Source organism: Glycine soja, chromosome 7 (assembly GCF_004193775.1).
Source record: "Glycine soja cultivar W05 chromosome 7, ASM419377v2, whole genome shotgun sequence".
Taxonomy (NCBI): Eukaryota; Viridiplantae; Streptophyta; class Magnoliopsida; order Fabales; family Fabaceae; genus Glycine; species Glycine soja.
In genome coordinates, this window is record NC_041008.1 from 5,097,328 (window position 1) to 5,154,099 (window position 56,772).

The following is a 56,772-nucleotide window of genomic DNA, read 5'->3' on the forward strand; positions in this document are numbered from 1 at the left end:
AAAAATAATATATATAAATATAAAATATTAAATAAAATAATATATAAAAATATTAAATAAAATTATTTATGACTTTAAAATTATATATAATTTACGACTTCTATAATATTAATATATATATATATATATAATTTATGACTTCAATGCCATTTAAAAAAATTAAGAAGTTGTAATTTTTTAACGATTTTAGATAAAAAAATAAAAATTATAAAATAATTTATGACTTTAAACTCAAAAGTTGTGGGATATTTTATCACTTTTTTTATTTATTTAAAATAAAAAAGTTATCCATAAACAATGGTTTGGCCACCAACCAACAGCCTATACACCTCAATGGTTCGACATTTTAGGACCATAGAAACTCCAATTATATATACCACACACTTGAACATTACGCAAAAATTTTAGTTTTCTCAAGTCAGAGCCAGTCTAGTGCCATATTCACTTATCCCAAAGATTCTATAATTAAGCTTTTTAGTCTATACATTATCTTCAGTCAAATATTTTGTTACAACCAACTTTTTTTTCTTCTGTTGACTCATATTTATTGTAAAAGACAAACAATATCTCTCTTAAAAGTTATAAGCACCTACTTTGGATAAATCCAACCGAAAGCTAGTTAACCAAAGTACTAATATACCCTCTAAAGCTGTTAGGTTGTTCTAGTAGATTTTTTTTTCTTTTCAAACGGCAATAGGAGAAAACAAAAAATTCACGGCACGCTTGGAATCTCCACAAGAATTACCATTGATAGCTAAGTATGTGCCCTAAAGAGTTCAAAATAAGAGCTAAATTTCCTCTATGCTATCATGAGATCTATGATATAATTGATTACGGATTTTTCAAAATGATCCTATCAAAAGCAAACACCTTTGAAACTTCTTTTATTTGATGTGACTATACTGTTACATGCCTTAAATATCTTGTAAATATTGATTAACTTTATGCAATTAAAGCATAAAATAGGAAGTGGTCCAACAATCATTTGCAGTTAAGATAAGGATTTGAGTTCGTACCAAACACTTATTTCTAACGGGTCCCTATATAAATTTGTTGATAAATTATTGGTCGATCTTCCCACCCTTTTACCCCTTGTCTTTTTCTCTAATAGGTCTATGGTAAAAAGTAGATTTAATTGGTTATCACTTCAATACAAATTAAACCTTATTCGCCAAGGATAAAACCTTTGATGTTAATCCAAAAAGGTTGATAGGGAATTTGACAAAGGCAATTTGAATTTCTTTGTATACTCACATGCATGAGTTTGGCTGCATGCATTACTTTCCTTTTCATTCTTTTATTTACTCTTGCTAAGGTATAGACGAATGAATCTAATTAAAACCTAAAAAACCCGAAATGCAAATTTGGACTATATGGATGAAGTCACTGCTCAACAACCTGAATTAACATTTCTCATAACTTTTCATTAGAGTTCCGTGCTAGATTGTACTAAATTTCCTGTTAGGCTTTATATCAACGAATAAAAGAATTAAATTTCCATATATATATATATATATACACACATTTTTTATAGAAGTAATATGTATATATATACTTAGAGGAACTAAATCAATTATTATTGTTTCAATTAACGCTCATCACTTATAGTTTGATCATTAGAATGTCTTTGGTCGATACAATAAGGACATTACACAAACTTTGTTTTCTTCGTAAATTTCCTATTTTCAGGACATCCTTTCAGTCCAGTTTGGCCCTGCCCCAGATGAAATCATTCTACTAAAATCAGATTTTGCAATAATAATAATAATGATAATAATAACAATGATAATAATATTTATAAGTGAAATATGTTTCCCTTTTTTCCTGTTATGTTTGGTAACACTTAGAGAAGAAATTTTTTTACAATAAATAATAAAAAAGAAAAAATAATAATAAGCATTGATGTAATATTATATATATCATCATCATTCCAATTAATATACTACAAGTACATTAAAGATGAAAGCATCACACAAGAAATTGCTCTTAAAAAAGATATGAAATATGGCGCACGCACAGTGGTCTAGTACGAATAATTTGTGTGATACAAATTTTTTAGTCATTAAATTCATCAAAGTGTATAATGTTATCATTATTTTGTCGTAAACAAAAGAAACTTGAATTGTCCAATGGGATTACGTCAGATATCCTTTACATGAGAGAAATTGCTCTCTGTTTTCTCCTCTGCATAGATAGCAATGGATTATGCTATGCTTTTGTTGGAACACTTGGCAGTTCATAGTTGGATACATCTTTTGCCATATACTATTATAAAATCATGTAACTTATACAACGCTAAATTCTTTATTGGGTCTTATCAGGAGCATTATTTGAGTGGAAACATAGTTTCATTATGTGTAACAATTTGGTTAACTATGAATTTCTATTGGGGCATGTCCACCTAACATAGACAGAGAGGTTAGCAAAAGGTTGGGCCAAATTATTAACCCAAAAACTAAAGTTTGAAATAATAGCAAAGCAATTAATTTTCATAGTTGAGCGTTGAAAGTTGGAGTTGTGGGAAGGGTAGTTGATCGTGGACCATTATGGATATGGTCCTAATTTATTTGCAGGTGACAATGATTCTCTTCTCAGATACAAAACGTGTGGTCTACAGGGAGAGTATGAGTATGTTTGAAATGCTATGTTAGCTACTTTTTTTTTTTTTTATTGATTGAAAAGTTTATTTAATTTTATTAAAAGTATTTGGTAAATGATTTTTTAGTAGTCTATAGTACTTTTTAATATGTTTAAATAACGTTTTTAAAAATATTAATTTCTAACTTTTACATTTTATTCTTCTTTTGTTCTTAAAATACTTGTTATTTTTGTTTACTCCTTTCTACATAAGATAGCATTTAATTATATTTTTTTCTTCTTTCATTCATTCTTAAGGTATGGTTTTATTTTTTGACTCTTTTATTACATCAGATATTAATAATGATAGATAACCGGTTTATTTTATTTTACTTTATTATTATTTGAATATTTTTATATTATATTGTTAATTTTAACCATTATTATATTTCCAATAATTTTATTATTATTTCATCATTATACTTCAAGATATTATTATTGTTAGATGACATGCATATTTTATTTTTCTATTATATTTGGAATATTTTCTATGCTGCACGGTTTCTTTTAACCATCACACTATTCATAATATTTTCAACATGGCACTTCAAGATATTTTAACTGTTATACTAACTAATATAAAATAAAATTAAAATTGATGTAAAATATAATATAAATATGTCTATTTTTTGTTGTATTTATTAATTATTTCAGTATATAATTTTACCAAATACTTATAACTCAATAAATAACTTAATAACTTTTAAATACTAACTACAAACTTCTAACTTTCAATGAGCTTTTTAGTTACTTTTATTAAACATAGTCATATCTAAATCACAAATTTCACCAAGCTTTTATCTTCAATACAAAATAATTAGTTAAAATTAATTTTAAGAGTCTTACTAATCAGTCTGGTAAGGATGTTAATTAAGGAATTATTAAATTTTTTTATCAAAAATGTTGCATTGAAAATCATAAAAGAGTTTATAAAACGCAATTTCTAGTAAAAGGATAAATAAAGAAATAAAGTTTTTATCAACTTATATTTATTATAAATAATCTATTCCAAATAATGCTTATTATTATATATATTTTGTTAAAATTAATCATGTTAATTGTTAACTTTTACATGAGATTATCATTAAAAAATAAAATATATCAAATATTATAATTTATTGAAATAATTTATTAAATATTTCCTTATAAACTATATATTTTATATATAAAAAAAAAGTTGTCCTATCAAGTGAGGCACCAAAATGTTATTTTTGTGTTGGGGTAAAATGAGAAATTTGTTAATGATTTTTTTTTTCTTTTCTCACCTTTTTTAAAGCAAAACACAACATGCAAAATAAAGTAATGCCAGCAGACATCCCAACTCTGCTTCCGCCATCAACTGTCACATGCTGAAAAATATCATTTATATATATATATATATATATGCAAAAGTAAGAGAACAAGCATGGGGGACATGAATCAAAACCCATGATAAACAAGAGTTATGTAAACTCGTAGTTAGGAAGACATACTCTATTCCTATAAAAGTAATATCTAGCAAAAGTTGGGATTGTATCCCACCTAAGAAAGTTTTGTACAAGTAAGCCATGTGTGGGTAAGCTACATGCACAAGAGTTTCCTACTAAAAAAATATGGGAAATAGTAAATTGCATGTTACTAATCAGAACTAAACTGTTGTTCTACCTATTTTTAAGTGAATTTCCAAGGGATAATAAAGGGAGATTTGAAGGCTGAAACTCAATTGCATGAATAGCTGCCGAAATTTCAGTCTAAAGGGCAGTAGCTATATATGCCAAGCAAAACAACCCAACACAACTCCCGAAGAATCCGTTAAATTTCACCACAAGTCGTAGATCCAAGAGATTCACAAGTTGCACCATCTGTGTTAATTTTAACCCAATGGTAGAGAGGTGGATACCACATAACTAGTTTGATTTTAGGAGTTGTACTAGGTTTCCCCGTGACTTGGATAGATTGGAGAATTTGGAAATCTGTCATGGATGAAGTCATATATGGCCAGTAGATAGATTGCCAACAAGGTTTGTGATCTGATGAAAAGATATAATTCTGAAATCTCATTTGATTTCTGCAGTACCAATCACCCCAAAAGTGTTTAAGATCACACCAAGTCCTGTCACTTTTACCTGCAGGCTCCACTGGTTATACCAAATATTAATAACCGAATGAAAAGAAAAATGATCCAAAGAATGAAGGATTTTGCTTTCCAACCAATTGCAAATTCGAGTAGCAAAAGGACATTGTGAAAACAGGTGATTGGAGGATTCATAATTGCAGCAAAGACTGCAGCACATTGAGATAGTAGAACAATCCTTTGACCAAAGTTTCTTACTTTTTACTTACCTGATCACTCTAATTCAAATATTTCATATCTTTTACATTCTCTTTTATTTCAACAAAACAACTTTCTTTTCCACTCTCTTTTATTACTTTTAATTTCTTTTCACTCACATCTACCAATTACAGTATAAAATATCTATTATGTCATTACTAAAAAAAACCCTTTTACATCGGTTCTAACGGTCTTTCTACATCGGTTATGACGCATAGTGGTAACTGGGGGTCGTTGAATCACAACATCAATTTTATGACCGTCTTTGAAGGACGGCTTTTCTACATCGGTTGTCTAGCTACAACCGATGTAGAATGGATAGGTTTCTACAACGATTCTAAGGCTAGCGGTTCTAAGGCTAAAAATAATATTGAATTGGTAGGTTTTTAACATGTTAAGTTAATCTTAAACTTTCATCTATAGCATAAGGAGGGGAGGAGAATTCCTAGCCGTCCTTTTAGGAGCTCATGTTAGGTTTTGGGCCCACCATTTATACCTATCTTTAGTGAATACCTTAAAATATTGCCTCAAATGCTATAATTGACTTTATCACTTCAACATGGTGGAACTAGAAAAAAAAAATGCTTTCTTAGGAGGTGGGAAATAAGATTGGAACATTGAACATGACTCAAATATCTTACAGCACACTCAGACAAAGACAACATGGTCCTCTACCTCTAGCTTTGGAACCCTAAGAACAAGCTACTAACCACACATTATTGGATCTAGCCAAGCTGCAAAATATTTCCACTTGGTGCCATAAAAAGAATCTATGGTGCCCTTGCACTTTAGTTTTACTGTAGAGGTTGGTCTATGTGCTCAGAAGAATAAGGCAGCTCCACGTGACTCTTGATCCATTGGACTGATTCTTTGAAGCAAAAGTTGTTGCTTTGCATACGGTGCACTTGGATAGCATCTCGAAATAGGAAGGGGAAAATAGAAAGAGAAAGAAAATCTATATCATATGATGCACTATATATATATATATATATATATATATATATATATATATATATATATTTTTTTTTTTTTTATTTCCCTTGAAATTCCGTAGCTCGTGTATAGGATGATAATGGGTAATTTATATAAGGTATTGGAGTATCTTTATCTAAATGTATCTTTAAGAATATTTTTTTTTTCATTTTTTAGCAAATAAGAAAATTATGAATAAATTTATTTTAATACTAAAACAACCAAGTTTTTAATGAATTGAATGAGTATCCACAAATATAAGTAAAGTACAAAAACAAAAATATAGACATTTGAAATGTTTTCTTCGCAAACTCTCAAGAAATATTTTTTTATTAAAATTTATTTTATATTTGACCTCTATATCCTATTGCTTAGGAATAATGCTAGAGTAATAAAAAAAAGAGTAATGCTAGAGATTACAGTTAGGTAAATAGATCAATCCGACTGTTTAAATTTCGTTTGCATTTCTCCGCATTTTTAATGAGTTGGGCTAGATTGGTCCGCAAAATAAATGATTTTTATTTTCTTTGATTTGGATCCCCACATAGCTCGTGGTTAAATAACCGGCCTATGAATTAAAAGGGAAAATAAAATAAAATTATACAGGATCGGTGCATGATTATTAAAGTCAATAGTTATTAAAAAATATATATTTTTTCTTATATTTTGATCCAACATGATGAAGGTTTCTATATTTTCAGTTTTTAGTATTGATGAATTTGGTCTTCAAATTTTTTTAAAAATTGTGAATTTAGTCACTCGTAACCTTAAAAAAAAATTAATGAAAACTTAGAATAAAAGAACTAAATTCATGTGTTTTTAAGTTTGATCAACATTAAAGTATAAGAACTTTGTTCATATTTCAGGAATAGAAACTAAGATTATTTTATCCTAACTATTATAACGAGAATATTCAATTTTAGTGTGTATTTTTTATTAAACATTTTTACCCTTTACTTAACAATATTTTGTTAGAGATCTCATTTATCCTCTCCCTATTCCTTTTTAATTATTGAATTTTTTAGACTAGTTTGTTTCTAGTTAGGGTGGTGATGTTTAGTCACCCATAAATTATAAATACCTCATCATCATCTCTCATTCCTCTTGTATTATTTTTTTATCACATTACATTACTGAAAATGTTTCATATGAACACCCATTATGATATAAGACACTAGAGAAAATGAGAAAAAATATAGATATTATAAGACTTATGATCTGATAGAAAGAGAAAGATAAAGAAGAAGGAAGGGCGTAAATAAAACATTTAAAATAAGTGAGTATTTGTGTATCACTGCATCACTAATCAAATCAATAACTTGTTTATTATCTCTTTCTATTCATCTTAACGTGTAGACACCGTTTTTAATCATCATTTTTCTTTTATTTATCTATTGTTTCAAAGTTTAATAATATTAAATAGTTTTGTTAATTATATTCTTATTTTTCACTTAATCTTGAACTAATTTATACAAATGCATTTATTATGAAATAAAAAAAGAAAATGATAAAATATGAAGCCCCTTAACTATTTTATTATTAGGATCAAGAAAAATTATTGTACTTTTTAACTTTACCTAAAAACTTTAAAAGATAAAAAAAAACAAAAGAAATGAGATCAAGAAAATTTAAGTCTCCATTTTCACATGTCAATATATCATGAACGACTCAAAGATTTGAGAGACCTAAAACAACTTTAAGAATGAGACATTTTATTTACTCATAAAATAGTTTATTAAAATTATTATTGTTTTATTTAGTTATTAACTATTTAATTTTTTTTTCTAAACAAAACTATAATATTGGTGAAGAGTTGTTGCTCATTAATTTTTATCTACGGTACCAATAAAAAGATTAACAGTTACTTATAATATTTTAATTAAAATTTATTTTTAAATATAATTTTACAATAATTTTTTTTGAGATATATTATTATTAAACAAAATTTAAAACCTTTTTCTTAGCCTAAAATTGTTGTTTGAGCTGCTTGGCCTTAAACCGACCTTACAATTTATAGTAGTAATAGTGTATGCATTTTCTCTCTCTTTACATTTTGTTTTCTTAATGAAAAATGATAATAAAAATAAAATAATACATAAAATTGACGCAATTATATAAAATTTGAATGTATTTATATGAAAAAAATAATAATTTATTTAACAGAAAAAAATATGTTTAATTTTTCTCATGTGCAAATTTTTTTCTTCGATTGCTTTTTACTTTTTATACCGTGCAATATGCTGATCTAGCTTCCAATAAATTTTTAAGAATTTATCATGCACAAGAAGTCGTGCTAATTGTTCTTACCGATTGCTTTGTTCATCTGGAGAGTTTCAAGTCAATCAAATGGAATGGAGAATCTACAAAGACTTCAAGTCAGCCTCGAAATTAGGAAAGCATGCAGAGATAGAAAAGAGAACCCACCTATATCCCTTTGTGTATGGTTTATAAAGGTTATAGGAGATAGTAGTAAGTACCCTCACTCTCCATTAATTATCTTGGTAACTTCCCAAATAGAAAAGTGTAGTAACTATTCACACGCCATGGAGGGGAGGGAACAGTAACAGTATATAAGTTAATGATTAATTAATAATATATATCAATTAGTCCACAATAATAATATTTTTTCAGAAAAAAATTATTTGTTATTAACTAATTGATGTACATGGTTAATTAATAATTAATTCATCATTAATATATAGTTGTTGTAAATACAATCAAATATATGAGTAAATTGACATAAAATTATTTTAACTTATTACATATTTAAAAAAACTAGCTTACAAGTTAAAATTCATCTATAAGAGCTATAAATACCATCAAAATGTAAGGGCCATTAAATACTCAATAAAAGAGCTTTACCACTGGTGATCTTACTCAAAGCCAACAATATTACTTCTGATAGAAAATATACCCTGATGACCAACACCAAAAAAATAAATAAGCTGTAAATTTCAGACGTACGAATAACTGAGTTTTTAATTATTTTAATGCAGCAGGTGATAAGATCGACTTCGATTCTAAACTTGGAATAGGATCTAAACCAGTAGAAACTATCACCTTTGACATCCAACATGGTTTTTAAAATTGAGAGAAACAGTTGGGTACGATATTAAAGTGAGTACCAATTCCTTTTTTTTTTATAGCAAATTTGTCGTGTTGTATCCACTTGTTCCAATAGGCACGGGGTTGGACAAAACTTGTCCCCCAAGTGACTGATCAAAAAGGTCATTTCATTTTAGCAAAGTGGATGGAAGAATAAAACAAATAATTTCCAAGCTTTTGGTCGGTGGATTCTATGAATTCAATTAATAAATGATATTTACTTGGATTAACTTGAGTGAAATTATTCTAATTTTATTAATATATTTTAGTTTGAGTTTTAAATATATAATTATATTAGATGCTTATAAACGATTTTTGACTGCAGGTAATAATTTTATTCAACTCGAATATTTTGGTTGTTGTTTCTTTAAAAGATATTAGTAGAATGAATGAATTTAAAAATTTATGAGGGAAATTAGAATTCATCTTGTGATCATACGTGGCTTTACAAAATTCTACATGCAAGGTCATGATTGTTTCTCGTCCTCTACTCAATCGAAACGTAACATTTTATGGAAGGGTCTTGTATGTGCCTTTTGGAATAAAATAACACAAGAGTCTATAAAATATCAATGAAGTTATTTTCTTACTTTTTCTTTTCATCTGATAATTAAAAGGGACTACTATTTAGACATGAACATCATTTAATATGCAGACTAAGAATATAACCAAAGCGGGTTATGAAATGAATAATTAGAGAAGAAAAAGTTTCACAACGTTCTAACTTCAACAGTCACCAAAATGTTCTTTTTTCCTTTTATTATCCGAATGGGTCCTCTTCCTTAACAATATTGAATTGGATATATCTTCGTAGCACAAAGTTAGATTGGAAGGTATATAGGATTTGAGTCTAATGCCTCAGTCTAAGATTTTTTGTGGAAAAAAGATAAAGTTTTTAGATAAACATGGTGGGAAAGAGGATACGGATAAAGGAGATTTCTAGAGAAATATTGTTGAAAACTACCAATAATTTGTTTAATGTTGACAGAAATTTTTATCATAAACTAATAAAATATTTGTTTTAATTTGAATGGTACACAAAATAACTAAATAAAACTTCTTTTTCAGAAGCATTGTGATGAATCAAGAAAAGAAAAACCTTTTGCTATGTTGTCATTTTTATTAGAAATTTGACATATAATTGTGGGGCCGTTTTATGAATTTTTTGTTGTTGTTAAAAATATTAAAAAATTAAATTTATTTTGGTACAAATGTTTTGACTCGAAGTAAAAGTGTATGCAAACTTGTTGCCCCAGAAATTTTCCTTACAACATTTTTTTAACTTGTATACTTTTTTAAAAATTGTTTGGTTTTTCAACTTAATTATTTAGTTATGTACTCATGATATTTTCTTGTTAATATGAAGATATCGATTAATGAATTGATCTTGGTTTTCATAATATAATCCACGAAACAATGGTGTTTGTTTCTTATGATGCGACTGAAATTTTAGGGTTCTAATAAAATAAGAATGGCCATTAAAATTTTACCATTACTAAAAGAATTTATATACTAATAAAAGAAAGTTGTTAAGCTTGTCTTTATTGGTATTTTTTGATGAAAAATAATTTACTAGTGTATATATATATATATATATATATATATATATATATATATATATATATATATATATATATATATATATATATATTGTATTTTATTTATTGATACAGACGTATATTATTATAGGTATTGTTATCATAATTTTATAATATCCATAATAATAAATTAATTTCCGTTAAACGAAAGTAATATTTGTTCTAATTTTATTAAACTTATCTTATTAATAAAAATAGAAACACTTGTAGTTAAGTTTCTACAAACTTCTCTCTTTTAGACTTTTGAATGTTGATCATTAACAAATAGACTATTTAAAATTGTGCCGACAAAATAATTGTAACAGTTAACATGTTTTTTTAATAATGATTTTTCTACAATGTAGCCAAAAACTACCAAAATAAAATGTAGCCAAAACCAACTTATTTATCGGTTTTCAGATTAAACCATATGGTGTGTTTGAAATAACAAGTTCTAAATCAAAAATAAAATCTTTTAATTATTTTGACAAATGTTATGTTAATTTCTTAACTGAAAATGAAAATTTTAGCTTTCATATATCTTTTTCCTTCTAAAACCTTCTATCAGATTCCTTGAAAAGGATTTTCAAAATAGATTGATGGGTGCAGCTTTGTATTTTTCTTAAGGGACACATCTCACCCACGCATGTTTTTGGAAAGAAAGATGCTGCTGGATATACCTTCAAGAAACATGCGTGAAAATTAAATAGTGGCCTTGTACCAAAAAAGAAAAAGAAAAAGAAATATATCAGTACCTTCCATGGATGGTGACAAAACCATTGTGAAAAATTACAAATAATATGAATCTCATTAAAATAGGGCACTTCTTTTTGTTTTTCTGCCTTTTCTTAAAAAGTAAAATACGAATTAATAATTTATAGATAATGCATTTATTGCTCGTCCAAGTGGATATACAGTGGACACCCCAATTCCAATAATTAGTTATATGTCATAATCTGATTTGATGTGTAGGATGTCTTTGAATTATTTTAATTTCTAAAGTTAATGAAAATATAGAATACTAACAGACTATTATTAATTATTTTTAATTGTGATCAAGTAGAGAAAGTTAGTTTTTATGCATTTTAATTTATTTTACCTTTTAACTTGGTCAAGTAAATAATTTCAAAAGATATTTTTGATGACATCAAATACTCAATATTGATAAGTATTAATTTTTTTACTTATGTATTTATGCATTTTATTTTTTCTAAAAAAAGTCAACAACTATTTATGAAAAATTATCTTAAAATAAGTGACCGACTCAATTGAATGATAAATCATTTTTTTAAAAGTGTTCAAAATTAAAGCACAATACTACTTTCAATTCTAATAAAAAGTATCAGCTCTATAAAAATAAATATATTTTCACTAAAAAATAAAAAACAATAAATAAAACAACTTTATATCAATATTATGATATAAAAAATTGATAAAATTGTTATTATTGTAACTAAAATGATAGTTATGGGCGTTTGAAATGTATAAAGAGCAACTTGATTCTCCTTTAGTTTATTTTAAAGAAAGCTTTAATTAAATAGTTTTCTGTATCCTGTATTTATAATTCTAACCCCTATTCGTTTTTAATTGTTTTGTTCTCTTGTTAAGTTAACCTAAGTGTTTTTTAATTTTAACGTCAACTCTATTTGTTAACCTACTATATAAAGAGGCATGCATGTTAATAATTTTGTGTATACAGTCTCAGTAAAAAAATAAAATTGTATACAGTCATTTGACTTATTTCATTTTTTTTTCAACTCTCCACCAAACCTTTTTCTTCATTGTCTTTCTCATCTGTCCTCTATTACTCCACTTACAATATGAATCCTTTTCAGTGATATTATTATTACATGACATCTTATAGTTTTAAAATAAATTTTATACATATCTAATTGAAAGTGGAGGTTTAAAAAAAGTAATAACGAGATATGAGAATCTCAAGTTTTTTTTTTCCTTTCAACTTGAGAGGATCTCTTCTCCACTTATATGCAAGTTTTCAACTTTTGATTCTCACTTTACTTTTTTATCTTTTGTTCTCTTCTTTCTCTCTCACTACTAAGAGAAGAACCACGAACTCAATCTTTGCAATCCAAGTATTTCTATCAATAATAATAAGACAAACAGGCTGAGAATCAATTTCAAAGACATTTAGATCATTTTACATTAAAATAGGATGGAAATGATTGACTAAATGCTTACAAGAAAGAATGTAAAAAAAAAAAACAAAGCATTTTTAGGATAATAATAGGAAAATGTAATGACTAATGAACCTTGATTATAGAGTAAACTCCACTAATAGCAACAACTATAACAATATCAACGCGCTTAACAACAAACGGATTAGCGCATTCTTGAACTAAGGATTTCAATAAGAAAACATTTAGACATTGCTACCAAGCATGTCAATCTCAACTCATAAAATCCAATGGAAGATGGGTGTGATAGGAGATGAGAAAGGAGAAATGGTTGAGATATGGCCATATGGAAAGGAAAAAAAAAGGATAATAACTTGTTTAGACTTTGGAACAACGTTATTAATATACAAGAGCAATTTTTTACGTTAAAATAAAATAAAAAAACGTGAAAGCTATTGAAAGTAGCTTTAAGCTAAGTCTGATGTGTGTCTAACACGACTTGGATACAGTGACTTTGGATGTGATAATTTTGATGATTTTCTCTCATTTTGGTTCATTAGATTAATCTAATGATACAGATTTTCTCACTTATTTTAAAAATATTTTAATTTAATTATCATTTACTTTTTATATTTTAAAATTATAAAAATATTACTGGGCGTGTAGATTAATGGGTACAGAATTAGTTTACTAACTAGTAGTCTCAAGTATTGTTTAGATTGTCATATAAAAAATTGACAAAATTGAACTGTTAGAATTTTTATACTGCGATTTTTTTTTTTTATAGAATTGAGAACTATTACCAGTTAAAATAAAATGATTCTGTATCTGTTAATCTATACGTTTAGTAATATTTTCTATGATTTTAAAGTATAAAAAATAAATAAACTAAATTATAAATTAAATTTCAAATATCTTTTAAAACAAGTGAAAAAATATGGAGCATTAGAATAATCTAATGATCTAAAATGAAGAAAAGTAGCTCAATCTGCTCGTGTTTAATGGTGTAGTACTAAATAGAGTGAAGTGAGATGACCTAACTCGTGATAGTGATGACGTAATTTATTATTAATTAAGCTTTTATTAACTATTTATTGATTATATGAATAATAAATATTGACTCTAAAATAGCAAGGAATAAAATGAATAAAAATAAAACATGCGACTAAAATCATAAAATTGCAAAATATAAAAATTAAGAAGTAATTAAAAAAAACGATAAAGCTACTAAAAAAAATCTTTAAGCTTGACGTGCGTCTAATGGTGCACTACAAAAATTTAAACACATACTAAATTGGGGTAAGGTGAATCAAATACATGATAATGATGATGCAATTTATCATTAATTGTGTTTTAATTTACTATTTTAAATTGACGACATGAATTATAAATATTGACTCTTAAATAATAGGGAACATAAATGATTAAAAATAAAGCATAGTGAATAAAATCCAAAGAGTGGAAAATATAAAGATAAAATAGCTACTGAAGTCTAAAAAAATATATAGTAATTTAACTTTAATACGTTATTAATATAAAACATTTCATATTATCAGTTATTTTTATATTAACATTATAGTCACGAGATTAAGTGATACTATATGTTAACATAAAATTAACATTACAATATATTATTAAACACATTTAAATAATATATTTGCATTAATAATATGTATAAATAAAATTAATTTAATTCTAAGCAAGAACTTAAATATTTCAAGGTTTTATTAATGCCAATCTACGGACATATATATACAATCAATAACAAACTAAAAATGATGTCTATTTTTTTATTAAATGAATTTAATTAGTTTTTTAAAAAATAAAAAGCTCCATTTTTCAGTTGATGATCGATTTTTTATTAATAAAAGTCCATGTTGAAAATTAATCCGATTGACATTGGTTTGAAGTTTGAAGTTTGAACTATTGTTAAAACTGAGGGAAGTGTTTGAAGGTTAAGTCAATCCCACTATATAGTTTGACTTTAACTAAGTGCTCTTGCTTTTCCTAAATGGACAGCAGGGATTGGCTGTGACTCCAAAAAGACCTTATACACTTGGTGACACCACTGGACCTGTACTTGCACTTCCTTTTTCCAATTTTTTAACCTAACAAAAGCAAATACCAAAATAAAGTACTCTATTATAGCTACTATCATTTACATCTATTATCATATCATCTAAATACGAATCCCACCATTGTTATATTATTTTAAATTCATAAAAACATTAATTTAATTTTTTGATGAATTTAGGGTATCTTTCATAGAATATCTGGATTGAAGTGTTCCTCTATAGTTAAGAGCGCGTCAATCTGAAGTCACTCGTTTTATTATATATATTTTTTGTCGTTTTTCGCATTTGAATGTGAGTTTAACCGTTTGCTTGCGTTTTGAAAGCCAATTCAAACACGCATTCTGTCGCCCAGTTAAAAAACTTATTATTTAAAATACTAATATTTATTTAAAAGGTTGATTTTTACTATAATAACAAATATTTTTTGTATAAATACAAATATAAAAATTAATTTGAATGATAAAATTATCTATTAAAATGATGATATATACACGATGTGATCGAGGATCCCTTCTGTCTGAAGCTTATTTAAAGAGGCAATAATGGGGCAAAGGGAAGGTCATTTGGGAACATGAGATAGATAAAATAATAACATCCACTCATAATATGCTTAATGTTTAGATATTGATGTGTGCTAAGCATAGTTGAACAAAAACAATTAAAATATAACATTGTCGGTGGATTCATGGATTTTTGATGTAAAGCCAAGCTAAGCTAAGGTTGACACTTTTTTACACCAACTTTTCTCTCTCTCTCTGTGTACAGCCTAAGCTTAAGCTTATCCCTCCCCACTTGTTGCCTCTGCCGTATGTTATAGCCAAAAGGGTGTGTGAGAGAGAGAAACATAAACACAACCAACCATCAAGGGAAGTTAGAGAGAGAGTTGAGTTGTGTTGAGAGAGATAGAGAGATAGAGGAGAAGATGAACGGTGGTGAATCTTACGGTGCTATTGAGACACAATACATAAGGAGGCATCACAAACATGAACCAAGGGAAAACCAGTGCACCTCTGCACTTGTTAAACACATAAGAGCTCCTGTTCACCTTGTTAGTTTGTTTTTCCATCTTAAACTTTTTTGACCAATATCATGGTTTTTTGTTTTGTTTTTCTTCTGAATTGGGTGTGTCTGGTGGGTGGGTCTGATTTGTGTGGTGTGGTGGGAGGAAGTTTTTTACTTTTTTGTTCTTTGGAGATCTGTGAGGCTATGCTTGTTTTGTGGTGTCTTCTTTGAGTTTCCAATTTTGTATAGTTATCTGGGTGTGTGACTGACTATTAGCATTTCTCTCTTTTTTTTTGTCTCTTTCTTGGGGATGGGTGGTTAACTGGTTATTCTAGAATTTTGGTTCTGTCAGGGTGTTGCAAAAGTTGGATTTTTCAGCTCATTAGATGCTGTTTTTTGTTGAGTTTTGGCAATATTTTAAAAATCGGGGTTGCGATTGCAGTTTCGTCATCATTATTGCTATTGCAGGCAATTATGGACAAATATGACTGATGCGGTCACAATTGCTGTCATGATGCACAAAAACAATGATGTTACGGCCGAAATTGCGGTTTTTTAAAAGCCGTGTGTTTTGGTGATGAAATCAGTTTTGAGGGAAACATAGTTACATAATTGAAGTTTTTCTTTTGTGTGTGTGGATTTGTTTGTCAAATTTTACAAAAGTTGAATTTTTCAGCTCATGAGGTGCGAGTTTTTTGTTGGGTTTTGGCAAGATTTTAAATTGCATTCGCCGCTGCGACAGCATCACCATCCTTGCTGTTGTGGAAAATTGTGGAGAAATATGATTGATGCAGCCGCAAGTGATGCAGTTGCAGTGACATCAAAAACTTTGTTGCTGTGGTATCGGCCTCAATTGCAGTTACGAAGCAGTTGTGCTGACATCATCAATTGCTGTGACTACAAAACATTGATTCTGGTTATCGGCCACAATTTCAGTTGTGATGCAGTTCAATGACTCCAAAAACGATGATGTTGTTGGCTGTTTCCTTGTTTTTTAGTGTGTGGATTTGTCTGTCAAATTTTGCGTTTCAATTCTTTTGGCTATAGAGCTTGAGTGGAAAAGAAGGAAATCTGAAAATTTTACGGCTGGATTTTGGATGCAATACATTTTGCTTAGAAGCTGATGAGAGTCCTTCACTCATTTGAGTTTCTCATCTCTATAATGCCCTTTAATTGTTTTTTCCTTGCAGACTTGTTTTTAGTAGACCAAGTAATATGTAACATTCTTAACTTTTACAAAATTATCTTCCAATTTTATTCTTTTTAGGGGACTTTCTATTGGAATTTAGTGAAATTGAAGAAATAAGTATATGTGATGGTGTGGTTTGTTATTTTGTGGATTTTGTAGATGTAAAGGAAAGAATGATTATTGTTTGATGTGGTTTGGTTATTTCCCTTCTCAGGTGTGGTCGCTGGTGAGAAGATTTGATCAACCTCAGAAATATAAACCATTTGTTAGCAGGTGTATCATGCAAGGGGATCTTGGCATCGGAAGTGTTCGAGAAGTGAATGTTAAATCTGGCCTTCCTGCCACAACAAGTACTGAGAGGTTGGAACAACTGGATGATGAGGAACACATTCTCGGCATCAGGATTGTTGGAGGTGACCATAGGCTGAGGGTATGATACTTTGTTGTTCCTTATTCGGTTTTATTTTTCTATAATTAGATTTTGAAAACCAAATATTGCTCTTTTCTACGAGGTCACAATATTGTATTTGTATATATAAAATGTGAGTGTTGAGTTATTAACTGAAAGCATTCTTATCTGTACAAACGGAAAACAAATTGTAATCTAATAATACTACTGCCTTTTGGAAAGCCTATCATGAGAGCTAAATATTAATGGTTAAATTTGGGGTGATAGGAAACGAAGCACGTTTGAAGATATTGTTTAGGTTGTGTTTTAGAACTTTGACAAGGATACTTCCTCTTTTGTTTTCTTGTTAAAGTTTGTTTTCCAGAAGAATGTAGGAGTACTGCATATGTTAGAAATTTGTTACAAACAATAATCTGAAATTTGTTAGAAATGTTGGAGATGGATCAAAGTATCACTTGCCTGCATATGTTATTAAATTGGTATAATTTTTGGGGATTTTACTTCTTTTTTTTATAATTACATTTGACTTTTCTATTAAAAAATATTTGACTTTTCTATTAAAAAAGTCTTTGATCAGCTCTCCCCTATCATGTATTTTATTTAGAAAAAAGTAGTAGTTTGAAAGGATTGTGGATTGCAGAGTCTACTCTTTGTTGTTGGTATTTACTCTGTTTAGTCTATAATTTGTAATGTCTTGCAACCTTGGTCTTGGTTACTCAGTTTAATTTGCATAATGATTACCTTATTTTTCAACTTCTTACAATTGTCTCTTGATTTTCCCAAATATATCATTAATTGGAGGATTATTTATTTATTTATCAAATCTTGCAAATTTATGGATAAAACATAGATACAGTACCATAAGTACCGTTGCTAGTGTTCTTTAATTAAAATCAACATTTGATTGTGGTTAGTGTGGCTGATTTTAATCATTGAGATGAAAACAAGGATTACCAAGATCAAATGCTGATTTTAATTAAGTTTGTTGATTCATTTCCTATGTTGTTATGTTGTCACTAAGAGATGTATTTTTGCTAGCTCTATCACCAGGTTTAATACTCAATCATGTTGTGGAATTTGCAGAACTATTCTTCCATAATCACCGTCCATCCAGAGGTCATCGATGGGAGACCCGGTACAATGGTGATCGAATCATTTGTGGTGGATGTGCCTGATGGGAACACCAGGGATGAAACTTGTTACTTTGTGGAGGCTTTGATCAGGTGTAACCTAAGCTCTTTAGCTGATGTCTCAGAGAGAATGGCCGTGCAAGGTCGAACCAATCCTATCAACCATTAAGCATGTCTAGGGGAGAATGAAGTTGGGTTCATACAAATTATATGATCCATTGCTCTCTGATCCTAGCTCAAGTGTGGACATTGGTTGGAGTATTCCTTCTATGTTCCCAGAAGTTTTGGAACTTTTTTCATCTGTATCATGGATACATTCCCCCTACCATCCTTCTTGCATTTTTAGCTGTGTAATCACTCTTTTGAACTGCTAAGTGTCTCTTCTTCAATATTTGTAAGATGAGATTCAGTGCCTCATGAAAGCACAAGGATGTGAGGGGGAAGTTTTTACCTGCTATATTCTTCCTGGATTTTGTGGATGGTGGTGTGTTACTATAGTTATTTGTAAATATTTTTGTTGGACCAAAGACAGTTTCTTCAGTTTTCATGTTTCATGTTTAGTAGCAACTTTTTTGCCAGATTTATGTGCTGGCACAAGGAAACTCCAAATAGTGGATACTGCCTTGTTATTTTCTTTAATAAGTAGTGTAGCTTTTGTAAGAAGTTATCTATTCCATATTCTCCTTGTTTAGGACTATGTTCAGAACACTTAATCAAAATGATTTTGTTTCTGGCTCTCGGTTGGTGTCATGCACCTTGCTGTGTGGAATTTCAGAGTTACTCTTTCTTCATGCACCTTACTTTGAGGAACTCCAAAGATACATAGTTTCTTCTTCCAAGTATTGCAAGCGCTTCCAAATTCAGTTTTTTTTTGTCGTTTTGTTGGGAAGATAAAAGGCTTAATTGTATTTTTTTACTTCCAACTTTTAAATTTCTGGTGAATTTTATTTCAAATTTTTTAACTTTGCACAATTTATTTTCAATTTTTAAGAAAATTTACTTTTTAATAAAAATAAAAATCGAGGGTAAAATTTGTAGGAAAAAAAATAAAGTTGTATAAATTTTGTGAAAAACTAAAAATGATAGTGTTAGAATTTGTCAAAAATATAAAAAAAGTAGGGAGTAAAAGTATAATTATGTTAGGAATAACAGAAGATAAAACTTATAATTTTTTTAAAAGTTTAAGGGAAAATACATCAAATTAATTTAATGAAGATAAAATTTATCAAAATCAAAAATAAAAAGTATAATTAAACCAAGATAATATGCTACTCATACGGGAAAAAAGGGTAAAAGGGTTTAAAGCAATAGGTGGATCCTTAATCCTGGTGGCTTCTCTAATCTAAAATTCAATCGTAGTGAAAAGAAAAGTTTGGAGAGTTGTGCCAATCAGAAGGATTGAATTTGCGAGTGAAGTTTTCATGGTACTTTTTTCTCTCATATATATATATATATATATATATATATATATATATATATATCACTTTCATGGTGTCCATACATGAGATAAGATTGCATTTAATACCGTGCAGTTTAACCGGATCACGTTTGTAAGTGTTGTGCCTGAACCTTGACGTTGAGGTAACAACACAAACAATCAATACTCTAGAAGGTTCGTGAGTTCAAGTAGGGAGGGGGTGGAGATATTTAAGAAGGTATTGTAATGCTCAATGTTTATGTCGGTGAAGTAACTGTGCTTAGAATAGATTGCATATAACAATTGATGTGCCTTAACTGGCCTATGTGTAGGGAGTGTAGTTATCAATGTCACAACCAACTGTTGGGGGTTGTAGTAGAAGAATATTCTAAAACTACTAGTTATGTGATTAAATTGCCAGTGGATTTTCTGGTTTTGGAGTTGTGTTACTCCATGTGAACAGCTTTGAAAATAGTAATATTAGAAAGGTTTTTGTTCCCTACACCTCCAACAAACCTAAAAGAACCCAAATATCCTGTCTCTCCCAACTAAGCTTGGCCTCCATTCAACCCTGCACTCTACTACCCTTATGTAGAAAAACAGTGCCAATGGAGTCGAGAATGAAAGAAAGCTGTAAAACTTGACTCTATTCCAGGCCTCCAAACTAGATTAATTTTGTTTATACTTATGGAATGACTTTTTTGGAACATATACCTAGCTTAGAAATGTTTCTTTTTCTTCATAAATACATTTCCAAAATAGGTATGTGCTATCCAAAAGACATCTTCAGAAGAGAAAAGGAGGTTACAAGGGGTGTACCCCTTTAAGGAAAAAGAAATGAGTAATTAAAATATACAAAGGGGAATGGGGTGTACTTATAAGCAATGGGGGATGTAAATAGTAAGTGCTAAAAATATTACTCCATGGACATGGTTAACTGCTAGTATTACTGTATAAATTGATCTATTTGTAATACAAAAACAGAAACATAATTTGTGGGATTGACGTTTCAGTTACGTGATCGATTTACATTTTGGCACATCAACATTTTATCATTGATATCACGTCTTGGTTTAATCCTTCATTTTCCTTTTTCAAGAGTCTAGTCACATCTCCTTCTAATTTTTTTCTTCTTAATCTATTGTTTGTTATATTTATTACATTATGGTACTTCAAATATTTAATTTTTGTTGTAGTTATTATGGTACTTCAATTATTCAATTGAATGAATGTTGCTTATTTTATCCCTTCATTGGCTATATGTATTCCAAATTACAAAGACAAAAGAAAGAGTAACAAAGAGTATGTCTGTTCGTCATGTGTTGATTCAGTAGATGGAGGCAAACCAGTGACAATGGAAACATTTACACCAGTGACAATCCATTATTCACACATTAACCTTAACAAGCACATGCAACTTTATTAATTTTTTCCTCTCAAACCATAAGTGATCAAGTGCTCATTTGCTCCTTTTACGTGCGTGTGTTTATTTTCTCTCATTTTTCCCCTACTAATTTCTTTCTTCCTACCACTCAAATTCACCTCAAAATGAGGTTCACGTTGATAATTGTCCTTTTTTCATTTATATAATCAACTCACTCGATTCCGCACTCAATTTTCAATGCCCTTGTTTCCGTGTACATCACTTACTAACTTGAGTGAGAGTCTGAATAACTTGTCAAACTTGTAATATTAAGTTTTTATCTTATACATGCCCTGAAAATTGCCTTCACATATATATTATTTACAAGTGCATGCTAATAAAATAGTGTTTCTGACATTGAACTTATGTGAAAGGTGGAGAAGAGGAAAGGATGTGAAGAAAAATACTATAATAGCCATAGACAAAATTTCTATGAAATAAATGATTTTTTTTTTGTCAAACTGGATTGCTAGCTACGTGACTTTGAAAAATATATTTTATACTTCAGTTTTCATTTGCTGTTGAAGCCAACAGATGCCACTCTTGTCAATGGTAAAACCTGGAAGTACAAGAACTTGTTGCAGAAGCAGCACAAGGCACATTTTGCACCACAGTTTAGTAACTTGCATGATATTTTTCTTCAGATAGCGTGCAACACCTTAAAGTGAGAGCTAAGCCACGTTGTTGGTGATGCTGGCTCCCATGTAACGTATCTATTCTAACTCCTTCATACTGTGACTTGCAAAAAAGGTAAACTATTTCAGGTGAAGATTGCCACTTGCAAAAAGGGTATTCTATGATTCCCCAAGTAACTTAGTCATTCCTTAAATTATTACAAAGTTCCCTTCATGAAGACACTCCCTCTGTTGATATACAAGACTAGAGCACAATAATAGCCTGCAGGAAAATGCTTCAGGCTTTGGCTATCTTGTTACCAACGATCATTACAGGAGCATTCTCCATTCATGAAATGGTGAAAACGACCACCATCTCTGAGGAAAATCTCGCGGTTTCGAGCCAAGGAGATGTACTTTGCTGCTGTGTGACAGTCTTGACAAATTCTTGTGTTCTTCACTACCCTGATTGGTGTTCCTCCTTTAATTTTCATCAGTCCATACGTCATAGCCAACTTCTCTGTGTGACTGAGCAGAACCTTCTCCTTCTCACTGTCATCAATGTTCTGATGCACACAATTAGTATCAGGTACATACCCCAGCTTTTTTATCTCAGAGATTAATTGATACAAGTCAAAATATATTTCTCCTTCTTCTGGATGTGATTTCCCTTCTGTGGAGAACACATGAATAGTCTGCCTAACTTGTATCCAACTCCAAACATTTGGGATTTTCACCCCCATGGCAGTCATTGACTCTTTAAGGCGCTCCACGTCCCCCCATCTCTCAAAAGTGGAATATATGTTCATCATCAACACATAGTTAGCAGAATTATATGGCTCCAACCTGAAAAGATTCCTTGCTGCAATCTCTGCTATCTTAATGTCTTTGTGAAGTCTGCAGGCTGCAAGAACAGCACCCCAAATACTAGCATCTGCCTTTTGTGGCATGGCATGGATGAAATCCAAAGCTTCATCAAGAAAACCAGCTTTTCCAAGAAGATCTACCATGCAAGAGTAGTGCTCAATTGTTGGATTAATACTGTAATCTGTCTTCATGCTGTCAAAGTACTTCCACCCATCCATAACTAAACCTGAATTCTTGCAGCCAGATAGAAGAGCTGTGAAGGTTATAGCATCAGGTCTGATACCAGTTTTGCACATGTTGTCAAATAGAGTAAATACCTCTTCCCCATGGCCATAAATAGCATATCCCATCATCATGCAATTCCAACATGGTAGTGTTTTCTCCTTAATATTCCTGAAAACCTCATGAGCTACTTTAAGTTTTCCTCCCTTACTATACATGTCAATGAGGGCTGTGGCTATATATATGTCATCCACAAACCCATGTTTCATACTGAAGCAGTGTATCTCCTCACCTTTCTTTAACAGTGATGGGCCAGCACATGCCCGAAGAAGGGTGGAAATGGTAGTAGAGTTAGGTTTTACATTTTCTTCTTGCATTTGGCTGAAAAACTGTAGGGCATCCGTGTAGTTCTCATTTTGACAACAGCCTGATATCACAGCAGTCCAGGACACCACATTAGGAGTTAATCCCAAACTCTTGATCCGATTGATCACAGCCAATGCTTCCTCACTGCAGCCACTCATCGAATAACCTGAAACCAAACTATTCCATGTCACCAAATCAGCTTTTATTCCTTCCTCCTTCATCTGGATGAGTAGTTTTTCAGCATTGTCAAACAAGCCCTTGTAGGTGTAACCAGATATCAATGAATTCCAGGCACAAATATTTTTGTTCTTTGTATGATGGAACACTACTTCAGCTTTATCTAAGCAATCATTCTTAATATACATATCCACCAAAGAAGTACAAACATAGACATCATACTCAAGCTTACTTCTCATTATGTAACCATGGATTTCTTTCCCTAAATTAAAGTAACCCAATTCAATAACTGCTTGTAGAGCACTAGTTATCGAACATGAATCTGGCGTGAAGCCTGCGCTTTGCAGGCTCCGGATATTGGTGAGAACATTTTCATATGACCCCTGAAGAAGATGGCCAGACAAAAGAGAATTCCAAGTTATAATGTCTGGCTTGATGCTGGAAGACTCCATTTCTCGGAAGAGATCCCAAGCACCATTCAAACAGCCATTGACTGCATAACTCGAAATTATTGAGTTCCATGATGCCAAGTTATGATCCTCAGTTGAATCAAAAACTGCTCTTGCTAGCTCAAGTCTATTGTTCCTAGAGTACATGCTAACTATGGAGTTGCAAATTGAAGTATTTGACACTCTTCCAAATCTTATAACATACCCATGAATCTGCTTCCCTTCATTGAGAGCTCTCAATTTTCCACATGCTTGCAGCAGCTTGACAATGGTGCCATCAGTGGCTTTGGCAGAAGCTGATTGCATTCGACGAGACAGTTCTAAGGCATCCTCCCACCTCTCACTCCTCAAGTTTGCCATAACAATTGTATTCCATAAGAAATCTTCTTGTAGTGGGGTCTCATCAAAAACTTGATTTGCCCTATCTATTCCCAAGCACTTCTCATAGAGATTGATCAATGCACAACTCAAGTGTACATCAACTTGGAAGCCTCTCTTAAGCAAACAAGCATGAACTTCCATCCCAAGCCACAACTCCATCAAAGCCAAACAAATTTTCAGAACAACAGTGAGAGCTTTACTGTCAAATTTCACTCCTTTATCATGCAATTCCTTGAAGACCTCCAGAATCTCATGTGAGTCACCTCCAAAACTTGCAAACTCCTCAAGAAAAGAGTTCCACAGAAGGTAATTCCTTGCAAAACCCACAAAGAATACCTTTGTAGCTGACTCAAAGTCTCCAAATTCCAAGTAGTTTCTCATCATGCTTCCATCCATTGTAACCAAGTTCCCTTTTTTTGGCATTTTGATCATCTGGGCATGCAATTCCCTCACGGAATTCAAAGTCCTTATCCCACCCAAAGGGTGAAAGAACGGAGAAAATTTTGGTGAGGAAAATTGAGGAGAAGAAACAAGCTGAGTTTCTGACGTTCCGAGAGAAACTGAAGAGGGTGAATGCCTTCTGGGTGGCATGTGGCCTTGTGGGTTATGAACAAAATAAGAATTAAGATGATGGAAAGGTGCTGCTAAGTTATCCATGAAGCTATGGTACTGAAAGGAGATGCAAAATGTCATGCAAGTGTTGTATGAGTAGTGATGAAATGGTAGGGACAGTTATATACTGAGAGAGCTCTAACTTGAGCTGTAACTCCAATGATCTATTTGCAAATTTGTTCTTAATCTAATAAAAGCTGAGTAATTGGTGGGGATGTTAGAAAGTTTATGAGCGTGTGGGTTGCAAGATTTTATCTGTTGATAAGGTTTATCCTATCCGTCAAACTGATTTTTTTGGCAGAGCAATGTTCCTCTTCATTCATAACAGCGTTGCTATTGGTCCATTCTAATTACTTCTGTTTATGGGGATTATTCTCCTTTTTTTTATTCCAAGAATGTAATTATGAAAGAATATGATTTTGTCGAATAAAATGCATAATATTATGCTACAATTATTTTTGTACTTCTTTAATATAATAATACAATAGAATTATGATTTTATTGTTTAATTTATTTTCACACATTAATGGAATCATAATTCAACATTAAACAATTATGTTGTACTTTTTTTAAAACAAAAAGATTTCTTTACCTATTTTTCTAGAAAAAATATAAATGTAATAATGATTCTTTTGAAAATATGTCTACAACAAAATCAACAATAAATTGTGAAAAAATGCCTACCTTGGAGGCAAGTTGGTTTGAACACGGTAGGGGTGGGAATAGGCCAGACCGATCTACAGGGACCTACGATCTAGCCTATTAAAAGGTTAGACTTAGACTTTTTTAAAAGCCTATTAAATTAAATAGACCAGACTTAAGTTTATTAAAAAACCTTATAAGCCTGATAGGGTCAGCCTATATATATGTATATATACTTATATTATTTGTTGGGTACCAATATATACTTATATTATTTTTTTGGTACAATTAATTTTTTTTTAAACTAGCAGACTTTCATTACACATTACTACTCCATAACTTTCATTCCTATAATCAAATATTCCTATAATCAAGTACGATTTTAATTACAATTTAGGTGTGAGTCATGAGCCCCTTTATATTCCTCATTATTTTTATTGACTTTCCTATCCCTGTTAACGTTTTCTTTTACTTTAACTTTCCTATTATGTTACTATCCACGAGCAAAGGAATATTAAAGATTTAATGTGATGAAGGCTTTTAAAAAGGCTATCAGGGTAGACTAGGCTTTTAAAAAAGTCAGGCTGAGTCAAAATAAAAGTCTTTTATAGGTCATAGGTCAGACTCAGACCTCAAAAATTCATCGTAGGCTAAACTTAGATCTTTTAAAGTCTGGTCTGGTCTGACCTATTCTCATCCCTAGAACTCGGGTTAGAAAGGGAAGGAAGAGGGTTGGGAAGGGAAGGAGGATATGGGGGAAGAGAAGTAGAAGGGGGCAAAAAGGTGGGGGAAAGGGAAAGAGGAAAGAAGGAAGGGTGGAGAAATTAGAAGATAAAGACTGAAGAATATTTTCACACTAAGGTAGGGGTCAATAATAATATTAGTAGGGGTCAATAGTAGTATTCCATTCAAAATAGTAGGTGTCACTCATCAAAGATGGCCTTTCTCTGCACCAACACTTTGGGTCCTCGCCAAACTGCTTACTTTGGGCCACCGAGTGGGCGGGCCTCTTGCCCAACAACGTGCATTGGCACATGGGAATTGCTTTACGCACCCAGTAAATTACTTGTACACCCAGCACTTTTTATTTTTTTTCAAAATTACCCTGACAAACTTACGAATTCATAATTTGCAAGCTTACATATTGTTAATCTGTATGAACATACAGGATTCAAATCTATGACTTTCACATTATTAACACAACACTCTAACAAACTAAGCTAATATGTCAATTATGTTATAAAATAATTAATATCACTATATATAATACTAAAATTTCTAATGTACATTTAATGCACATGTAAATTTACATAATAAATTTTATGACAATTAATTTTATTCTAATATATTTAATGAATCAAAATTAATTGTCACAAAACTTATTATGTAAATTTAGATGTGTATTAAATATAGTTAGAAATAACATATGTCTTACCAAATGGTGGTTATTAAAGGTGGGACTCTCTTGAATCTTGAACTTTCTTATTTTTTTTAAATCACTCTAATAAGGGCATTCGGTGCTCTAGTGAGAACTCTGTTATCTTTATAAGCCTTGGTCTATTCAAAAAATGTATTATATAAGAATCAAATTCAAGTTAATCAGATCTATTAGGCCTTGAATTATCTTATTTGATACTAATTCTAATGACTTTTATAGGCAATATACTAAAACTATAATTTATATTGCAAAGATAAATGCTCACTAAAGGTTATTATTATATGTTAGGAGTGATAAGTTCCTTAAATAAATTTAAAGAGGTTAAAAAATAAGATCTTTAGGATATTCATCAGGATTCTTTCTCAAATGAAGTACAAACGTTAGTTGTTAATTGTAAATATGCCAACAGTTGGTGGCATGTGTGCGGGTATGAGTTGTAAAATTTGAATGAGAATCACTTGATTTTGTAATCTTGGCCTTTTCCCCTTTCTAGGCATCAATTTCTTGTCCCTTTCTACCAACCTCACCTTTTTCCAAGTCCCATGTGCACAGTACACTCATTGAATTGAAACCACCAACCAAGAAGCATTGAAACTTGAATGACACCAGAAGAGTGAGAGAAGGAAAAATAGGTGAAGATCATGGCTGATTGGGGGCCAGTTTTTGTGTCTGTGGTGCTCTTCATCCTCTTGACTCCAGGGTTGCTGATCCAGATTCCTGGTAAAGGCAAAATGGTAGAGTTTGGCAACTTTCAGACAAGTGGAGTGTCCATATTGGTTCATTCCATCCTCTACTTTGCTCTTGTTTGTATCTTCTTGATGGCTATTGGAGTACACATGTACACTGGTTCCTGATCCCATGATATCTTTTGTATACACACACAAACACATTACTTATAATTCATTTCTTCTTGGTTTAAGTTGTGGGGTTTATTTGTTTTGCTAAAAACTAATTCTGTGCATTCATGCTTGTGAGGGAATGACAAAACATTTTATTTTTCAGCGCATCTGTCAAGTAAAACATCATGGTCTGTGGATTTCACAGGATCCGTGTTTTGTTCCAATGGTTCTGATATTTGTTACTAGGAATAGGAGTGTTACAAAAGGGTTGACACTTTACACTTCAGTGTTTGTACATGTCATTACTTATTGGCTTCTTTAATGTATTTTATGATATACTACAAGTAAGCATTTAGATGCCAGATCCTCTAATATGTCATGATAAGGTTATCATTTTTGTAAACAAAAAGATTTATAGACATTAGTTGTTAATGCTTTTAACGATCCATCAAACTGCTTGAGTAGACTTGATGCTTTAACCGAGACAACTTTCAATTCAGTTCTTGCGTTATAATGATTTTCTAATACAAGAGCAAGGTTGTCGAAATTAAGGGGCGCATGGTTATGCTATTATACCATCTTTTACGAGAAATTTGATTCCATATTCCTGGAAAATTTTGTTAAGGGAGAAAATCGTTGGTATAAGTGAGATTGATGTACTAGTTGATTTTGTACACGAAGTTAAATGTTCATATAGTTGTTAGTAACTGAAATTGTGGTAATCAAAAATCACCCCAATAGCTATCAAGCCAGTCATCATTTGGTTTCCCAAAAGGTTGATGTCTAGGTTGTCAATTGGATCCTTATTACAACTTGAACTAAATCAAACTAAAGCACTTTTAGTTGATTAACCCAAAACATATTTTTGGTGAGCCAACTTTATAAGGATTGAGGCATTATTTAGACAAATTAAACACTCTAAAATTGAGACAAAGTGGTGTCATTGAGTCCTCCTCCATTTGGGCCATGATACAACTCACAACCTTGGACTTTTTTCTTTGAAACTTGGACTTGTATTCAAATAGTATGGACAACACTTGTTGAAGAACTTTCTTGACTTTTCTTGCTCTCGTCCTTGTCATAGGTCCTCCAAGTCCTTCAAATGGATCCTTGCCCATACTCTTGGTCATGTCCTCATCACATTCCTATTTGAATTGCATAAGATTTTTCTGTCAAAATTATTTCTTTGAATATTTAATGTAGTTAAAAACATAAGATTTTCAAGTCTATTGATTAAGTTGGAATAATCTTGTGGCTTAAAAAAAAGTTAAATAATATCATATAAGTTGATTTACTTATTCATGCTCTCAAGACAGTTTGTAAACTCATTTAACAATTATATATATATATATATGAGAGAAAATTATATAAGAGTGAGATAATTAACTTTGGACCATATAACTAACCATAAAATAAGATTTAATGTCATATAATTACTTGACTTTTTGACATTTAATTTTAATCTTCTCATGAGATATGAGATATTATATATATATATATATATATATATATATATATATATATATATATATATATATATATCCTTAAAAATACATTTAATAATTCGTTGTATAAACTATATTTTTTTTTTATAAATTTAACCATTGCATTAAGCGTTCTTATTGAAGAGTTTTCAATTTCTTTAAAAATTTAAACCCATTAAATACTCAAAAATAAATTCAACTTAATATATAATATATTTTTAAAAATTATAAGTGAATATTAATCATAAAATTACTATGCTACAATTGTCTGATTTATTAAACATTTTTTTGTTAATTGATTTATCTAACATTTAGTGTATATGTTCATTGATTTAATATCAAAATATTTCATAGCTTAATTAATAAAAAGTTATATACAAATAATTGTTGAAAAGAATAACTTTGTCAATGTACATCAAATAAAAAAAAAGAGTGTAAGAGAAACAAATATAATCTATATACTTAAAATAAATAATTAAATTAAAACTAATTAAAATAAAATATATTAAAATTTAACTAAAAGCATCAGGCTTGTAGGATAACTCACTTTTAATAAAAAATATTCTTAACAATAATCACACATCACTCATGAAATTAAATTAATTTACAATGTATTGGATTAAGAAACATCTATAATCTCTTAAAAAAAAGTATCTTTAAGATTTTCTCTTAGGAAGCTACTAGAAGTTATAAAATTGTACTACACTCTCTAGACTCTAGAGTAGTACTCCCATTGTTCAACAAGTGTACCAAGTCCATGAGCATCACTCGGATGCTTCTGAGCCACACAATTGCAGACCATGAAACCTCAACTCAATCCTCATCAGCTGAAGAGTCTCATCTTCATTCTCCACGTGTCAAGCAATCATTGGCCCTGTTCCTATATCCTGAACACATCAGCACCTCCCCCCGAATAGCACCTCACCTACCAACCAACACAACAGGTTTACCCTTTTACTTTTCTCTCTCTCTCTCTCTCTCAAGAGTTTCCACTCAAACCAGATATAGATTACAATTCACAACCTCCACAACACAACAGCACAAGGAAACAAAACCAACCCTTTTGAGCTTGCACAACTCTGATGGTAGTTGCACAACTACTTCAGACTCTCTCTCTCTGAGTGCCTCACCACACAGATTCTGTGATATACCAATGGAGGCCCTCAATGCTGCTGGCTTGACCCCTCTATCTGTGCTCTCTGATAGAACAAAAACAAGAACTAAACACCCTTCTGTTTCTGCATGCAAAGTCTCAAACTTTTCCACCTCCACCAACAAGAAACAAGCATTGCTGCAAAGTTGCATATCAAAAACTTTGCATGGGGGGCTGATTCTTGCAGCTTCGGCTGTTAATGGTGGAGCTGCCACAGCCTTAACGTACGATGAGGCACTGGGACAACCTTTGAGCCTCCCTGGTACTGGGGACTTTGATGTGAATGGCTTTGTGGAGAGTGTCGCTGGCTTTGCAGCTGAGAACCCTGCAATTGTTGCCGGGGGAGTGGTTGTTTTGGCAGTGCCATTGGTTTTGTCTCAGGTTTTCAAGAAGCCTAAGGCTTGGGGTGTTGAGTCTGCTAAGAACGCGTATGCTAAACTTGGGGCTGATGGGAATGCTCAGCTGCTTGACATAAGGGCACTGGTGGAGATTAGGCAAGTGGGGTCCCCAGATGTTGGGGGTCTAAAGAAGAAAGCCGTGTCAATACCTTATAAGGGTGATGATAAGCCAGGGTTCTTGAAGAAGCTTGCATTGAAGTTTAAGGAGCCAGAGAATACCACATTGTTTATTCTTGACAAGTAAGAGTAGTACAGAACAATTTCATATATAGTTGTTTCTTTATTTGTTGTTTTAATCCATGTTGAGTGTTGGGAAAAATCCATCTCCTACATTGACCAGAGATAGTATCTGATAAGAGATTATAAAGTTGAGACACCCTTTATCTTAACGGTCAATTTTGTGAGGATGAATTAGGTCAGAAATGTAATATTAGGTTATCTCAATTTTGCTATTAATGGTGAGGGGAAGATTGAAGAATTCTCATTTACATTCAAAGGTTGTTGTGTTATTTTATAATGGATATTTGTTGTTTCTAATTGCACATTGCAAGAGAATATTCATGAACCTGATTGAGTGAACTTGTGATGGAAGCCAGATTTGATGGGAACTCTGAACTGGTTGCAGAGTTGGTTACCATTAATGGATTTAAAGCAGCTTATGCAATTAAGGATGGTGCAGAAGGACCGCGAGGATGGAAGGTATTTCCTCTCCCCTTCCATTTTTCTAATCATATTTCTAATATTTGCATTTTAAATACCAACTTTTTTTTCCTATTGATTACTATACTGACATTGGCTGGAATTCTGCAGAGTAGTGGTCTTCCTTGGATAGCACCACGGAAAACATTGAGTTTGGACAATCTGACAGATGCTATATCTGAAGCAATAGGAGTAAGTATCTGGGATTTGTCTAATTGCATTTCTTATTTCAATGCTGATGCACTTGCAAACTACTACTATTGCTTTTCAGATTATAAAATAGTAGGCATTTTCGTTCTGTTAAATTTAAATGTTTGCCCTCTCAAATTGAGAATTTTTGCTAGCAATAAAGGAAACTAACCAATCAGGAAAAATTTAGAATGAATTATTAAATGGACTTGCTCATCAGAAAAGTTAAATATGAGAATGAGATATTGTTTTTCTAAATATGGTGATTGATCCATTTACACATGCTTGCTTTTAACACAAACAGATTTTATTTATGATCTTGTTTGAGCATTTCTATGTCTTTCTAATTAATGGAGGTTTGTTGAAGGATACCTCTGATGGTGTGGCAGTTACTCTTGGGATTGCTGCAGCTGCTGCTGGACTTAGTATATTAGCTTTTTCTGAGGTTAATCTGATGAGTTATTACTTACACTTACTCCCTTCTTCTGAAAAAGCAATAATCCATTATGATGTGACTCCACTGACATAAATTTCTTGTTCATGGTGTTTTTTCTGTTTGTAGATAGAATCAATCCTCCAAGTTGTAGGATCAGCTGCGCTCATTCAGTTTGCAAGCAAGAAGCTTTTGTTTGCTGAGGTAGGCATGTTTTTCAAAGCAAGATGCATGGTTTTTCCATTTTTGTTGTTTATTATCATCAATTTCTTGAATAATTCTCCTTTGCCTCTAGTCGGCAACCATCCTCTTGTTGCATGTCCATGCTTTAATTTTACAATATGCCCTTCTGTTGAGTTTATTGAGACATTATATAAAAATCAAACATCAAACATCAGATATTTCTCTTCAAGGAATGGAGGATATGTTCGTTTCTTTTTTTAATGATGTCATCAAAATGTAGAGAGATATGCTCATGAATCAAATTAGTTACATCAATCAGAGAAGAGCCATTTTAGTGTTTGTAACTATATGTAAGAGAGTGTTAGGTTCACCAAGAGAACCTCCTTGCATGGAGACAAGGATATTTATAACATGATATTGGGGAGCTGCTACGCAAGCACCACGTGCCGATAAAGGACAAAGGATAACGGAACACATGATAACAGAACCGCACTACAGAAATGCACTACTTCTAACATGCAATACTACCCCTAGGACTAGGTCCCTAACAGAATTGTTCCCTCAGCACTAAGCTTTAACAGAATACACTAACAAACACAATCCTCTATCTTCCTCTTCCTATCAGAGAGGGAGAAAGAGAGAGCAAGAGCAAGGGCCAAGGTACATTTGAGGTTGAGAAACCAGTCTCCCTCTATTGCTGAAAGACGAATGTATGAGGGTTTTTCCATTCAGTCCAACAATTTTAACCTGTTAGTTTGTGATCCCAGATGTGATTGTGAGTCCAACATTATAAGCATGGGATCATAGTGTGGGGTTTACAAGGGCTTGGAATCTCCAATTGTAACAGTTAACTTTTGTAGTGTGATTCTCCCAAGAATCTTATCAATTGGTGTTAGAGTTTTCCACCATGTCTTCTATTTACAAACTAGCATTGCTTGGGACTAGTCAAAGGACAACTGCATAGCCATAGCTAGCCCGTGTGGGCATCAATGTTAGGATCCAATTTCAAGTTATGGGACTTGAGTACCACATAGGAAGTGTGAGGTTTATAAGGCCCGGGGTACTCCCAATTGCAATGGCTAGCTTTTATGATGTGGCTCTCCCAAGTTATCAAATTATTGTTACTTTTAAGTTTTGTTAGTACTGTAATTTGGATTTTTGGTGATGGAAATGGGATAGATGTTTGAATATTCTGTTATTCCAATGAATTTCTGATAATTGATTTTTGGTGATGGAAATGGGATAGATGTTTGAATATTCTGTTACTCCAATGGATGTATGATGATTGTCAACTATGTTGATTGCTATTAACAGATGGTTTTCCATAGGTCATGTGAGTCAAGATTCCCATGTTCAAAAACCAATCTTAGTGAAGAACATTTTCTCTCTTTAACGCATTAGTTTTGAGAATTGTTGCTAGAGCATGCAAAGCTATAGCCTGTAGTATTGTCCTTTTGGGTAATTTTCATTTCACATAACATAGTTGTATTCTATGAACATCCTCCAAAGTGGGTAGTGATGACTAAAGAAGTTAGAATATAAAGTAAAATACACTTTTCTCCCTTGAGAGATTCTTAAATTACATCCTTCCCCTCTTTATTTAAAAAATTGCTCCTCTTTTTCCTGAGATATCAGTATGAGTCACACTTTAGTCTATTTAATGTGAACTAGTCTATTAATAGTTGTGAGAAACTATGAACGAACTTCTTATGAGTACTTTTCTTTTTTCTTTAACTTTGAAGGTCACTTATAATTAATTCTGAACATTGTATTATCAATATTTGGACTTTAATAAATGTAATGATATTTTCAATTCTCTTACTATCAGCTTTGAAACTTCATTTGGAATCATTATCCATCTTCTAAAGTCTCAAAGTTCATAGCAAGAATTCAAAAGGAGTTGCTGATAATGTTGAAAGTCACAAGAGAAAAAATTAACCCTAAGATATTTGTTTATATTAAAATAAGAGGGGTAGGGCGGTGTAGTTTAAACCTCTCTTGTGGGAGGGGAGTATGATATACTCTAGAATAAATTATTAGGTTAGTTGCACACTCAAGAATTTTTACAATATGGCTTTTTTTGACAACCGAGGCTGACTGTTGCATGACAATTAACCCAGTCTCATTGGTCATCATGCCCTTTGTTCTGGTTTATTGTCATTTATATGGGTAAAGTCTCAAGCTCACATTATTTTTTTATATATATTAATTTCAATTTATTTGATGGCAGGACCGAAAGCAAACCGTGAAACAACTTGATGAGTTCTTGAACACCAAGGTTGCCCCTAAAGAACTTGTTGATGAAATAAAGGTACTTAATATTTTTCTTGATCTAAATTAGATGTAATTGTGATATGATGCATTTTGGAGCATATATTTTAAATTTTAATTGAGAGATATTATATCTGTTTCTGAAAATTTACCTCATGATTTGTGAACTTTTTTATCACTCTTTCTCTGACCCTTTTCTCTTTGAATGAAATTGCTGGGAACACTAGGATATTGGAAAGGCTCTTCTACCATCCTCTACCAATAATAAGGCTCTTCCTGCTCCAGAAGAGAAAAGTTCAGAGCTTGCTACAGCTGATAGCACTGTACAGAATGCAGTAGCTACTCCCGAGCCCAAAGCGGATGCAGTAGCTCCTGAAGTAAACTCAGTGCCCAAAACTGAAGTGAAGGCAGAAGAATCACTTCCTGCACAACCAAGGCCACTTTCACCATACCCATATGTAATGTCTTAATTTCCTTTCTCTATGATTTTTTCACTTTTGGTGCTGATTAGTCATGCTTGTGGTGTGGCCAATTTTCTTGGAACTTTTCTTTCCATATATATTCTTCTTTAAGAAATGCTAGTAACATATTTTCCATAACACTCTTTTAAACACATTATTAATGGTTGAAATTTGTTGGAAATCACAAAATTATTTGGTGGGTTTCACTTCTTATTTAACGAGTTTCACTCGTAATTTGTAGTTTCTTATACATTTTACTCAATAATATAGAGTTTGATAGAAGTAGTGTATTCAAGAGTGTGTGGTTAGCAGTAGCACTCGTATTTTTCTTCCAGTGTCATTATGATTCCATTTAATAGAATCTCTTTAATCAATATCAAATGTCACAGTGCATTTTGTAATCACAAATAAACCTCATTTGTGAGGTTCTTCTGCCCAAGAAAAGACTGAAATATTGAATGAAGTTTGGGAAGAATGTGAAGTTGCATGTGAGAGGAAACATTATATTTCATAATTTTTAAAAAAATTAATAAATGGATGTTTAATTTATGAAGACTATATTCTGTGTTTATACTGCATGTTCCTGATATTTCTTCTTTCCTTTTTTCTTTTATGTTCTTTTCTTGAATTGCAGTATCCAGATTTCAAGCCTCCAACATCTCCTACCCCTTCACAGCCCTAGACCTTCACTTCTTTTAATCTTGAACATAATTCCATAGAAGGCAAATCAATTGTCCAAATATCCAGCATGTATCAAGAGGTGTACAATACTACAATCTATAATCCTATCAGAAAAAGTCATGCATCTTAATTTGCAGATAAGATCCGTGACATAAGTTGTATAATTTTAAAGTTTGTTATGATTATCCATCCACTTGTGCTACTGGGTACACTTTTTGTAATTGATGGATGTGTTGTAGAGGTAGGTGTCAAGTTAACATTGTAGTTATTTTAACATTTAGTATAACATTCAATCTTTCAGTTTTGGAGTAAGCAAATAAGGTTTATGTATGAAATTCTGCTTTGTATTGATTCATCAACTCAGATTGACTTTGCAATTGTGAAATATAATAGCTTATGCCAGGCTTGTTTAGCCCCCGGAAAACAAAATGAAAAGAAAAGAGCTGATGTTAGACTTTTTCTGAAAATATCAATATAAGATGGATTTTTTTTTGGGTGAATAGATGGATTTAATATAAATACACTGATAGTGTGAAAACTTTCCACACTGTTAATCAATTATGAATCAGTTTAGGTGTAAATTTTAAAGCAACTATTATAAAAGTTTAATAGTTAATAATCATGACAATCCAAAATTGAATGAAAGTGTAAAATGTTTTGTTATTTCTTTGTTATTGTTGGAAGGTTTAGTGTTGGACAGATTTTCGTTTAAGGCAATGTCAATGGGGGCCTACACTATCTTTGTTAGGGTTGGCTAAATGCATAAATCGGATTATCTAAGTTAATAAATATTTTGTACCAAATGTCATATGGTGACCCAAAAACAAGAGCCTTGGTGGAATGAATTTATGTCTCCAAGGTTTTTCATTTTCAAAAAATAATATTATTTACATGTATTTTTTTAACCCTAACATTATTTCTCTTATATAACGAAAGAAGGAAAACACAATTTTTGCAGTAAAAAAAACGATTTTAACATGTACCTTGTTTTCCGTTAACACCTCCCCTTATGATATAAAAAAGTCAAAATAATTAAAAATATTATCCTGAAAAATAAAGAATTTAATCAAAATACAATAGTAATATAAAATATTTTTATATTATAATAATTACATTAATGTTCATATGATTTTTAATTTTTTTAGAGGTCATGTAACTTTTAATTAATTTACTGCATAAATTTGCTTACATCAATAATTTACCAAAATTAAACTAAAAAGTAAAACATTTTTTATACAAAACCAATAGTTTGGGTAAAAAAAAAATGGAGGCAAACCGCTTCATTTTGAAAATTCACAAACCAATAGTGAAAAGAGACAGAGAGGGAAAAAGAAGAAGAAAAGAAAAAGAAAATTGCAAAAAGCGAAACCGAAAACCAAATCCGAAGAGTGAAGGTTCGTTGAATCCCATGGCGAGAGTGAAGCACACGCCAGCTTCTCGCAAATCCGGTATGTCTGAAAATTCATCACTTCACTCTCATTTTTTTCACTTCACAAATGAAACCCTCATTTTCTTCGCCATGCAAATTCGCAGCTAAAAAGCAAGCGCCACGCGCATCCACTTCCACGCAGCCGCCACCACAATCCCAATCGGTAACTCATTCTCTATTTTTTTCTTCTTCTGTGTTTTGGTTTACGAAATCCCTAATTTGACCTTTCTTTTCCGAATCTGCAAAGCCTGCAACTAGAGAGAGGAGGAGAGCTCAACAAGTGGAGCCGCAGCAGGGTAAGTAGTTTCGCGAAAACCCACATTCTGAGTTTGTTTTGTTTTGTGGTTGTAATAGTTATGGTGCTTAAGTATGGTGTTTTAATGTTTTGTTATTATTTGTTAAAAAAAAAAAAAAAAGAGCCTGAGGCTCAGGGAAGGAAGAAGAGGCGCAATAGGTCGGGAACTGTGGCGCTTCGTGAGATTCGGCATTTTCAGAGGAGTTGTGAGCTTCTCATCCCGGCTGCTCCCTTTATCAGATGTGTGAGTTTTTCTGCAACCATCAACATTTTGCTCTCAAGTGAAAATTAGCTGGTTTTGTGTTTGCTTGTACTCGGAATGATAATAATAATGATAATGTAGTGTTGATTTTGGGTATGTTGCATTGCTCTTGCTTAGATTTTAGTCTAAACTTTGCCAATTTTACCACAAAAAATTCGTTATGGCTGTCTGTCTATCTTTTACTACTAATGCTTAGGGGTGTTTGGAAAACTGTTTGATTGGTGTGGAATGGAAGTTTTACATATTAGAATTCCAAAGCATAAAAGTAAAAGAGGTGTTGGATTTATGTTACATTGGATGGAATGGATATGCAAACACACACTAGTTAAATTAGGCAGTTTGGTTAGTAAGTAGATACTAGTTATATTTGCTAGACAGTTAGCAGAATTAGTTCTCTCCTTCATCATGTATTCACCACAGCTACCAATAGCTGAAACTGTAATTAAAGTTCAAAATCTGGTTTTTATAAGGACAAAACTTGGATACAGTCTTTTGGGTACTTTTGGTGATGTTATTCAACATTGAATTTTCACCTCAATAATATGCACAATAAAGGTTTGCATTAAATGTTAGTGAAGGTTACTGAGATGAAACATCAATTCTAATTGGAGAACAACTCCAAAAGCATCTAAGGAGTTGCATCTAAATTTTTCCCTTTTCATAATTCTTCATTTGCAGCTTCTCTCACTCTATTACTCTAACACTATTTGATGTAAACTTAGGCGTAAAAATGAACATCATAGTTTGGCTGCTGTTTTATTTATTCACCGATGAAAGTGCTTGAAGAAGATGCTCTGTATGGAATTATGATTTGATTTGGCTGAACTAAACCTTGTGAGAAGTTTGTTCTTGCTGTTTTGGTAATATTTTTACTTTTGGCTATAGGTCAAACAGATTACAAATCAATTCTCTACGGAGGTGTCTCGTTGGACACCTGAAGCTGTGGTAGCACTTCAAGAGGTATGCAACGTTTTCCTTGCTCATTTGAGTTATCGCTAGGGTGCTTGTTGCAAATTTGCAGTTCATCTAATTATAATGCAAACGTGGCTTGTTTCAATTTGCTCCTGGTTGAACTATTTAAATTTTCATACTTACTGTTTCTGTTGTCCACTTTTTTTGTCTGTTTATTTTTATTTGTATATTTTACATGATTATGTAATAATTGAAACTCGGTCAGATATTACCAAATCTGCATAGAGAAGAACCCATAGATTAATGAAAATTGAGATTTTAGACATTCAATATTTTAGTATAACACAATATGCATTAGGTATCTGCATTCTTAGTGAAATGAGAATATTAACTTGTCTATTTCTTAAGAGGTGTTCCACTTCCATGTGATATATGTTTTATTAGAAGGCTATATTTTTAAATTTTAATTCATATTACAATATTAATATATCAATTATGCAAAGACCTGGCAATTGTATTTCATAAATCCTTACGAATTCGATAGGCATACCTGGAATTTTTTTTCTTTCTTTAGTATATAGAGGGAAAGGTTATGGGTGTCTCCAAAAGGGAGGGGGAGTGGAAAAGGTTGCAGAGTGTATTGCAGGGTTTTAACATGTTCCCTTGCACTTTCCTTGCATGTCTCAGAGCTCTTCCAACTAAGTTATCTCCAAGGGTGATTATTAATTGAGATCAAATTCTCATTAAGAATGTTGACTGTTTTTAAACCATTTAAGAATGTGAACTTTATTTTGCTACCACTATAGTTGAGCAGCACAGCACACACACGCACTAGTGCAATGCATGCTTCTTTAGATAGCAAGTAATGCTCCTATTCTCTTATTATTCCATTCATGTAATCAATTTCAGCATACTTTTTCGGTTGAAGTTAGATAATTCATATGGTAGTTAATTCTGTTAGTTAGGTAGTTAGTTCGTTAAAGTTTGTTATAACCAACAAGCCTTATAAATAAGAGGCATGTGCATTGTTTAAGTGTAAGCTTTTGATGCCTTGTGTTTGAAAAATTAATACAAACTATTATTCTCTCTTCCTCTCTCTGGATCATCACCCTCATCATCATTAGTTCAGTTTCTCTTATACTGTGAGGTTTGTCTTGCTGCTCTAACATTTTCAACAACTTAGGCATGTTTGGAATGGAATGGGATATTATAAAATCGAATTAGAGTATGGAATGAAAAAGATTTGCCATCCCTATGTTTGGATTATTATTAATGAGGGAGGGAAGGGGAAGGTAAAGGGTTATAAGTGTAAATTTCCAATGTTATTTTAAGTAACTCGGTTTAAAAGGTAAAATTGTAAATGACGATTTTAAAATAAAACCTATTTCACTTCACCAACTCCCAAGTTTGGGGGGGTAGAGTTTAAGTGGCTCCCTCTCAATTACCTTCTCTTCCATAAATTTTTGACGCAGGGAGCACTACTCCTGACCTGACCTGCACTTTACACCTCTGCCCCTCAAAATTACCCCTCATTCAAATGGACTCGTATCTACCCCTTTAATGTGTCTCATCAGTTGCTACATTTACATCTCTGATGTTCTTTATGGATGCCTTGTACCAAGTCCTTGTCAATAGTGCTGCTGTTTTTGTGATTTTTTTTGAAAATGCTTGTTGTTGCTTTAGAATCATTTATTTATTTTCACCTGTTGTGTAATTTATAACCATATTTCTATAAAACATGACCATTCTTTTGGATTTTTATATAACCATACCTCAGGCAGCTGAGGAATATCTGGTTCACTTATTTGAAGATGGAATGCTCTGTGCAATTCATGCAAGGCGTATTACTCTTAGTAAGTTGATATAATTTTTTAAATTCTATACTTGATTTACCTTTCATCGATCATCAAATCATCCATGAATTTATCTTCCATAAATTCTATGCTGCTTTTATTTGTGTATGAATGTATTTTTTTCTTTGTTACAGAAAAATTGATTATTTTATTATGTTATTAATTAATTACATTCAAAAGAATATTCTACAGTCTGTAATCTGTATGATGGAATTTTCTTTGGGGGATGCAGTAAATTCTAGATGAAAAAACTCATGGTAGTGTAGTGGTTGTGAAAATTTGTGTATTTTTATAAAACATGTATTGTTTTAATTGACAAATGCGCTTCGAGTTCTGACTTGCCATGTCCATTCACTTCCTTCCTTTTATTGGTGTGTGTGACCATTTATAAAAAAATGCTACATCTGCTGAATTCAGAAAGTGATAAATATGCATTGTGGACTGTTTGTTACCTCTAGTCATGTAAAGGGTTGCAGAAGCCAGAAGGCAATTAAACATAGTGATCAACATATGTTAGGAATAGAAAAAAAATCATTTTTAAGTCAAGCTTCCCTTTGGTAGGGGAGCCGGTGTCATACTGTTCTTGATGGATCTCAGTAGCTAAATTTAAATGAACAGAATAGTTGAGCATACTATTATTTTGGAGGAAAATAAATGGGCAGAATGCTAAACACAACGTTGGTTTGCTAGCATAGTGGTATTTGCCAGAGATCCATAATTCCATACAAGTCTATAGATTAGCGGCACTATAGTGTAGTAGCAGAGCAGAGAGGCCCTAGACCGCTATGGAATTCAGAAAGCAGAGCAGTTTTCAATAGCAACCACAATTTTAGATTGATAATTATGATTATGCAAAGATCATTCTTGCTGTTTATTAATTGGTTTATGCTTTTCCATTGTGAATATTTGTGTTCTTTTTCAGTAACCTCACCAATATATGTTCTTTTTTTTTTCTTGTTTGTTCCCTCAGTGAAAAAGGACATTGAGTTGGCCCGGAGGCTTGGAGGAATAGGAAGGCCTTGGTGAGTGGACGATACTAGTAGAAGACCATTGGTTCTTTTGTTTGTAAAAGTTCACACAGTAGGGGGATTTCAATGAAGGGAGGCATTGGTGCTTCTGTACTCCGCACTCTAATTGCAGTGATTATTTGATATTAAATGTTAGGAACTAGACACTAACTAATGTATGCCAATGGTTATATCTCTGTAGGTGAAACAACCATTATAGAATGGTTGCTACTATAACTTTAAATTGATGAGTGAGGTAATAGTGTAACATTGTAGCAATGAAGTATTCTAAGATTATTGCCATTCATGTTGACTTTCTGTGGTAGAAGGAATTCAAGGGTCCACAAAATGTCAAGGCTTAAAATTTCTTCCACAGAGATGTGCTTGTTCAGCACGCCTAACTTGTTAAGTCAAAATTCAATTCACTTATTCTTACTTAACGAGCCAATCTCACTAAGCAAGCCAATTTCTGACTTATCCTCTTTCCCCATCATCTCACCTACTCCCCATGTCCCCCACCTTCTTCTCACTCAACCCCCCTAACACCACCCTCCCCTCGCCACAGTTGCACAACCATCATCACTGATCACCTTTGCACTATGCCACCATCCTACCCCATCTCCTTCATGTCGTGTTGCTACCACTTACTACCATCATTGAGCTCTCATGTACATCTACCGTTGCACACACCTTTGTTACAATGAAATCACATTTTTGCATAGATATTTGGGTGCATGAAATCATAATTTTATTATGTTAAGGAGACTGCTGCAAAATATAATAACAAAATCATTACTTCGTTATGTTAAGGGGGCAAAATTGATGCATGAAGAAATTATGATTTCATTGTACATTTTGTTCAATAAAATCATGATTCCATGGAAATGATATTTTTGTAATAGAAAAGTTTTAGTCTCTTGAGGGTCAAAAGTTATTTTAATGGGACCAATAATGTAATAGAGGTTCAAAAACCCAATATTGAGGGTCCACCAATGTTGTTAATGTTTGATGTAATGACTAATTAGTTAGAGTTGCATGCTTATGTTTTTTTTATCACTATACAATAATAAATTGTAATTACAGTCTTCTAAAATTTGCCAAAAAAAAAAAATCTAATCTTCCAAATTTTCTATTAATCCTGAGTTCGATAGTGGATATTTAACAATTGCGTCCCCGCAACTTCTTGATTTGGAAAGGTTAAAAAAAATGGCAAAATAAAGAGTGAGAGAAATTTCTAATGATAGCTCTTCATATATAACCTTTTCATCTAATTTTTAAATCAATTTAAAAATGAAAAAATAAATTAAATTCCATCGAATCAAAGGATATAAATTTCGAATAAATAGATATATAAATAAAGTACTTTCGCATCTTTATTAAACCTTGAAACTCATAATGAGCAAGTTTCATCAAATGTTTTCATGCTCAAATTATACATCTTCCATGTAAGTCTCAACTTTTACAGTATAATACATTATACATCGACTTTAATTCGTATTTATTGCTTCCAACACATATCATTGACATTAATCCATTCCGTTACAAAGGTGTCCCCTTATCTTTCATAAAGTCCAAATGTCGTTAATCATGCTCTCTCGCCCTTGTAAGTGAACAAATCAACCTGTGGGTCCATTTCCAAAAGAGCCACACACTACTTATTTAAAATGTTATTTTCGAATCATTCTAATGTGTAATGCCTTTTAGAGATCACATTATTTTTTTAAGAAAATTAATAGACCATAAAATGCAATTGGATGTATCTGCTTTAACACTATCTTTACCTAACCAAGCTGAAAGGTACAAAGAGAAAATAAAACTCAGTTTGGATTAACTGGTTTAATAGATAAATTGGTGATTCCGTTACATAACTAATTTTAATAAGTTATGGATCAATTATGCAACTAACTAAATCAATGCATTCATGTTTGAACCGGCCTAAAATGTGGTTTAACCAATGTGAACAGAGACAATGGGTTAATGTACTAAATTAGTTTTGTAAAACATTAATGTAAAATTTTATAGATAAGGCTTAAACTTGCAACTTAATCAAGTAACATCACCCCTTACACCTTAATTACATGTTAGTGCAATTTCGAGTAATATTACACCAACGAATTTGGTAGTTTACTAAAAAAATAATTCCTGTGAGAGTAGGAAAAAAACATTATTATATTATATGATATTTATTGGATACCTTAGTAAAATATTAACATTGTATATGGTTTCCTTACAAAAATATTATAAATGAATTAGATGACATCAAATTGTAATGTAACTATTATGAATGCATTCTCTTAATTACTCTAATATATATTGGAAAATGATTACCGTACACAAAATATGTATGGGCATGAAAGAAAGATATTTTAAAAAGAAAAAAATAATAAAAGAAGATAAAAATAATAATGTATAATAAATGATATGATAAAAAAAATGAAGTAGAAATGAGATTAAAAAGAAAATATATAATAATAACAACTCATAAATATATGAGAAAGGGTACCATACATTAAAAAAAAGTACCCGTAAAGGTAAAATTTATTAGTATTATTATGTGATAATGATAAAGCAATATTCTCTTAATTAGTTAAACACGTACCTTTAGTGGAACAGAAATGGTCACATGGTTTAAGTAGTCCAATTATTTAATTTGTTGGAGATACTTGATGATGGCTTCCATTTCACTATGTCATTCAGATCACCATACTTTGTAGTGCCCAGTACGTATTCCTTTTGTTGTTATCTTTTATTGTTAAAAACATTAAAGTTAGGAAACGGAAATGTAAATATGTAATATTCTAAAATCAAAACCTTATTTACTTGTTTTTTTCTTCTTCTGAGCAGCAAAGGAAAAAAGACGTTTATTAAACCCTTATCTTACTTTTAGTTGTCTGCACATATATAGAAGTATGTCACAGTTTTTATTACAATTTAAACAATGATATGAGAAGCAAAACAACATAGAAAAATATCTTTATTTGCATTCTTACAAAGTATAAATGATATTTCTAACCAAACTAACAAATTAATATTTGTTGCTATAAAAAAATATCATTCATTATGTGTGAAACCAAATTTTGTTTACAATACTCGATCTCCTGTACAAGTATTTTTCAACTTCATGCTGTTTGATACACATGTTAGATACACAGTGCTTTATGGAAATTTTAGCAATAATCTTGTTTGTAGAAAGTTGTATTCGGAGAGGTAAACTACAACGGGAAAGAAATTAATCTCCCGTTTGGCCAAATTAATTACTTCTAACAAAACACATTTATTTACATTACAAAAATCAAATTAAATTCACCTTATTTATTTATTTTAAAAAAAATCAATCCTACTTAAAAAAACAGTTTCACAAATTGTAGAAAAAAAAAACAAAACGGGCTTGATAAAAGAATGCAAGTCTCTATAATAAGGCCATAATAAATAAATTTTATTCACATGAAAACCAATTTATTGATATGTCATCGACAGTCGACACCTTTTAAATGTTGTTGAATCGTTTAGCATAATATGTGAAAAAAAATTCCGATAATTTATTAGCAGATAGAGACGTATATGAAAATTCAACTTTTCAGGAAATGTAAGGAACTGACTAACTAAAAATCATTAATTCGAACCCATTTTTACTCACGTCCACATACACCAATCTTTTGAAATTTTCAACTTGTTGGACTATGGGACATGTTCATAGACCTGGCTACTTGATTGATTCTTTGTGTGTCTAACGCTTTCCTAAAGTTTATAGATTCTTTTTCATTAATCTTTTAGAGCAACGCAATAATGCATCTTTGATATTGGTAATGCAATAAATTTTAATTGATTACTCGATTAGGTGTGGTGATCATTGTGATATAAAAAATATCTCATATTTGATCCACTTAATAAATAAAATAATGTTGAAAGTAATAATGTTTCACTTTTTTATATCTCATTTTATGTGATAAATCAAAAGTTTGAATTTTTATTAGAAGATATGCTTACATCAAGTATGAGTTTGGATTAGCTACAACAATGTGTACATATGCATATTTTCACGTCAAATCCACTAAAATGACACAAAAGCTAAATATTAAATGCAGATCAGGGGTTGCAAAGCCAAAGCAAGCATGCCATAAATATTTAATTGTACCTCGAATATATAATTGTGCCCAAAAGAAAATAATGCAAGGGAAAAAAAAAAGTAAAGTTAGAAAAGCAAGGGTGTTAATTGAGAAACCATATGATTGGAAGTAAAAGAAAACGTTTCCATGACAATACATAACTAGAATAGTGTTCCCTGCTCTCAGTTTCCACAAAACAACCTGGTAATTTCGTTGTGGAAAATTTGAAACCCTGTCTTGGTATTATATTTGTCGTGGACAGCTTCGTACCATTTGGAAAATATATGTTCACCAAATTGGGACCTTTGAGGAGCTATTTTGGGTCTCATTTTCAGATTATATCCTTCCAAAAATTCGTTTGAATTCCACGTTTTTCTTTCTTATCGGATGTGGATCTGTCATTGATCATCAAATCGCCATCCAAATCAAGCAACAAAAACATGTTAGTAATATTTTCCTTCATTACTCAAAGTTAATTTATTATTAAGATGATTGGTTTAAACTCAAGCTTTTCAAAATATTGATGCACTATTTTTTTTAAAAAAAAAACTGTTAATTTGATCCTTAAATTATTTTAAGAGAATTAATTTGATTTTTAATTTTTTTAAAAATTTAATTTAATTCTCAATTTTTTTTAAAATACATCAATTTAGTATTACACATGAATTTTTTTTTGTGAAAAGTGATAATTATATTTATTTATTTATTTATTTTAAAAAAATAGATCTAGTTCCCTCTCCCTATCTTCCTCTTCCCCATCTTTCAAAACAGATTCATGAACTTGCAAATCTTCTTTGCAAACCAGTTCTTCTCGTGATGGTGGTGGCTGTGTGGTGGTGACAGGTGATGGAAGGACATGTGTGGGGGATGAAGAGGGTGCCACATTGGATCTAAAAGAAGGGAAAGAAGAGGAAGAGGAATGAGAAACCAAAGCTAATCTGAAAATTTTAAAAAATAATAAATATAATAACAGCTAAAAATCCTCATTATTTATATAAAAAAAATAATTCAAATTTACCATCTTAACGAGTCAGTCTGATTGGACGGAAAGATATTTTTCTATAATTTGAGACGTAAATTAAATTTTTTAAAATAATTTGAGGATGAAATTAATAATTAAGTCTTTTAAAAAATGATAATTAAAGTTGGGTTCTTAAATTAATGATTGCGATTATCTGATCGTTGAATGTTCTTATTAATTAAATAATATTTCATAGTTCGACAAAACGGCGTGAAAAAACTAAATATAAAATTCCGAAAACGAAAAGTAGTATCTATAAATAGATATGATTTATAAATGCATTATCTCATCTCATAATTTGAGATAAAAAAACAAAAATTTAAATATAATCAAAAGTTGATCGTGTGAAAAAGAACTTTTCAAACATTAACGTATTTAAGTTTCCCAAGTAAACAGATTGAAAATCTTAAGATTAATTTGTGAGAGAAACTCAAGTTATTAAAGGTTAGACTAAGACACCGGAATAAGAAGATCTTCGGAACCATCGATCTCAATATTACCCAATTAGTCGGAAAGTTAAATGAGCCATAGACAAAGGTAGTAACCCAACAAATTATGGAAGGTAGAAGAAATTTATGTTAGAAATAGAAGGACTTTAAAAGCAAACTTGTCTATGGCTCATTTAGAGAGACCCTTGTACATTATAAGTCTAAAAGAATGGAGGATGGAGAAGCAAACTTGACATTATTCCTTTTGTGTGTCCGTGATTGGAGGAGAATATTATAAGAAAATCATCAATAAAAGCTGTTGCTAATGGCTAAGTATAAGTTTGAATGGATGACCATAAAATTGATTTTGAATGAAATTAATTTTATATAATTATGATTATAATTGATTATGAAGTAACAGTTTTTTTTGTTTAAATAACAAATATTAGAAAATTATTTTTTTTAAAGATAATGTTGTTTGGATTCTTTAAATCAAAATTGTTTTTAGTATATAATTATCAAAATGGGTTTGAATATGTTTATATGTATACTTATTTTCTATTATAAATAACTATGTGGACATTTATATTAATATACTAAAAATAAGGCTTCAATTTATTTTGGAGGACTAAAATTGCACCATTATATACTTATAAGGACCAAAAGTGGATTCAAGACTACAAATAAGTAGTTATCTAATAATTTTTTCACTTTATGGTAAATACTAAGTTAAGAAAATATATGTATAATATGTTAACTTTTGAAATAGAATGCATATCCCTTATAAAAATATGGAAATTAAATAAATATAGCAAGACTTTTCATTATATTTTTTTAAATCAACAAATTGTAAGCATATGCATTAGGGTATTAATGAGAGGGTAAATTAGACAAATTCAATTAAAATTTATTTTGATAGAAGAAAAAGTGACTTTTACATTCTTACTTGCTTTAACTCCGCCAGGATTTTTTCCGTAAAAATGATTCTACTAAAATAATGAAACATGCAAGGTTTTGGTTAATGAAGTTTGACCCACCTCACCATATTTCACCATGATTTTAAAGTCAATCCAAAGACAGATATTAAAAGTTATCACCATAATTGCTTTTAGATGATTGCCATAAAATTTTGTGTAAACCAAAAGAAATTGACATTTAATAACATTGCTTAAGTTGTCACTCAAGATGAAGTAAATTTATGAAAACTAAACAAAAAATAAATAAACACTTCATTTCCCCTCAAACCACCACCCTTGAGCCATTAACCATTAAGCCACTTTTACCACGAGTCACTACATATATAGCAAGCAGAGCAATCACCATAAACAACCATCAACAAGGGAGAGGGAGAAAAAGGAGGAAATGGAAAATAGGAAGAGGTAAATAAAAGGGATGGGGGACATTGTAGAATGTAGAGTGAGGGGAAAAGGGTGATTATATAGAGATTCAAGCAAATACTTGGTCATTGAATTGCTTACTAAAGATGATTCTAGTCTTATGACTATTAAATTTTAAAAAAATGCGAGGAAGAAAGCAGGAGATCAAATGAATATGTGAGTGATGTTTTTGATTTTGTGCTTAAAAAGTACTCACAATTAAATCTTATCTTATTAGGTGAGATCAAATAGTAGCTTTTGTTAAATATTATATCTAAATGTAGAGTGAGGGGCCAGGTGCTCATTTTTTTTTTTTTTTTTGTCTGCTTATATTAAAAGCAGCTCTTATTAGCTAGTTGCAAGTGATTCAGTTATTAGCATCTCGTACACTACACATATGACAAATTAAAATATTCAATTAAAAATCTATAAAAATAATAAATAAAATATTTATCTTGAAAGTCGGAAGACTAAACACGTATACGTGTATTTTAAATAGACTATGAATTCGTACAATAAAGTAAAAAGTATGATATGATAATCTTTTTTAGTACTGTGTTATTATTATATTATATCTTGTTTTTTTTGTTCGTTTCTTTGTCAGTTTCTCTGAATGAATAATTGTCCACGTTGTCTTCTAGAGCATAGAAATTAAATCTCTGCAATCATATAAGTTGAAGTGTGCCAACGCGTTTCCAATGGAATGCTAAAACAAGAAATTGCAAAACCATTGACTTGGGACTATACAACTGCAGGTTAGTGTAAGGCGGCTACAGTATTCATATCCTGTTTTGCACTTTGCAGAGACAAAATCAAAAAGGAAGGAAAAAGAAATGGAAAATGGTCATTGTTCTTATTGAATTTATGTTACATATCACACTCTTTAATGTAGTTTGTGTATTTTAAAATAAGTTTGATCAATCATTAGCTTTTCAAAACAAAATAAAACAGTTAAAAAAATCAAATAAAGTACAAAGATTTTGGTGTGTTATTTCTATAATTTAATGAAAGCTAATGCCTAATGGATTCTTAAATAACCATCATCTTTTTTTATTTAAGTATAAATACACTGTTATAATTAAATTTCTTAAATTATTAAAAATATTAATGCAATTATATTGACAATTTACAGAATTATCTTACCTTTTTAAATAGCAGAATTGTTTTTTGGGACAGAAAATAGCAGATTTTGCATCTTGAATCTTTTATGTTACAAAATTTATTCTTCTAGAGCTGCGGGCGTTCAATGTTTTTTTCTTTTGAGTCATGCAGTGTACATTGTCGACTATATATTCTATAAGGTGCCAATTAAGTTGGCTCCCTATTTGTGTAAATATATATATATATATATATATATATATATATATATATATATATATATATATATATAATATTTATTTATATTGAAAACTCAATGATGACATTTTGAGAAATAATATCAACTTGAGTTTGTTGGTTATTTTCTTGTTCAATTATTATTTGGTAGAAAATTAATCACGTGAATCATTTTAGTTTAAAAAAACATGGGGCTTAGGGAATATATACATCCGATTATATATATATATATATAACACACAACTAGTACTCCTCCTCAAAAAATTAAAAATACAACTAGTACTCTTCGTTATTTTTGCAGCTTGAACTTGATATCATAAAATAATTTTTAGACCTGCTGGCGTTCAATTAATATTTAGTTGTCTACATTTTGAGTTATGCAATTTAATTATACGATATATTGTCAAATGACATGTAGACTATATATGTATGTTCTACCACTTTTTTTCATAAATAAAATATCGAGTATGTTTAATTAAGTGGCAAGTTGGCTGGCTATTTGTGCAAATGAAGTTTAGATTATTTGTTTTATATTGAAAACTTAATGTAATAACATTTTAAGAAATGTCAGCTCATTGTAAAAAAAAAAATGCTAACAATTTAATCATTTGACTTGTTTTTTTTGTTGTCAACACATATCTAATCCTTGTTATACCTTTTTAAATTCTAAAAGCCTGCATAAAACTTTAATAAAATAATCGCACTTGCAGAATTTATATTAATATTGGAAATTAGTGGCAAGTGGGTTGCCTATAATTGTGTAAATCTCTGCAACATTTATATTATATTGAAAACTTAATTAATGTCTTGCCATTTTAAGAAATATCAACTGGAGTTTGTTGGTTATTTTCTTGTACAATTATTTAGTAATCACGTGAATCATTCTGAAGACATTGGGTCTTAAGGAGTATTATACATTTAGTTATAAGCAGTTATGACACACAGCTCTTCGTAAGTTGTAGCTTGAATATTTCATGATATAATTTTTAGACCTGCTGGCGTTCAATGCTTTCATTTTGAGTTATGGAATTTAATTAGATTAAAATATGTTTTAGGTTAATTTTTGTCTTGTATCCTAATAATTGTTTTTATTAAATCTCTAATAAAATAATAATTTTATTTTTTTATCTTGAATATTTTTTAGTTTCTGATAAATTAACACATCATGGTTGCTCCATAATAAAATGAAAATAACTTTCATCACCAATATAATAAAAACAACTTATGATGCGGTAATTATAGTTAGGAGTTCAATCTTCATATTAAAAAGTCAACTATTTTAAAAAAAATCTTAATATTGTAAGAAATTAATTTCTTATTCAGTGTTGGGTAAAAAAAAACCCAAAAACAATTTCCTTTACACGCCTACCTACACCCATGAATATAACATATACCAACATCTCGGTAACATGAACATGATTAGCATATTGATGAAATGGCCAATACATTATCAAATGACCAAGCATATCAATATGTATGCAAGTGTTTTTTACGCATAAACTAGCACCATTTCTATTTTTTCTCCATTAAAATCTTCCAATATAAAAAAAAATGTTTAAAGAACTATGCTTGTTAGCCTTCAGAAATTGGCATGGCTGCTAGGTAAGACTTTAATTGTACCGGACTAAAAGTAAAGCAAGGGCTTTCAATGTTCCATGGATAAAATTTGTCAACCAGAAATCACAATTATATGAGTGGTTTTTATTTCATTCCACACTCCCAAGTTAAAAAAGTTAATAAAAATTAAATGAGATGAGATGCATGCTATCAAAAACAACTTCATACCAAAGTTTAATAATTAATAAATACAGCCCCATTTGACACCATACCATCCATTAGAAATGTTTAATATTTCTTTTACCTTAATTATAAAACTCTTTCAATTAATTCACACTATTTTTTTTAAAAAAATAATTATATTAACTCGGTCAATTAATTATACTGTCATTTCAAAATTATCATTTTTTTATCTCTATATATCTATTTAATCGGCTTTTTATTAATGCTTGAAGAGAAAATAATTAAATAAAAATATATAGGAAAAAATAATTAATACATTTAAAAATTTTATTATAAAAATCTTATAAAAAAAGATAAATAAATTTATGAAAAGAGACATTAAACATTAAATCAACTCAAGAATTAATTACTCGGCACCCTACTTTTGATTGGAGGCCTCACATTGTATAACTATCAACATCAACGTAAGCAAAGTGTTGCCCATTAAGATAACTCTTCACGTCAGTTTCCTTGTTGTTTAGTAATATATTATGATGAGTGCAATTTGATATTAACAACAATTAACAAACATAAACATAATTTAACAAAGAGGGAGTGCATTGGAGACTAAGTAGATACATAAAATAATTAATCCAATAGATATAGTTCAATCAGTAATATATATTGAATTTATGGAGAATCAAATGTCTCAATTACTGTGGTTGAATTAAAAAAAAAATAGTTAAATATAGGAAAATTCTTAAAACGAGATGCAAGCAAGAATCTTCAGCCCCTTTTCCGGGTTGTTGCTCGCTCACGGGGGGGACTGCACATCACCGTGTGTGTGGGCGCTTTTCTCTACCCATCCAATGGGTCGATGTGGGATATTTCATATTATTTGAAGTGGTCAATAATTCAACCATCAATATCATTACTCTTCTCTTTTACATTTTTTTTCTCTCTCTAGCGATGGATTATTCTAATTGATATGATAAAACCATAATCTCACTTCTGAGGGACCCACAAATGAAGAAAACTTGCTTGTTTTGGAGGCAGTCAAATCCACCTCTTTTTCCTTCTCTTTTCCCACCCTTAAATCCCCCCCTTCCTCTCACCTTCTTTCTTAAGAAAGCCATTCTCTTCCCTATTTGATTCACACCTCCGCACTCTCTCTATCACCAATCCCTTATATCCCCCCTCCACTTAGCTGAACATAATTCACCACTTCACCATCAATTTCCCCTCCAATTTCCCATTTATGATCCATTTGGCATTTCATCATATTTCACCACTTGTCCTACTCCACTTGGATGATTTCCTAACGTATTGTTTTCACAAATCCTTGTTCTTCATCAGCTAATAGTTTGAGTCCAACGAATTCAGCAACACTATAGATATATGCTATATCTTCCTTTCCCTATACATTTTCCTTCCAAAGTATCTCTAGTTCTCTACAAATCAACGTGGCACATTTTTTAGCCTAAGAAAAGCTTTAGCTGCAACTCAAATTCAAAGTGTAAGCCTTTCTTGTTTTTATTAGTTTATCTTCACCAATGGAAGAGAACTTTAAGTGTGAACAAGTTGGTCTCATTGATGAGCTAATGCAAGGGAAGGAGCTAGCAAAGCAGCTCTGTGACCATCTTCTAGTCTCATCATCATCATCATCTTCTCATGAAACAAATGAAGTCCTAATTGAGAAAATACTTTCCACCTACGAGAAAGCACTTGCCATGCTGAATTGCAAGGCTGATGTAGGAGAAAGTAAGGCCAAGAATGGCAGCATGATGGATTCCCATTGTCCTCTCACAAATGGTAGCCCCAAAAGTGAGGTCTTGGAGCCTGAGGTTAAGAACAAAAATGTCTTTAAGAAAAGGTAATGTCAAAAGTTCTTTTTTACAGATTATTGTTTCTTTTGAACATGGGGTGAAAAGGTTCATGTTCTGATTTCAATTTGGGGTTCTCTGAATTTGTGCAGAAAGACCATGTCAAAGTTGACAGAACAAGTGAAGGTGCGCTTGGGAACAGCACATGAAGGATCCCTGGATGATGGCTATAGCTGGAGAAAATATGGACAGAAGGACATTCTTGGAGCTAAGTTTCCAAGGTAAAAATTTGTGTTTTTTTCTCTCAAATATGCATGATTGAAGTTTTTTTTACCATAAGGGAAAATTTGCATAATTTGGTAGTATTTGAATATGACAGAAATTAGAGAAAGTTTCATCTATATAGCCCTTTTGATATACTATTATTGTAGTTAGTGCCAAAGGTCACAGTTAGGTACCCTCAAACAAAAATAACAAAAATATCGTTGGCCAATGGGCCAATGGAGTCTAAAGAGGGAAATAAATAAGCAAACAAATTTTGGCACGCCTAGCTCATGTTCCCTCGTTGTGATGTTTATCACTTTTCAGCGCGTGAGAACGAGTGAGTGAGGACAAAAGTGCTTTTTAGAAAGACAAGTAAGACTTATCCAAAGGACAACGTTAGCTAGATTGAATTGACTACAATTGCAGCTTTTTAATGAATGCACAAAGTGCCATTAATACTGAGGCTCCAGCATGTATCCTGCAATAAAGAAGGGATGCATTGGTACATTAGAAAAATCCGACAGCCTTATCAAGTTTGAGGACATTGTTCGTTTAAATGCCATGTTGGTCTTAAAAGGTGTGGCAGGCCATGCAACCTTTTTATTTAGCATTAAAAACAGTTACTATGTGCAAGCCGAATTCACAATTGTAGAATAGGGGGACAGATAAAAATACGGCTTTAACATATGGAGCAATGTACCCTTAGGGTATGTTTGGGAAACCGTTCAAATCATGTTTTGATGGGAGTTTCTCACTTTCCAATGTAGAAACGGAGAAGCACGGGGAAACTTGCTTTGAGTGGAACCGGATTACGTTTGATGTAACTCCTGTACAAACACTACAAGTCTATATAATCTTTAAAGCTACCATTGATCATTCCAATTACTGAGGCATTCTATTTTATATTGAAGCAATCCATGATCATGTTTTTCTGACAAACTGTGGTTTGCATTGCAGAGGATATTACAGATGCACGTATAGAAATGTACAAGGATGTCTGGCCACAAAGCAGGTGCAGAAGTCAGATGAAGACCCAATGATATGTGAGATAACCTACAAAGGAAGGCACACATGCACCCAAGCAAGTCACTTAAACAAGACAGTGGCACCCCCATCAAAGAGAAAGGTGAATTTTTTGGGAGCAAATAAGCACCAAACCCATCAAATTAAGAATCAAATACAGCAAGAGAAAATAGAACAACCACCAGAGACATTTTTCACTTTTGGATCCTCAGGCCTTGAAGTTAAAATAGAGGACATGGACCACAAGGAGGACATGTTCCCATCATTTTGCTTTTCTTCTCCATTAAAAGAAGGGTCAGAAAATGGGGACAACAACAGCCTTTTCTCATATACCATGATGGAGAACAACTTAATGGAAAACTTCTCTCCTACATTCATATCTCCAACAAGTTCAGATATAGAATCAAACATTTTCTACCACTGGGGGAGCACTGGAATAGGCCAAAGTGTGCAAAGCTCAGAGTCTGATATCACTGATATAGTTTCAGCACCAACTTCAGTCACCAATTCTCCAATAATGGACCTTGATTTCTTCGATAAGATCGATTTCGACACAGATTTCCCTTTGATCCCCCCGGAACTTTGCACTTGATAAATTGTCCCACTGCAAAGTTAACACCAAGTATATAATTTGTATGCGGATTAACAGTGAGTTTTGTAGATCCTGACTACCAGCATAACCGAGGGAAGGAAGTCTATAATAATCATAGATCATGTCAATAAATGAAGACTGTGAAACTTCTCTCTCGTGCTAGTTAAGAGAGTTTTCATTTACCTAGGCTGAAATGTGAAAATAATTTGTAGGTTGTAGCTTAATTTAGTCTCTTGTGGTTTCTCACTTCAGTTGTAGTATTGTCATTTGTCGTGCTTCAAACAGAACAACAAATTGTGAAATAAATGAATTTTGTCTAAAATTATGGTCAAGATTTTGAAAATTGGCCCACGATCACGATTTCAGCCAACATGTCAAGATTTTTAGAATTATTGTAATTGCAACTCCATCGGCTGCAACTGACTACAATTTGGCACATCAAAGATCATGACAAAATCGCAACTGCAACCACAATTTTTTTTGGTAGGCAACTGAACCACAATTTTAAACCTTAATTATAATCAATGCACCATTTCACCAAAGAAAATACAGAATTATGAACAGTGGCCTACTAGTTATTGACAGATTTCAGATACTTCCTCAATTATGCATTATTAGTTGAGTAAAAACAGCTACATATTGTTCTTCCATTAGAACTGGGACCACAACTATTATTCATCAAGACAACACTCGTCTTGACTCTAAAAGGCTAAATGGAATCCTAATTCCTCACAAGGAAACAAATGCATAAAGGATAATTGGAGATTGTATGCATCTGGCTCTCAAACCTCATCTATCGTTTAGAATATTTGTGGATTGTCTTAATTCCCAACAAATCATGCTTCTCTGAATCTTATAGTAAGATGTATGTTAACCTTGGTGAATAAGCATCAACCTTATTCTCATTTTGTGGGACAAAGGTGATGAAAATAATATGCCACCCCCCATTTCAATTTCTGACCACATCAAAAAAAAAAAAAATCAATTTGACTCAAGTCATACCAACTAATGTGGCACGATGATTTTTGTCTCTTTCTGTGGGAACTGTGACTGGGAATGAAAGCACTAGGGCAAATGTCTATTATCTTGGTACCGAAAACAATTATTCACTATGTGAATTCAGAATTTGACTAATTTGTTGGTTTATTTGTGATAAGTTGCACAATAATAGATAACTCTTTATTTTGTTTGAATTGCTTCGTCTTTTTTAAAGATCATGTTCAATGTTAAGATGTTTATAGTCAGCACAAAGAATTGAATAATAACATATATTAAGTCGTTTTTTTCCTTTCCTTTTCTCAACTATTTTGATAGAAAAAAGGTCTTAATCTTTGCAGTTTTTACTCATTTTCAATCCTATCCAATTATGGTTTTTCAATTTAAATA

General features: G+C 31.3%; 6 protein-coding genes across 6 annotated transcripts; 5 read left to right on the forward strand and 1 right to left on the reverse strand.

Moving 5' to 3' along the window:
- Positions 1-15,399: 15,399 nt before the first annotated feature.
- LOC114418321 (abscisic acid receptor PYL9-like) lies at positions 15,400-19,280 on the forward strand. Its single transcript, XM_028383612.1, has 3 exons — positions 15,400-15,860; positions 17,218-17,433; positions 18,496-19,280. Exons 1-3 carry the CDS (start codon positions 15,735-15,737, stop codon positions 18,709-18,711), a joined length of 558 nt encoding a protein of 185 aa, XP_028239413.1. The 5' UTR covers positions 15,400-15,734; the 3' UTR covers positions 18,712-19,280.
- A 2,354-nt stretch (positions 19,281-21,634) lies between these two features.
- On the reverse strand, positions 21,635-25,324 carry LOC114418322 (pentatricopeptide repeat-containing protein At4g01030, mitochondrial-like). The gene has a single exon (XM_028383613.1). It carries the CDS (start codon positions 25,149-25,151, stop codon positions 22,314-22,316), a length of 2,838 nt encoding a protein of 945 aa, XP_028239414.1. The 5' UTR covers positions 25,152-25,324; the 3' UTR covers positions 21,635-22,313.
- A 2,293-nt stretch (positions 25,325-27,617) lies between these two features.
- On the forward strand, positions 27,618-28,351 carry LOC114418994. Its single transcript, XM_028384567.1, has one exon. The coding sequence runs from the start codon at positions 27,792-27,794 to the stop codon at positions 28,002-28,004; it is 213 nt and encodes a 70-aa protein (XP_028240368.1). The 5' UTR covers positions 27,618-27,791; the 3' UTR covers positions 28,005-28,351.
- A 2,085-nt stretch (positions 28,352-30,436) lies between these two features.
- LOC114418323 (rhodanese-like domain-containing protein 4, chloroplastic) lies at positions 30,437-36,304 on the forward strand. Its single transcript, XM_028383614.1, has 8 exons — positions 30,437-31,264; positions 31,621-31,723; positions 31,835-31,915; positions 32,280-32,357; positions 32,475-32,549; positions 34,759-34,839; positions 35,027-35,257; positions 35,895-36,304. The coding sequence occupies exons 1-8, from the start codon at positions 30,627-30,629 to the stop codon at positions 35,940-35,942; spliced, it is 1,335 nt and encodes a 444-aa protein (XP_028239415.1). The 5' UTR covers positions 30,437-30,626; the 3' UTR covers positions 35,943-36,304.
- A 909-nt stretch (positions 36,305-37,213) lies between these two features.
- Positions 37,214-42,031, forward strand: LOC114418324 (histone H3-like centromeric protein HTR12). The gene is made up of 7 exons (XM_028383615.1): positions 37,214-37,389; positions 37,475-37,533; positions 37,618-37,666; positions 37,788-37,909; positions 38,813-38,887; positions 40,617-40,692; positions 41,663-42,031. Exons 1-7 carry the CDS (start codon positions 37,350-37,352, stop codon positions 41,716-41,718), a joined length of 477 nt encoding a protein of 158 aa, XP_028239416.1. The 5' UTR covers positions 37,214-37,349; the 3' UTR covers positions 41,719-42,031.
- Positions 42,032-52,809: 10,778 nt separating this feature from the next.
- Positions 52,810-55,751, forward strand: LOC114418326 (probable WRKY transcription factor 46). The gene is made up of 3 exons (XM_028383616.1): positions 52,810-53,557; positions 53,660-53,788; positions 54,729-55,751. Exons 1-3 carry the CDS (start codon positions 53,238-53,240, stop codon positions 55,384-55,386), a joined length of 1,107 nt encoding a protein of 368 aa, XP_028239417.1. The 5' UTR covers positions 52,810-53,237; the 3' UTR covers positions 55,387-55,751.
- The last annotated feature ends 1,021 nt before the right edge of the window (positions 55,752-56,772 follow it).

What these genes read in the sequence shown, in the direction of transcription:
- LOC114418994 (XM_028384567.1), top strand. Translation starts at nt 27,792, where the DNA reads ATGGCTGATTGGGGGCCAGTTTTTGTGTCTGTGGTGCTCTTCATCCTC.
- LOC114418324 (XM_028383615.1), top strand. Translation starts at nt 37,350, where the DNA reads ATGGCGAGAGTGAAGCACACGCCAGCTTCTCGCAAATCCG. An exon ending in CTGTGGTAGCACTTCAAGAG is followed by an intron (nt 38,888 to 40,616) that starts GTATGCAACGTT and finishes ACCATACCTCAG; the next exon opens with GCAGCTGAGGAATATCTGGT. An exon ending in TGCAAGGCGTATTACTCTTA is followed by an intron (nt 40,693 to 41,662) that starts GTAAGTTGATAT and finishes TTGTTCCCTCAG; the next exon opens with TGAAAAAGGACATTGAGTTG.
- LOC114418326 (XM_028383616.1), top strand. Translation starts at nt 53,238, where the DNA reads ATGGAAGAGAACTTTAAGTGTGAACAAGTTGGTCTCATTGATGAGCTA. An exon ending in AAAAATGTCTTTAAGAAAAG is followed by an intron (nt 53,558 to 53,659) that starts GTAATGTCAAAA and finishes GAATTTGTGCAG; the next exon opens with AAAGACCATGTCAAAGTTGA. An exon ending in CTTGGAGCTAAGTTTCCAAG is followed by an intron (nt 53,789 to 54,728) that starts GTAAAAATTTGT and finishes TTTGCATTGCAG; the next exon opens with AGGATATTACAGATGCACGT.
- LOC114418322 (XM_028383613.1), bottom strand. Translation starts at nt 25,151, where the DNA reads ATGACATTTTGCATCTCCTTTCAGTACCATAGCTTCATGGATAACTTA.
- LOC114418323 (XM_028383614.1), top strand. Translation starts at nt 30,627, where the DNA reads ATGGAGGCCCTCAATGCTGCTGGCTTGACCCCTCTATCTGTGCTCTCT. An exon ending in ACATTGTTTATTCTTGACAA is followed by an intron (nt 31,265 to 31,620) that starts GTAAGAGTAGTA and finishes GATGGAAGCCAG; the next exon opens with ATTTGATGGGAACTCTGAAC. An exon ending in GTATATTAGCTTTTTCTGAG is followed by an intron (nt 32,358 to 32,474) that starts GTTAATCTGATG and finishes TTCTGTTTGTAG; the next exon opens with ATAGAATCAATCCTCCAAGT.
- LOC114418321 (XM_028383612.1), top strand. Translation starts at nt 15,735, where the DNA reads ATGAACGGTGGTGAATCTTACGGTGCTATTGAGACACAATACATAAGG. An exon ending in TAAGAGCTCCTGTTCACCTT is followed by an intron (nt 15,861 to 17,217) that starts GTTAGTTTGTTT and finishes TTCCCTTCTCAG; the next exon opens with GTGTGGTCGCTGGTGAGAAG. An exon ending in GAGGTGACCATAGGCTGAGG is followed by an intron (nt 17,434 to 18,495) that starts GTATGATACTTT and finishes TGGAATTTGCAG; the next exon opens with AACTATTCTTCCATAATCAC.